Here is a 72,089-nt window from a genome sequence, read left to right as displayed (position 1 = left end):
AAGAAAAAAAAACCCACTGTTCCTCAATGGAAGAGATGGGCTTTAAACAATCATTGAATCTCAAAATGTTCATTGCACTCTAATACATTACATTTCAGGTACTCTATAAGTTAACTCAGATCAGGGAAAACATATAGTATCTGTGTTTTTGGGGACTGGCTTATTTCACTAAGTGTAATGGTTTCCAGTTGTATCCATTTTGTTGCAAAAGACAAGATTTCATTTTTTTACAGGTGACTAGTATGCCATAGTGTATATATATACACCATAATTTCTTTATCTAGTCATTTTTCCAAACTCTATGAGTTCCAGTAGTGTCTCAGTGGGGTCACCTACAAATAGGGATAGTTTGACTTCCTCCTTTCCAATTTGTATCCCTTTGATTTCTTCTTGTTTAATGGCTCTGGCTAAACCTTCCAGTACTGTATTGAATAGCAATGGTGAGTGGGCATCCTTGTCTGGTTCTGGATCTCAGTGGAAATGCTTCCAACTTTTCCCCATTCAATAGTATGCTGGCGGGTGGCACCATGGCTCAATAGGCTAATCCTCCACCTTGAGGCGCTGGCACGCCGGGTTCTAGTCCCTGTCGGGGCACCGGATTCTGTCCCAGTTGCCCCTCTTCCAGGCCAGCTCTCTGCTGTGGCCAGGGAGTGCAGTGGAGGATGGCCCAAGTGCTTGGGCCCTGCACCCCATGGGAGACCAGGAGAAGTACCTGGCTCCTGCCTTAGGATCAGCAGGGTGCGCCGGCCACAGTGCAGCGGCCATTGGAGGATGAACCAACGGCAAAGGAAGACCTTTCTCTCTGTCTGTCTCTCTCTCACTGCCCACTCTGCCTGTCAAAAAAAAATAGTATGCTGGCCATGGGTTTGTTATAAATTGCCTTGATTGTGTTGAGGAATGTTCCTCCCATGCCCAATTTTCTTAAGGTTTTCATCATGAAAGGATGTTATATACTATCAAATGCTTTCTCTGCATGTATTGAGATAGTCATATGGTTTTTCTTCAGTTTGTTATTGTAATGTATCACACATTGATTTGTGAATGTTGAACCACCCCTGCATACCAAGGATAAATATCACTTGTTCTGGATGAATGATCTTTTTGGTGTGTTGTTGGATTCAAATGGCCAGTACTTTGTTGAGGATTTTTGCATCTGTGTTCATCAGAGAAAGAACTACAGAACAATTTCCCTGTTTCTTTTTCTTGTATAGGAATTAAGGTGACACAGGCTTCAGGAGTTTGGGAGGGTTACCTCCCTTTCAATTGCTTTGAATAACCCAAGAAGAATTGGAATTAGTTCTTTAAATATCTGGTAGAATTCAGCAATAAAGCCATCTGATCCTAGGCTTTTTTTTTTATTGGGAGGCTCTTTATTACTGATTCAGTTTCCATCTTGGTTATTGGTCTGTTAAGTTTTTTATGTCTTCATGGCTCAATTTAGGTAGGTGGCTTGTGTCTAGGGATCTATTTTTTTAATTTATTTGACAGGTAGAGTTACAGATAATGAGAGAGAGACTGAGAGAAAGGTCTTCCTTCCATTGGTTCACTCCCCAAATGGCTGCTATGGCTGCTGCTGCGCCAATCTGAAGCCAGGAGCCAGATGCTTCTTCCTGGTCTCCCGTGCAGCTGCAGGGGCCCAAGCACTTGGGCCATCCTCCACTGCCCTCCCGGGCCACAGCAGAGAGCTGGACTGGAAGAGGAGCAGCTGGGACTAGAACCCGGTGCCCATATGGGGTGCCGGCACTGTAGGCAGAGGATTCACCAAGTGAGCCATGGTGCTGACCCATAGGGATCTATTCTTTTTTTCTAGTTTTCCAGGTTAGTTGGCATACAGCCCTTGATAGCTCTTTGTACCTCTATTGTTATGCTCATACCCCCACCCCCTCTCCTCCAAGCAGAGCAATGCCTAGGTGTTTTCCCTGTGTTCAGTACTTATCTGTGCCACCATGTGAACCATACAAATGATCTGCACAGTCCTCACTATAAGCATAGTTCTCTAGCCGAGTGTAGTAAATTGTTCCCTATTCCAGCATCTTGGAATCCCAGCATCTTGTTCCCATCCAGCATCTTTGTCTTTAAAGATCTAAATTCTGAGGGCTGGCACCATGGCACAATAGGCTAATCATCCACCTGCAAACCCGGCATCCCATATGGGCTCCGGTTCTAGTCCCAGCTGCTTCTCTTCCTATCCAGCTCTCTGCTGTGGCCTGGGAAAGCAGTGGAGATGGTTCAAGTGCTTGGGCCCCTGCACGCACATGGGAGACCAGGAGGAGGCACCTAGCTCCTGGCTTTGGATCGGTGCAGCTCTGGCTGTTGCAGCCATTTGGGGAGTGAACCAATGGAAGGAAGACCTTTCTCTCTGTTTCTCCCTCTCACTGTCTGTAACTCTGCCTCTCAAATAAAAAAAATATTTTTTAAAAGAGCTAAATTCTGAGGATTATGTGTTTGAATGAAATCTAGAAAATAGCTAAGTGATAATTATTTGGTTATTCAGTTCTTCATATTCTGTGTTCTTTCTCCTCCCATCTCTTCTATCTTTATAGATGGTGTGGCTGTTTTTAGGGCCTTTTTAAAATCTCAATTCTGTGAAGAAAATATAGACTTCTGGCTGGCTTGTGAAGACTTCAAAAAAATCAAATCATCCCAGAAGCTGTCCTCAAAAGCAAAGGAAATATATATAGAATTCATAGAAAAAGATGCCCCAAAAGAGGTAAGATAAAAATACTCATTTCAGCATAATGTGGACATCCTTGGCACCAAGAGGCAACAAAAGAATTAGATATTAGATTAAACCAGGGGTGAGGAATGGTGAAAGGATATCTCCCCTGGCATTCTGGTTTTCAACTGTATCTGAAGACCTGGCAGGTGAAGCTCATCACATGGTACAGCTTCTTTTTGTGTTTCATTTTCAAATAGCAGAGCAATGGGTACTGAGTGATTCTCTAGGAATGAATACTGGGTAATCTGCTTTTTTGTTTTATTTCAGGTAAACATAGACTTCCAAACCAAAATCCTTATTGTCCAAAATATACAAAATGCTACAACTGGCTGTTTTACATCTGCACAGAAAAGGATTTACAGCTTGATGGAGAATAACTCCTATCCCCATTTCTTGGCATCAGAATTCTACCAGAACTTGTGTAAAAAACCACAAATCACCACAGAGCACCATGCTATATGATTTGAAAAAGGGAGCCCCAGAGTGAGAGACATGTCTTTCTGCATCCTGAGGTAGAAGGCTGTCACCTACCAAAGAGAATGACATTGAATTCAGCCTGGTTGTTTGGGAAACATCTCTCAGAACTACTGATTCCAAGTTGGGTAGTGAATCAGGAAGCTGCTGACTGTCTAGGAGAATCTTGTATCAGAATAACTTCCACTGCTCTACAGACACATGGAAAGAATATGTGGCCTGAATGTGGAGGGTCTCACTGGAAAAGCAAGAATATGAAATGGAAGATAACACAATTTATCCAAACACATGAAAAATCAATGTCTGAGATTGTGGCCTTGGCTAACTGGCTGTACATCTTTCCCTAAGCCCGTCCATGTTACCACATAGTGGCTTTATTTTTCAGTTTTGAGTCCTAACATTAGCAGGTTTGCTCTGTGCAAGAGTATTGAAGTTCTTGTGACTCCAGATCATCCATACTATTCTTATGCATGGTTGAACCTGAAATGGTCTGTTTGAATTGCTAGATAGTTTGTGAAATAGAGTGGGTGCTCATGTGTAGAAAGCTACAGTGTCTGTTACAAGTGCCAAAAACTGTCTTGAAGGCAGCAGAAGTTTGAAGTGGTCTTTGGATATTTTAATACATTTTTTGATAAATAATGCCATTGAATGCTTGGAGTCCAGGTATGAGTTGATTTGATCTTAATAGTTGGAAGTATGTCAAGCCCAAGGGGAAACATCTGTCTAGGGAAGCAGAAGCATCTGTTGCTGTGCCTGTCCTTGGAGAACTGGCATCCCCCAGAGTGATTCTCTGATTCTCGGATGAGGGTAGCAGGGAAGATACAATTTTCTAAACCTAAGTTACAGCACATCCTTAGAACCACCCTGTGTCAAGCCTCTTGGTATAATTTTTTAAAGATCAAGGTCATTAATAAGAACAATAGGACTTTGATTTAAAGCCCTTCATGAGTATTGAGAACCAACTAAATAGAAGTGAAGGGTGTGGAGACAAGCACCAATGTTAGTTTATTCAATTGCTCCAATGAAGAAAGAGCCAAATAAGGGGAACATGGGCCTCCCTCTTTTGTCTTTTCCCCCTTGGTTCTAAGCTTTCTTTGACATGCTCCATGGAACCGTATTTTGGCAAATATCTGTGATGGGCTTATCTGGGCCAGTGATCTGAAAAAGAGTAGAAGACATGGTTGTCTACTGGGGAGGAAATGGAGAGAAAAGATGGAGACTCAAACCTTATTTTCTTAGAAACAGATTTCCATATGATCATCAAGGGTAAGGTCATCATCCACAACTTGACAGACTTTACCAGATCTACCTTCAGGATGTCCCAGGCACCCTGTCCTTCTCTTACTGCAGCCACTTGCTTCCTCGCTGGTGTTGTCATTCTTCACCTGGATCTCAGAAGGCCTCAGTACCTGTGTCCTGCTTCTGACCTGTTCTTGAAAATTTATTTTAACATCATTTTTCTCATATTACATTTATGCTCAGAAAACTTGGACTCCTTGGCTCTAAAATCATGGTAAACTCTTGTGCCTAAGACTACAATTTCTCTCTAATAGCTTGGTTTGTTTTCTGCCTTGCTACTCCTATCAGCAATATTTGATACAGGCTTTTTTTATGGGGCCCAAGATAAACTATCTCCTATTATTGATCCAATTTCCCTCCTTCTTTCTCTGCCTTTCAAGTGTATTTTTTAAAAAGTATTTTTTAAACAAAATACTCTGTTCACTTGAATTTTACTCATTTGTCAAGGCTCAGATCGATTCATTTCCATGAACTATCCTCAAGGGTATATAAGTCTTCTTTCTCAAGTAAATGATCAATAACTGTACCATTCTGACATACTCTACTTCATTTTCAAAGTAATTAATAAAGTTGCAGTCTTGGAAGATATTCAGGACCCACTGCTCATTGATGATCTAATTAAATAATTGATTGGTTGAATGATGCACAAACTTTAAAAAAAATGATTTTTTATTTGAAAAGCAGAGTTATTGAGAGGCAGGGGCAGAGAGAGAATGAGAGAATGAGAGAGAGAGAGAGAGAGAGAGAGAGAGAGAGAGAGCTTTCATCTGCTGGTGCATTCAAAGGATGGAGCTGGGCTCAATCCAAAACCAGGAGCCTGGAGTTTCTTCCAGGTCTCCATAGTAGAGAGATGTATTTTGGAATTTGAATATCTGGCACTGGAACCAGTGCCAATAAGGGATGCTGGCACTGCAGGTGGTAGCTTTACATGCTACACCACATTGCTGGCCCCCAACAAACTCTTAATTGAAACTACATACAGTGGGGAGCCAGTACTGTGTTTTAGCTGGTTAAGCCACCACCTGCAGTGCTGGCATCCCATATGAGTACAAGTTCCTTTCCCAGCTACTCCACTTCCAATCCAGCTTCCTACCAATGCCCCTGGGAAAGCAGCAGAGGATGGCCCAAGTGCTTGGGCCCCTGCACCCACATGGGAGACCTGGAAGAAGCTCCTGGCTCCTGGCTTTGGCCTGGCCCAATCCCACCCAGTGTGGTCATGTGGGGAAATGAATCAGCAGATGGAATATCTCCCTCCCTCCCTCTCTCTCTTTCTCCTCTGTGTCTCTGCATTTCAAATAAATAAGTCAATCAAAAATGTGTTCTTAAAATGTAACTGAAGGGGAAGGCACTGAGGCATAGTGAGTAAAGCCACAGCCTTCAGTGCCGGCATCCCATATGGGTGCCAGTTTGAGACCCAGCTGCTCCACTTCTGATCCAGCTCTCTGCTATGGCCTGAGAAAGCAGTGGAAGATGGCCAAAGTTCTTGGGCCGCTGCTCCAAAGGAAGGAGACCTGGAAGAAGCTCCTGGCTCCTGGCTTCTGATCAGCCCAGCTCTGGCCATTATGGCCATTTTGGGGAGTGAACCAGTGGATAGAAATTCTCTTTCTCTGTCTCTCTGACTTTGCCTCTCTCTAACTCTGCCTTTCAAATAACTAAAATTTTTTAAAATGTAACTGAAAACAAATCATTTAAATATTCTAGGTGGGACTGAACAAAAATATCCATGGGGCAAGAGCTATTTTCTCATAGGGTGAACCATTGAAGGAGTAGCACTTGATTTTGTTGTGCTTGTTTAACCTCCAATGGTATCTATTCTTTCTCCTTCACATATTCACTACCATCATCAAGGCTTCATTTGTGTCATGCCAATGTTACTTCATAGTTTATGTGGGTTCTCTCATATTAGTTTCCTTTTTCCAATTCATCTTACATATGGAGTCAGATTTCTTTTTTTTTCTTAAGATTTATTTATTTGAAAGTCAGAATTGCACAGAGAAAAAGAGAAGCAGACAGGGAGAGAGAGGTCTTCCATTAGCTGGTTCACTCCCCAATTGGCCGCAAAAGCCAGAGCTAGGCCTATCCGAAGCCAGGATCCAGAAGCTTCTTCTGGGTCTCCCATGTGGGTGCAGAGGCCCAAGCACCTAGGCCATCTTCTACTGCTTTCCCAGGCCATAGCAGAGAGCTGGATGGGAAGTGGAACAACTGGGACTCGAACTGGCACCCATATGGGATGCCAGCAATGCAGGCAGTGGCTTTACCAGCTATGCCACTGTGCTGGCCCAAGATTTCTTTTAATAAACACCTATTTTACCATATATTTTCTCTTCAAATATTTCCAAAGTACCATGGAAAGAGCACTGGATTTAAGTTAGTGAATAAGATTCTGATCATACAGCATTAACTTTCTGGTTAACCCAGTAACCATCATCCCTTGGGACCTCAGTTACTTCATCTCTAAGGGAGTTGTCTAGATCAATAAAAATGCTTCCAGCTCCAAAATTCTGTCTGGATTTGGATGTTCATTAGAATATGTCCCTACCCTGACAACTTTATTTTTTTTACCAAAAATATCTAACATAAAATCATGGCTTCTATCCATTTGCTGCCTTCCCGATTAGAATAAACAAAAACACCATGATTTTACTCGTGATGACCTTCTGTCTGGATTGCTCCCTCTTCCCTTAATCTTCCCACATCTGACACATTCTTCAAGACTCAGCTCAACATCTTAAGGTACAACAGTTCATTAATCTCCGGCCCAACCTCAGGTTCAAAATATACTTGTTGAGTACCTACTCAAATAAAGCCCTAGTGACACCTGGAGGAAGAAAGGAAATTCCTGCCCCTGTGGAATTTACAATCCATTGGGGTCAAAGGTAATGAATAATTCACAAAATAAAACAAGGTAGTTCTGGATTTTGACAAATGCATGTGAGAAAAAAAAAAAAACTAAGTGATGAGACAAAAAGACTTGACTGCCTGGGAAGGCACATTCTATATGTTTCATGAATTTTTTAAAGGTTTATTTTTATTTATTTGAAAGAGTTACAGAGAGAGGTAGAGACAGGAGGTCTTCCATCTGCTGGTTCACTCCCCAGAGGACCACAAAAGTGGGAGCTGCACCAATCTGAAGCCAGGAACTTCTTCTGGGTCTCCCACATGGGTGCAGGGGCCCAAGGACATGGGCCATCTTCTACTGCTATCCCAGGCCATAGCAGAGAGCTGGGCCAGAAGAGGAGCAGCCAAGACTAGAACCGGCACCCATATGGGATGCCGATGCTTCAGGCCAGGGTGTTAAGCCGCTGAGCCACAGCACCAGCCCCTCCGTGAATTTGTATTGACTGAACAACTAAACTCCAGACTCTGCCTTTTAATAACAAATCCTCTTTGAATAGGATAAATGTAAAAGTTATTTTAGCTAGGTCACAACTTTCTCTTAGTTCCAAAATAATCTTTGTCTATAAAAATAATCTTTTAATCAAAATACAGTATGTGATATTTTAAAATTTGAAATCATTATTTACCTTTTAGAATTTATGCATGTCAAGGGAACAGATTTGACGTATTTTGTATATACAATCTTAAGAGCATAATGATATTTCTCATTCTCCCTTTCTCCTTCCCTCCCTCCATCCTTCCTTACTTTTAAGTTTTGTGATGACATACTTTCCATTTACTTCATAATAACAAGAGTAATCCTTCAATAAATAAGGAATTCAGCCGGTGCCGTGGCTCACTAGGCTAATCCTCCACCTGCCGCTCCAGCACCCCGGGTTCTAGTCCCAGTCAGGGTGCCAGATTCTGTCCCGGTTGCCCCTCTTCCAGGCCAGCTCTCCGCTATGGCCCAGGAGTGCAGTGGAGGATGGCCCAAGTCCTTGGGTCCTGCACCAGCATAGGAGACCAGGAGAAGCACCTGGCTTCAGATCAGCACGCTGTGGCAGCCATTAGAGGGTGAACCAATGGCAAAAGGAAGGCCTTTCTCTCTGTCTCTCTCTCTCACTGTCCATTCTGTCTGTCAAAAAAAAAATAAATAAGGAATTCATCAAGTTTAATGACATAAAAAAATCTCTTGAATTATTTCTGAAATCATCAAGAATAACAGGTTTATCCAACTATGGTGCCAATCTTGTGATGATACACCAGACTAATGATCAAGATAATCTTCATCCTTATGATTAAGTTTGTATTTATTTATTTTAGATATGAGAGAGATGGAGGCAGATAAAGAAAGCTCCTCCCATCCACTAGTTCATTCCTCAGTTGCCCACAAAGGCCTAGGCTGGGCCAGGCCAAAAACAAGAGCTGGAAACTCCATCTGGACCTCCCACAGGGATGGCAAGGACCCACATACTTGAGTCATCATCTACTGTCTCCCAGAGTGCGCGTTAGCAAGAACTATTTTCAAGCTCTGTCTTGAAGCACCTTGTCTACTACCAAGGGAGAGATCTCACTGTTCTGTGTCAGTGTCAGTGTCAGCCTCTTGTTTGGTGCCACACCTTTAGCCCTTTGAACGCACTGTTCTTGTGCCTAAAATAGCCTTTTATCCTCTGATTGAGGTGATCTTAACATTATTCAGCTCTTTGATAAAATTGGACTTCTTCAAAACTTCACAGATGAACTCCAGGCAGGATGAATAATTTCTTCTTATCTCCTGCAGTATTTTATTCATACATCCATTATAGCATTTTATTGAAATAATATACCTCAAAGCATCACTTTCTGTACTTACTTTTTAGAGCTATCTCCTCTGTCAATAAGATTATTCAATGTCCAGTTTATTTGTTTACTGTTTTTTACACAATATTACATGTATTTTTTCTTTAACCAGTGTTTTGTAGTTTTCAATATACATGTTCTACACATTTTTTGTTAGATTTACAAGTTATGGGTTTTTTTTGTGATTTATTTACTTAAAAGGCAGTCATAGAGAGAAGGAGAAGCACATGGCACACACACACACACACACACACACACACAGATCTTCCATCCTCTGGTTCACTTCTCAAATGGCCACATCAGTCAGGGCTGGGCCAAGTTGAAGGAAGCCAGGAGACAAGAGCTTCAGCTGGGTCTCCCATGTGTGTGCAGGGACCCAAAGACTTGGGCCATCTTCTGCTGCTTTCCAAGGCACGTTAAGTAGGAAGCTAGATTGGAAATGGAGCAGCTGGGACCTGAACAGGTGGCCACATGGGATGCCAGCATCACATGCAGTGACATAAACTGCTGTGCTCTAAAGCTGATCCCTTTCTTCACTTGAGTGGCTATACTTGCTATCAGACTTTTCATTTTGTTGCCTGTAATTCATTGCTATTTTATACAAATTCTACTGTGTTTCATGTTTATCTTGTACCCTAAGACCTCACTGGATTTATTGGCTTCAGGATTTTATTTTTGTAGATTCTTGAATTTGTTGTTTTATAGAGACAATCACGTCTTTTGCAAATATAGGCAGTCAAATTTATAATTATTGCCTTAAACCCTGTCAGATAATTCCATCATCTCTGCTTTCTCATTGTTGGTATCTACTGATTGTCTGGGTTTATTCAAGTTGAGATTTGCTTTGTTCTTGGTATGACAGGTGATTTTCTGAGTCTGAGTAATTATGATGAGAACCTACATCCTATTTAGCCAAACCTATTGCACCTGGTTTGGGCTGTGCTCTTCCAACAGAAGAGGTCCTGCTTTGTTCTCAAATGGGAAATAAGTCCAGGTTCCCTGCTGGCTTATAGTTGACCCCCAACAAGGAGGGACAATCCTTTTCCTTTTGGACAGGTGTGGAGATGCAGCTCTCTGCTGGTTTCTATGGATGGCCCTGGTTTTCAGCTTGTCTAGATTTGCAGTTTATACTCTGCTTTCAGCATTTGCTGGCCTGGGTAGAGGTCGGCAGTTATTGTTTAAACAGATCTATCTTGGCCAGCGCTGTGGCTCACCAGGCTAATCCTCCACATGTGGCGCCGGCGCACCAGGTTCTAGTCCCGGTTGGGGTGCCAGATTCTGTCCCGGTTGCCCCTCTTCCAGGCCAGCTCTCTGCTGTGGCAAGGGAGTGCAGTAGAGGATGGCCCAAGTCCTTGGGCCATGCACCCCATGGGAGACCAGGATAAGTACCTGGCTCCTGCCATCGGATCAGCGCGGTGCACCGGCCGCGGCGGCCATTGGAGGGTGAAGCAACAGCAAAGGAAGACCTTTCTGTCTCTCTCTCTCTCACTGTCCACTCTGCCTGTCAAAAAATAAAATAAAATAAAATAAAATAAAATAAAATAAAATAAAATAAAATAAAATAAAATAAAATAAACAGATCTGTCTTGTGAGGCTGCCCCTTTCCTTATCATTTGGCTTAAGAAATAAAGCTTTTGTTGGGACTTTTTGGTCTTCTTCCTGGCATTTCTGAGTTACCAGTTGTTGGGTTCCAAGTCTGACATATATTAGGCCAAAGGACAAGCTAGAGAACTTTCCACCATCTCATTTCTTGGGTCCTAGTCTCTAGCTGTTTGTCCTACTTCTCTCTACTTTTCAGTCTTTTTTCTTTTTAAGGATTTATTTGTTAATTTGAAGAACAGAGTTACAGAGAGAGGGAGTGAGAGATCTCCCATCCATTGGGTCACTCTCCAAATGGCCACAACAGCCAGGGATGGGCCAAACTGAAGCCAGGAGTCAGGAGCTTCTTCCAGGTCTCCCTTGTGTGTGGCAGCGACCTATGCATTTCAGCCATCCTCTGCTGTTCTCCCAGGCATATTGGAAGGAAACTGGATCAGAAGTGGAACAGATGGGATCAGCAGGAACACAAACTAGTGCCCAGATGGGATGCCAGCATTGCAGGCAGCAGCTTAATGCATTACACCACAATGCTGACCCCTACACTTCAGACTTTTTATGTTTGTTTTCTCTATAATGTACAAACATTTTAGTTGTATTCAGTGGAAAGAAATAGGGAAAATAGTGTGTTTTCTATTTTTCAGGAAGTGAACATCTTCTCTACCATTTTTTGCTTTTAATATTTTGATTACCATATTTACAAAAATTGGTTTCTTTTTATGCATTTATGCATCCTCTGAGAATCATCAGATAGTCACAGAAATTATAAGCTTCCCAGAGAGATTAAACTTCCCAATGGACTGACTGTATTCCTAACCAAACTGTGTGAGTGTGAGTGTGAGTGTGTGTGTGTGTGTGTGTCAAACTGGAGGTGGGTGGCAAGGTGATCAACTGCCTTCTACAATAGCTAAAGATGCAAACTTGGATTGACAATTATACTGGTGCCAAAAAAAAAAACAAAAAAACAGAAAATACAGATAGAGAAGTCAAGTAAATCTCCAAGGGTGAGAGTCAGTGACCAGTGCTCCTTTTCCTCCATAAAATTTGGGGAAATTCTGGGTCACATAATAATCTCTTTACTGTACAAATACCTTCATCTTTACCAAATTGTTATATTTTCCAATTTGAATTATTCCTTCTGATTGTGTTCAATTTGTAGTGGATAATTTGTTTTACAAATTTAGTTATTTATTTGAAGGCAGAGTTACAGCAAGAGGGGGAGTGAGAGAGGAAAAGATCTTTCATCCTTTGGTTCATTCTTCAAATGTCCACAGCATTGCAGAGTGGGCCAGGCCAAAGCCATTAGGCTGAACAGTGGATACTCTCTTTAATCATTAATTTAAAATAGAAAGGTTTATTGACATATGCTATGATCAAATTCAGTAAAAGAGGAGCAATAAATATTGCTATCTATACTTTTAGTTATTCTATAAGTATTATTTAACTACAATACTCAATATATACTATTGTCCAATATTACAATATATAATACTAGGAATATACTATCAGAAATTACACTAGCAATATGCAATTATTATAAATAAAAATTTTAGTAACTATATTTATTCTGAACAATAATTCAGTGATTCTATTTTTAAATTTAAAAATTTCCATGTACTCAAATGATTCTTTGTAACTCCAAATAGAACCACAAGCCCTGGCAGTCCTATGTTTAGCACTTCATCTTCAATGCCAACTTGATTATTACACTGTTAACAGTGCAGTAGAATTGAAGAAGACCTGACAGTCACAAAATGTTCCACAGTCATGTGAACCTTACCTTAAGGTAGGAATGTGTAGAGTAAATCATTTAAATAGAAAGACATCATTGTCGATGGCGGAATAGAGAGGGAGGGAGCACAGCGAAGGTCCACTAAGGGAAGGTTCAAAGAGGGGTGAGAATTTGTAGTTTTTAAGGATCGAGAAGCCCTTCGTGAAACTGGGGAGATAGGGTGGACATGCAAGGAGAATGCGGATGCCTGAGACTCAGGACACCAGCAGGAGTGTGTACGCACCAGTGCTGGAAGCTGAGGTGAGACGGGGCACTCGCCCAGCACCACAGCACAGCTGCCGCCGCCCCTCCCCCAACACACCCTGGGACGGACACTGAGACACACATGACTGAGTGGGGGAGGAAATAGAAAACGGAACAGAGTGAGTGGCGCCTGCGGAGAGAGTGCATGATTCAGGGGTACTAATTGAGAGACTGAGTAAGCCAGTATCTCTTGGCGCCTCCCCCGAGCTCCAGCGGGTGGGAAGCAGCCATTTTGTCTGTTTACATTTGGGCTTAAAGGAGAACTGTCTTTGCTTCCATGCTAACCTTTGGAGGTGGAGCCCAAAGGTGGAGCGGAGCAACAGGACACTTCTTGCTCAAGGGAGGGCAGCTCAAAGTCCTGACACCCCTCTACTCAAGTTACAAGAAAAAAAAACTGAATAGCACCTGCTGGTGGGGAAAAAGTGCAGGATGCAGAGCTGCAGTGGGCAGAGAGCAGCCATCCTGTCTGTTTACCTGCGGGCTGTGTAGAGCAGCCTGATTACACTGGATATCGGTAGAGATTCACAGCAGCCTATAGTAGAGGGAAATCAACCTGAAAAATCACCCAGACGGAATGCCAAAAAGACAAAACAAAAACCCAAAAAAATATAGAAGAACATATAAACTTGCCAATGGAGCAGGCTAAACCAACCATAACAGAGGCAGAAGAAGAAGTTGAAAACATGCCAGAAAAAGAATTCAGAAAATTAATAATCAGAATACTTAGAAATAATGAGAAACAGTGTCAACAGCTGAATGAAAAACAAGCCCAGGGATTAGAGATCCTAAAGAGAAGCCAGAATGAAAACTAGAACTGAAAAACTCAATTGACCATATAAAAAACACCGTGGAATTCCTCAGAAATCGAACAGATTAAATAGAAGACCAAATATCAGAATTCGAAGACAAACTTCCAGAAATAATACAGTCAGTTCAATCGCAGGAAGAAGAAATTAAAAAATTAAAAAATACGGTTGGAGACCTACAAGATTCAATCAAGCAGTATAATGTTCAGATAATAGGAGTCCCTGAGGGGGTGGAAAGAGAGAATGGATTAGAAGGCATCTTCAATGAAAAAATATCAGAAAACTTTAAACAAAGGCAGCTGGATAACAACACACAAATACAACAGATAGCCAGGACTCCGAACAGAGTAGACCAGAAGAGAAATTCACCACGACACATTGTGGCAACACTCAGTTCAGTGACACACAAAGAACAAATCCTAAAATGTGCCAGAGAAAAGCAATCACATTCAGGGGTAAGTCAATCAGACTCACCCCAGACTTCTCATCGCAAACACTACAGGCAAGGAGACAATGGCATGATATATTTCAAGTTTTAAAAGACAAACAGTGCCAACCTAGAATACTATATCCTGCAAAGCTATCATTTATGAATGAAGGGGGAATAAAGATCTTCCACGACAAACAGAAACTGAAAGAATTTGTATCCACGCGTCCAAACCTACAACACTTGCTCAAAGACGTGCTGCACACAGAAATACAAAAATAAGAACTTCACTGCAAAAAAAAAGTGATGTAGAGTAACCCACAAAGTTCAAAATACATAAACAGCTCATTTCAGGAAACATGAGGGGGAAAAGACAGTACTTAACAGTAATCACATTGAATGTGAATGGTCTCAATTCCACGACAAAGAGACATAGAGTAGCTGATTGGATAAAGAAAGAGAATCCATCTATATGCTGCCTTCAGGAGACACACCTCATCAGCAAAGATGCACGCAGACTGAAAGTGAAAGGATGGACAAAGATACTCCAAGCTAATGGAAATCAAAAAAGAGCTGGTGTGGCCATTCTAATATCAGACAAAACAGACTTTAACATAAAAACTATTAAAAGAGACAGAGAAGGGCACTATATAATGATTAAAGGATCTATCCAACAGGAAAATATTACTATTATAAATGTATACACACCTAATTACAGGGCGCCTGGCTATCTGAAAGAATTACTAAAGGATTTAAAGGGAGCCCAGGACCGGATGGCTTCACTGCCGAATTTTACCATACATTTAGAGAACAATTAACCCCAGTTCTTCTCAAATTATTCCAAAAGATTGAAAGAGAGGGAATCTTTCCAAATTCCTTCTATGAAGCCAATATCACCTTAATTCCTAAGCCCAGAAAAGACACAACAGAGAAAGAAAACTACAGACCTATCTCCCTGATGAACATAGATGCAAAAATACTCAATAAAATCCTGGCAAACTGAATCCAACTACAAATCAGAAAGATCATTCACCCAGACCAAGTGGGATTTATCCCTGGTATGCAGGGATGGTTCAATATTCGAAAGTCAATCAATGTAATACATCACATTAATAAATTGAGAAACAAAAATCATATGGTTATCTTAATAGATGCAGAGAAAGCATTTGAAAAAATACAACACCCTTTCATGATGAAAACCCTAAGCAAATTGGGGTTAGAAGGAACATTCCTCAACACAATTAAGGCAGTCTATGATAAACCAAAGGCCAGCATCATATTGAATGGGGAAAAGTTGGAGGCATTTCCATTGAAAACTGGCACCAGACAGGGATGCCCACTCTCACCATTGCTATTCAATATAGTCCTAGAAGTGTTAGCCAGAGCCATCAAGCAAGAAAAAGGAATTAAAGGGATACAAATGGGAAAGGAGGAAGTTAAACTATCCCTTTTTGCAGATGACATGATACTATATATAGGGGACCCAATAAACTCCTATAAGAGACTACTGGAACTCATAGAAGAGTTTGGTAAAGTAGCAGGATACAAAATCACTGCTCAGAAATCAACAGCCTTTGTATACACAGACAATGCCAGGGCCAAGGAAGAACTACTAAGATCAATCCCATTCATGATAGCCACAAAAACAATAAAGTACCTTGGAATAAATTTAACCAAGGAGGTCAAAGACCTCTATGATGAAAATTACAAAACACTAAAGAAAGAAATAGAAGATGACACAAAAAAATGGAAAAACCTGCCATGCTCATGGAATGGAAGAATCAATATCATCAAAATGTCCATTCTCCCAAAAGCAATTTACAAGTTCAATGCAATACCAATCAAAATACCAAAGTCATTCTTCAAAGACCTAGAAAAAACGATGCTGAAATTCATATGGAGAAACAGGAGACCCAGAATAGCTAAAGCAATCCTTAACAATAAAAACAAGGCCGGAGGCATCACAATTCCAGACTTCAAGGCATACTACAGGGCAGTTATAATCAAAACAGCCTGGTACTGGTACAAAAACAGATGGATAGACCAATGGAACAGAATAGAAACACCAGAGATCAATCCAAACATCTATAACCAACTCATATTCGACAAAGGACCTAAAACCAACCCGTGGAACAAGGACAGCCTCTTCAACAAATGGTGCTGGGAAAACTGGATGTCCACATGTCGCAGTATGAAGGAAGACCCCTACCTTACACCTTATACAAAAATCCACTCAACATGGATCAAAGAACTAAAGATGCACCACGAAACCATGAAACTAATTGAGAGCATAGGGGAAACCTTTCAAGATATCGGAATAGGCGAAGAATTCCTGGAGAAGACCCCACAGGCACGGGTAATCAAAGATAAAATAAACAAATGGGATTACCTCAAATTGAAGAGTTTCCTAACAGCAAAGGAAACAGTCAGGAAAGCGAAGAGGCAACCAACAGAATGGGAGATTGTCACTCCCTGTCTTTGTGGAGGAACGACACAGGACCCTGCGCTGTTCTTTTGTCTGCTCGGCCCTCCCCGGGTTTGCTGCTGGTTCTTCCCGGGTTGGCTACCGACCCTTCCACCTCCATGAAAGGGCGGTTCCCCCTGCCACATTCCCCACTTCCGCGGGGGAGTGGCACACCGCCGGCCGGCTCTCTCAGGGGCTGCACAGGTGTTCCTTCAGATAGATGTTCCCCCTAGATGTTCCTGGTGCATGTTGTCTCTCTCCTCCTTTATAGTCCTCTTCTGCCAATCCCAACTCTGCTACCCACACGCCGAGTACACTGCTCTCCTCCAATCAGGAGCAGGATCAGCTCCTGGAGGTCATCACTCAAGTTGGCAAGAGGCAGCTGCGTAGAAGCTGTTTTCTCCTCTCCCAGCGCCATATTGTGGGAGAGCAGATGCATAGAATAAGTCTTAATTCCAGTAACAGTCTAGTCCGAGTTGCTCCCAGTTGCTCCCCACAGGAGATGTTATTCGCAAACCACACAACAGATAAAGGATTAACAACTAGAATCTACACAATGATCAAAAAACACCACAGAATCAAAACAAACAACCCAATAAAAAAATGGGCCAAGGACCTTAACAGACATTTTTCAAAAGAGGAAATCCAAATGGCCAACAGGCACATGAAAAAATGCTCAGGATCCCTAGCCATCAGGGAAATGCAGATCAAAACCACAATGAGATACCACCTCACTCCGGTTAGATTGGCTTACATACAGAAATCAACCAACAACAGATGCTGGTGAGGATGTGGAGAAAAGGGGACACTAATCCACTGTTGGTGGGAATGCAAACTGGTAAAGCCACTATGGAAGACAGTCTGGAGAGTCCTCAGAAACCTGAATATAGCACTACCACAGGACCCAGCCATCCCACTCCTTGGAAGATACCCAAATGGAATTAAAGGGGTGAAAAAAGCCATTTGCACCTCAATATTTGTTGCAGCTCAATTCACAATAGCTAAGACATGGAATCAACCTAAATGTCCATCAACGGATGACTGGATAAAGAAACTATGGGATATCTACTCTATGGAACACTATACAGCAGTAAAAAACAATGAAATCCGGGCATTTACAACAAAATGGAGGAAGCTGGAAAACATCATGCTGAGTGAAATAAGCCAGTCCAAAAGGGATAGATATCACATGTTCTCCCTGATCGATGGCAACTAAATGAGCACCTAAAATGATACCCATTGAAGTGAAATGGACACTATGAGAGACAATGACATGAGTAGCCCTTGTCTAGACTGTTGAGGAACAACTTACTATTTTGTTCCTTTAGTATTTTTGTTGTTGTTGTTGTTGCTCGGTTTGCTCTACACAAGACCACTGGTTGAACTCTGCAATCAATGCACAACCATGCTTAAGCATTTAAAAATTAACAGAAAATTGATCTCTGCAGAACATGGGAGTGGGAATAAGAGAGGGAGGAGATATATAGGACGGCACATACTCACTCAGACCTACCTCCAATGGTGGAACTGGAAATGTGCCAGAGGATTTCAACTCAATCTTACCAAGGAGGCAGGTACCAATGCCAGCACACTTGGTAAAGTGACAAATATAAATACACAACTGATCAAAAAGATAGGGTAAGTGTCAAAGAGATTACACAAATAAGACCAGTGTAAGCAAATAATGAAAGATAGAATCAAAAGGGAGAGAATGATCCTGCGGGGGAAGCAGAACACACAGCAGACTCATAGAATGGCAAATGCCCAAAACAGCAATCCTGCCTCAGAATCAACCCTTGTTACATTCAGATCTGACTAAAAGGTCCATGAGAGTCTCACAGGCATGGAAAGCCATGACACGGTGGCAAAAAACAATCTAAATGAAGGATCCTGGTGAACAACACCCCAGCAGAAGGATCAGGCCATCAAGGAGAGAGGTGCCTTTCTCTGAAGGGAGGAAGGAACCTCCACTGTGATATGGCCTTGACTAAACAAATTCAGAGTTGCTGAACTCAAGGGGCTTCCATAGCCTAGACAGCTCATAGCAAGAGTCTCAGGTGATTGCTGACATCATAAATAAGAGTGCCAATTGTTAAATCAACAACGGGAGTTACTGGGTTCATGCTCCCCACGCAGGATCTCTGTCCTTAATATGTTTAACTATGAAACTCAAAAACAACACTACTAGTCGAACAATACCCTATACCTGGTTCAGTTGTGTGAGTGCAACCTGTTGAAATCCCTGCTTAGTATATACTAAGTTGATCTTCAATATATGAAGGTAATTGACAATGAAACATGATGAAGGATGGGATGGGAGAGGGAGTGGGTAAGGGGAGGGCCACGGGAGGGAGGGAGGTCGGGGGGAAGCCACAACAATACAAAAGATGCATTTTATATTCTACTTAAAACTATTGGTTGAACTCTGTAATTAATACACAATTACTCTTAGGTGTTTAATTAATGCTATAACTAGTACTCAAATAGTATTTTACACTTTGTGTTTCTGTGTGGGAGCAAAATGTGGAAATCTTTACTGAACATATGCTAAAATGATCTTCTGTATATAAAGATAATTGAAAATTAATCATGATGTGAAGGGGAAGGGGAAAGGGAGTGGGAGAGGGGAGCGTTGTGGGTGGGAGGGAAGATACGGGGGGGAGGAGGCTATTGTGGTCCATAAGCTGTACTTTGGAAATATATGCTCATTAAATTAAAAAAAAAAAAAGAAATAAATAGACAGTCTTCTTATGTTACAAAGGAGAAAGAACTAGAGAGGTAAAATGACTGGCCAGTGTCTCTTAGCTGTTCTAGGGCAGAAGCAAGATGAGTTGTCAGGTACCTCTCCTATATTACCTGCCTCAACCAGATGAGCCCATAATTTTAAGGACATCAAACTTAGGCACAATGCATTCACATGGACTTTTTAAGGTTACATGACAAAAATGTATCAAAGCCAAATGTAAAAATTATTGCCCACATCTTCTCTCTTCTCTATCCATTATGTAAGTTTGATTTATAATTATACATTATTCACATATCATTTACATCCAAGGATTATTTTTGCTGAATTTAACAATGAAAATACTTTTAGCCATTAAGCCATTTTATTGGAAGACATAGACACTGTTTTTTTGTTTTATTTTGTGTTTTAATTTGAGAGGCAAAAAAAAAAAAAAACAGAGAAGAAAGATTCACCCTCTGGTTCACTGCTCAAATGTACACAATGTTCAGGGATGGCCTTGGAGCAGGGAACTGAATCATTTGAACCATCACACTGCTGCCTTCCAGGATCTGCATTGGCAGGAAGCTGCAGTCAGGGGTCAGAACTTGGAATCAAACCCAGAAACTCCAGTATGTGACACTGGCATCTTAACCACAAGGCTAAATGCTGTCTTCCTGACATGCTTTCTCATCAGTCATTTGAAAATAAAGGCTAAGTCAGACCTGCAATCTAAGATTTTGGAGTCCTCGGGTATGTGTATGCAAGTTAATGCATGAAAGTTATTTAGGTGCTCAAGAGTCTGTAGTTTAGAGAACAGAAGAGGCCAACATCTGTGACAGGATGTCAACATTTGGGAGATGTGTTGTGCTCTATTCAGAGATTGAGAAGAACTAGTCAACAGATTGCTGTAGCACCAAGGGAGAATGTTATTCTAGAAGCTAGAGAAAAAAATTGAAAAATAAATTCACTTTTTAAAAGATTTACTTACTTATTTGAAAGGCAGAGACAGAGATACAGAGAGAGAGAGAAAAAGAGAGAGAGAGAGAAATCCAGCTCCCATCTGCTGGTTCACTCCCCCAAATGGCCACTTTGACTGGGGCTGGGTCAGGCCAAATCCAGTAGCTGGAACTCCATCCAGGTTTCCTGTATGGAAGGCAGGAACTCAAGAACTTGGATCACCTTCTGCTGCTTTCCAGATGCATTAGCAAGGAGCTGGATAGGAAATGCAGCACCCAAGATGCAAGATGGTGCTCATATGGGATGCCAGCATCACTGGCAACAGATTAACCTGCTGGATCACAATACTAGCTCTGAAAAATAAAGTTAGGTAAAACAATTCAAAATATCAAAGAAATGTCAAATAAAATGCTAGAGATGGCATTATGGTGCAGGGGGTTAAGGTACGTACCACTTGGGATGCCTACAACACATATCAGAATGCCTGGGATTGAATCCTGCCTCTGCTTCTAACCCAGCTTCCTATTAATGTGCATGGGTGGCACCAGATGATGGCCCAAGTACCTAGGGCTCTAATACCCATGTGTGAGATCTGAATGGAATTCCTGGCTCCTTGCTTCAGCCTGACCCAACTCCAGCTGTGTGGGCATTTGGCAAGTGAATCAGCAGGTGAAACACCCCTCCCAGTGCTGTGGTTTTCTGTCTCTCTCTCTCTGCCCCTCTACCTCCCTCTCTTTGTCCTTCCCTCCCTCCATCCCTTTATTTCCCTCCCTGTCACTCTGCCTTTCAAATAAATAAGCCTATTTTTAAAGTTAACAGGCCATTGGATTTATGATATCCATAATCATTTGACTAAAGATTTTGTATTTGATTCTTAATGAAATATGGATGCCTTTTTGTTCTCTTAGTCACTTTTGTACAAGAGAGTAACAAGATAAAAACTGTTCTCCAACAAGTTTGATCTGATCACTTCACATAGGATAGACTGAGATGAGAAGAAATTGCAAGACAGAATAAAATTTTGCAGATAAGAAATGAAAATAAAGCTAGGGTGATATCAGTAAGGCCAAAATGAGGAAGGAAATACAATCCATGCTTTGCAAGACATGCAAATATATGTATTACTTATAGGAAAATATAAATAAAAGCAAATATGAGAGGTTTTCAGAAAATTTGTGGAAAATTATTATTAAAAGATGTTTATTTTATGCAACAAATTTTGAAATCCTCCTTAAAAACTTTAAGCAAAATGCATATTATGCAAAATGATACATGGATTTCAAACTTCTAAAAAAATTCTTATTTATTTGAATGGCAATTATATTGGGGGTTGGGAAGGAGAAGATACAGATATTTCCTTTACTGTTTCACTCCCAAAATGTCCACAATAGCCAGATCTGGGCCAGGGTGAAGCTGGGAACCATAATTCCATCTGAGTCTCCCTCATGAGTGGTAGTGTCTCCAGTAGTTGAACCATCTTCCTCTGCCTTCTCAGATACACTAGCAAGAAGCTGGATTAGAAGCTGAACACCTGGGACTCCAACTGCACTCTGATATGGGATGCCAACATCACATGCTTAACCTACTGCATCACAAAGATGGCCATTCAAAATAAATTCTTGAACATTTAAAAGACCTGTTGCAATCCAAGTGCATAGATACTTGCTAAGCATAAATGCTAATGCAGGTGCCAGAAGTGTTGGTATCAGGGATGTCTTGGTAAAGAAGTAGGGAACTAGGCAGGTCACTCAGAAGCCAGGCAGCAGTGTTTTAGAGTTGAAGAGAAGGTATTAGTTGGTAAATTATGTATTAACTTCCAACTGGGAGATCAGTAATTGAGTCAAGGTGGAATTAGTCATTTAAATAGGCATGTAGTCAAACCAGTAACGACAACCTCTTTATTTCTAAACACAGAAATTATTTTAAATGAGACATACTTATCTAAATACTGTAGGCGAGACTCCAGTTGTCAAAAGTTGTAATGACCAAAGGCCAGCACTCCCTGAGGCAGCATGGAGACTGCAGAAGAATGCAAAACACCTGAACCAGTCAGCCACAGACAAAAGTGTCTGCAGCTGATGCAGGACTCACAGTCTTTAGATGACAGACACATGTTTCACAACTAGAAAGAGAAAAAAAAAAACTACCTGAGAAGAAGCAGAGAACTAGGGACAGACATAGAACCATGGGATTCTAGGGTATAACGCCTTTGGTCCTCCATGGTTACCTCCACTTAGCACACAGGCAGGGCCTAGAGCTTTGTACTACCCACACCCTCTCCTCCCATAAAGAAAAATAGGACTTGAACTGTGTGGTGTAGTAGTCCAAGTCTCCACCTGCAATGCCAGCATTCCATGTGGGTGCCAGTTGAAGTCCTAACTGCTCCTCTTCCTATCCAGTTCTCTGCTATAGCCTGGACAAACAGTGAAAGATGGCCCCTGTACCCACATGAGAGGCCCAGATGAAGCTTCTGGATCCAGGCTTCAGATTGTCCCAGATCTGCCCATTGTGGACATTTGGGGAGTGAACCAGTGGATGGAAGATCTCTCCATCTCTGCCTCTCCTTCTGTCTGTGGCTCTACCTCTTGAATAAATGAGTGAAATCTTTAAAAACATAAAAAGTTGGAGGAGCCCATGGAGAAGTGGTACATCCTGGATGAGTCCCTGGAGAAGAGGGCAGAGTAAGTGCAGAGCTCATCCAGATGTGTCTGGTGACAGTTTCTCCACTACTACATTTTAATGGGGACAGCAAACACTCCCACACACACCCTGCAGAGGCTTAATTGCCGAATCCTTTCAGACACCAAGGATTGGGTCAGGAGCTAAACACAAGGATTGGGTCAGGAGCTTCCTGTAGAGCTGCAGCTAGGGGAACAGGTCCCACTCACAGATGGAGGGGATGGGGACAGGCCACACCCCACCAAACACAGATCAGGTCAGAAGCCGCTGACCAGCTGGGAGCTTTCTGGCCTCATCTCCTGGATCTCTTTTTTTCTGAAAAGCTCTTCTTCCCACCCTCATTGCTGGGAGGGATGCACTGAGGCAGTCCAGGTCAGGTCCAGGTGCTGTCTTCCAATGTTGTATTTTTCTTGCATCCCTAGCTTTTAAGACAGTACCATCTGCTCCAGTATCAATTAAACCCACAAAGGCAATGTCATCTAAATATAAGGTCAATTTTGGCCTCAGATTGAAGATAGGCATCGACCAGTTAATGGTGGTGGGACTCCCTCTTACTTGCTGGGCTGAGGGCCGCCCCACTGGGACTTTAAATGTTTGGTCTTGCAATCTTTTGCCCAATGAAAGCCTTTTTTATATCTGGGACACAGCGTTTTGGGCTTGCCCCATCTTTTTGCATTTGGGCAGTTTCACCATAAGTGTCCTACTTCCTGACATCCCCAACAAACTGGAAGGTCATTAGACTTCCTTGTGCTCAATTTGTTAATGGCTGCAGTTAGGGCCTGTATGGGTGTATCAGCAGGGTTTACCTCCTTTGTGGCTACTATCCATTTAGAAATGTCTTCATTACAGACTGGGGCAATTACTGCTTTTGCCTCTTTTGTAGCACCTTCCCAAGCTAATTGTTTGACCAAATTGTCTTCATCAGGGCCAGGCAGTAATCGTTTCTCTACTGCCTCCAAGACTCTGGCAAGGAAATTGGGGAACCATTCACCTGGGCCTTGAACTAGATTTCTAAAGAGCTGACTGTAATCAGGATTTATATTTTTTAAGGCTTTAAGTGCCAAATCTCTGACCTGATCAAAATAGGCAATTACTCCAATGCGGACCTGTTCTTGAGGATAAATGTAGGTGCCACGGCTTGTAAGCATATCAAAGGTTACTGCTATTCCATAGGCAGCATCATTCCTTGCCACAGTTTCAGCCTCTTCCTCATAGGAGGCTTTCCACTGTAAGAACTGTAGTCTCGACAAACATGCTTTGAGCAGTGCAACCCAGTCAAAATGAGTTTGAAGGGTTGCTGCCCATTGTGTGAGCACTTGTTCAATGTAGGGAGAGTCAGGACCTGACTCTTGAGAAGCCTTTCTTAGCATAGTAAGGTCCTTTATGGGTGTTGGAATCCAGGGCCTGAATTCTGCACCCTCTCCTACATTAACAGCAAATGTGCAGGTGGGACGGGGTCCAGCTGCTGCCCTACGAGCTGGGGGTGTCTGAGTACTGCCACAAATGTTGGGATCCTCACTGGGTGCAGATGGGATGACCTTGCATGAGTTATTGTCTAGAGGTCCTTTAAGTTCATCCCACAGGTATATGGGGGGTGGCTGACTAGGCATTGCTACCTTATTTTTTTCACACAGAGTTCTCTCTCCCTAAGTCATCAACCATTGTCTGCGAGACAGGGACCTGGAGTGTCAGGCTCTTATCACTCAGATTCACTATGATAATCTGCACAGGATTCTGAGAGGGGGGTTTCTTTCCCATGTCTGAGCGCTTAAGAGCGGCACAGCACGCCAACTCTAGCCAAAGGAAAGACATGTACAGCACTGCTGCCATAACAAAGCAAATTCCTAGCACCTCAGCTGTTGATGGCATTTTGCAGGAGGTTTCCCTACCTTAGACAAATAGATAGTGGTGTATCAGGCTGTAAGTATGTCCTGTGCTTAGTGGGGGACTTCCTTGACTCATTAGGTCAAGGCCATATGCCCACATGGTGTCTCCAGAGCGTCACCTCTCTTGAGTGAGGGAAGATGACTTGGTTCCGAATTCTGGGAAGATCAGTCCCTTATGTGAATTCGCCAGGTGAACTGAAAGTAAAAGGAGTAGCCAAGAAGTGATGTACACTTCTGGGCAGTGTGTGCCTAACCTGGGGTCACTTAGACTGAGGCCAAGGACAAGGAAAGGGGCATAGGAGGGGGTTCTGTGCTCACCCTCACAGAACCAAACAGCACACAAAACACCAAGGCGCCTACTTGCCGAAATCCAGGGGGGACCTCACCGAGTCCAACACACTGTCTTTCTCTCAGTCATGTTGGCGCGCCAGATGTTGCAGTGAATTCATTTCTGAGAGGAGCAGTGTGGTGGGGGCAAGAAGCATGGAGTCACCACACAGACCCCGGGAGTCAGGTGAAAGCAGGCTTGAGGTGTGCAGCCTGCAGACTCATTTATTTCAGTTGGTACAACATCTTATATGGCCAAGACCAGCCAATCTGGTCAAGGGGTGGTCTATGCCCCAACCAATCACAGCCTGTTGCCAGGCAGTTTCCAAAGCCATCCAATCACAGCCTGCTGCCAGGCAGTTTCCAAAGCCATCGAATCACGGCCTGTTGCCAGGCAGTTTCCAAAGCCATTCCTGAGTAACTTACACTCACTTGCCAGTGGCCACCTTGGCATGGCCTTCTCATTCCATCACATTTCTCCCTTTTTATTTTTGAGCAACGGAAGGCATGATTCTTGGCCATACCATTGTTGACCCCGTTTCCATGTGGTCTCCATATGCAGCTGTGCCTGTCTTAGGTTGTCCCCCAGGGGATCTTACCCGTCATTGACTAACAGTGAGTGCAGTGGCGGATGGCCCAAGTCCTTGGGCCCTGCACCCCATGGGAGACCAGGAGAAGCACCTGGCTCCTGCCATCGGATCAGCGTGGTGCACCAGTCGCAGCTGCCATTGGAGGGTGAACCAATGGCAAAAGGAAGACCTTTCTCTCTGTTTCTCTCTCTCTCACTGTCCACTCTGCCTGTCAAAAAAAAAAAAAAAAAAAAAAAAAAAAAAAAAAAAAAAAGAACTGGCACCCATATGGGATGCTGGCCCTTCAGGCTGGGGCTTTAACCCACTGCATCACAGCACTAGCCCCAATATAAATAATACTAATTACACTGAGTTACACTTTTTGGAAAAGTTTAAAAAAACAAATTCATTAGGATTCATTAGAATCAACAAACTAATTTTGACAGTATGAGGTGTATCAAGGTTTTGGAACAAAGTAAATTGCTGCATGGTTTGGAATGTTAGCAGTCACTTTGAAAAGAATTTGGCCATATTTACTAAAGTTGATGATGCACCATCTGGGCAGTTTCAGTCTGCAGTGTATACAAAGAAGCTCCCCTCGGCCAGGTACACCAAGACTTGTAAACAAGGATGATTATCACAGTTCAGTTAATAATACATACCAGAAGCATTTGTGAGACTGCTAGCCATCTACCACAACCTGCTGCCACCTTCCAAAGTTACGGGAATCTAGGACAAATGGCCAGAATACATTTCCCAGCTGTGTCCCTATTCTGCTCCTCTGTAGTAGTGAAGCAATGAGCTAACATCCCTCCTTGCAGAATGTGAATGGAAGTGATGTGTATCACTTGCAGGCTAGAGCCTTTAAGGGTGAGTGTGCACCTCCTTGCTTTTGTTTCCCTTCATCTGGCTAGATGCAGAGGAAAATGGCTCACAAGAGTGCAGGGACCCAAACACTTGGGCCATTTTCTGCTGCTTTTTTTTTAGACCATTAGCAAGGAGCTAGATCAAAGTAGAGAAGCTGGAATTCTAACCAGCACACATATGGGATGCCAACATTGCAGGCAATGATTTTACCTGCTAAGCAACAATGCTGGCCCCAAAAATCAATGGTCATTATTAAAACAAGAAAATAGCACCATTTAATTACTCTTTTTCCAAAATATGAAAGTACCATCACAAAAAGCAAAGAGTAAATAAATTACAGTATCTAGGAAATTATGTAGGAGATGCCTTATTAATCTAATTAAACAGGAAGTGAAAGGAGTGTATTATTAAATGTAAAATATGAAGTTTCAAATTATAAGTTGAATGTACACAAATGTGTTTCAAATATTTTTAGTTGTACCTAAATTTGTACAATATAACATGCAGAAGTGACATTTAGATTCTTTTAGATAGTAAAAATAAAAATAGATGGTAAAAATAACAGCTAATATTTACTCTATACTAAACAATATTTCTAACACTTTATGGTTTCAGGAAAAAATTGGATTGCTTCTATTATCTTAACTTTAAAGCAAATTTTAAATGAAACTGAAGCCTAAAGAAACTAAGTAACTTGGTTCCCAAGAACATTAAATCATAATTGGTGAAGTCCTGGACTAGGCATGATCTGACTGAAAGCTGTTTATTTTCCAAATTCAATGTTCTGTGTAGTTCCTATATCCTTTAAAAGGATCCTAACAGCAAACTAGACTTTCTGATAAAACCAGTATTATTGCTGCAGATGAGCATTTCTCCAAGCCAAATATTCTATTACCATCTGGAACAGAGTTTGATGATACCAAGTTGAATAAAGTGTGCTGAAAATATCAAGCGTAACATTGTATGTTAGTGGATATTCTATCCTCTAACTCTACTGGAGCTCTTAATAAACTTACAGCCAAAAAATAAATGATTGACATTTCAGTAATATGTTGATAGCACATAAGATGAAAAATTCATTTATGTCTACATTTTATAGAAACAAGAATGGCACAAAATATAAATGACATTTACAGTTAATGATTTTGATTTTACTCAGTAATACTTTTTCATTTTGGAAAAATATTATAATTAAATTATTCTACAATGTGTTCAGCTTAGATTTACCAAGTCATCAAATTTTATTCTATCTTATAAATACTGATGATTTTAAACTCAGAAATGGGCCACTGTTGTGTTATAATAGGTTAAGCCACAACATACAAAAATATATTTTCCTTAAAATGTAAAACTGTCATAATGCTATAAACCAGGCATATGTAAATACACCACTGAGAACCAAAGGTAAATGGAACTATCTTGTTTGATTTAAAGTGTTAAGAGAAATCCTTTAGTGTTTTGGCAAGATGGCAGAATAGGAAGGGAGCACACTGATGCTCCAGGGAGAGACACTTTAATAAAAGTGGAGATACTGCAGGTTGAAGAAAGAGTAGGGGAAGAAACAGCAGAAGAAACTCTTCCAGAACTAGTGATTCACAGCGGACCTGCTTGGAGAGCGTGGGAGCCCACAGTTCAGGACACCAGCAGCAGACTCAACACACCAGCGTTGGAACGTGAGCTGTGTGGAATTACTTCCCTTTTCAATCAAAAAAAGAAAGAAAGAAAGAGAGAGATCTGCCATGCCTAACCTGGGAGTGTCACCTTTGGCACACCAGAGCTCTCAGGCCACACCTGCTTAAGCCTCTAAAACAGACAGTCCACTTAATCTAGAGTCATAGTATAACAAGAAAAAGCACCACAGTGAAGAAACCAAATATCTACAATATGCCAAATAACAAACGCAAAAACCGAGGTAATAAAAACAAGGAAGTCACCATGATGCCCCCAAATGAAAAAGACACCCCAATTCAAGATTATGAAGATGATGAGATAGAAGAAATGCAAGAAGCAGATCTCAAAAAATTCATAAGAACATTAAGAAGTTCAAAAAACAAATTCTTGAACTACAGAAATCCTTGATGGACAAGATAGAAAATCTCTCTCGAGAAAATGAAATATTAAGGAGGAATCAAAATGAAATGAAACAACTAGTACAACAGGAAACTGTGATAGTGACGAGAAATCATAATGAAGTGAAAAATTCAACAGATCAAATGAAAAACACACTAGAGAGCCTTAAAAACAGAATGGGTGAAGCAGAAGAGAGAATATCAGACTTAGAAGACAGAGAACAGGAAAGGATACAGTCAGACCAAAGAAAAGAAGAGGAAATTAGAAATCTAAAACATATTGTTGGGAATCTTCAGGATACTATTCAAAAACCCAACATTTGGGTTCTAAACACGACCAAAAGAGATCCTCACCACGACACGTTGTAAACTCACCACAGTGAAACACAAAGAAAAGATCCTACAATATGCAAGAGAGAAATGTCAGATTACTCTCAGAGAATCTCCAATTAGATTCACAGCTGATTTCTCATCAGAAACTCTACAAGCTAGGAGGGAATGGCGAGATATAGCCCAGGTACTAAGAGAGAACAACTGCCAGCCCAGAATATTATATCCTGCAAAGCTATCATTTGTGAATGAAGGTGAAATAAAGACCTTTCATAGCAAACAGAAATTGAAAGAATTTGTCGCTACTCGTCCAGCCCTACAAAAGATGCTTAAAGATGTGTTACACACAGAAACACAGAAACACGGTCATCAATATGAAAGAAGGTAAAGGAAGGAAAGCTCACAGCAAAAGATCACAGGGAATTCAAAGCATATATTAGAACTTATCTTTGGCAAATGGCAGGGCAAAGTGACCACTTATCATTAGTCACATTGAACATTAATGGCCTGAACTGTCCAGTTAAAAGACACCGATTGGCTGATTGGCTCAAGGAATAAAACCCATCTATTTGCTGCTTACAAGAAACACATCTTTCCAACAAAGATGCATACAGACTGAAAGTGAAAGGCTGGAAAAAGATATACCATGCCAACAGAAATGAAAAAGGAGCAGGCGTAGCCATCTTAATATCGGACAACATAAACTTTACCACAAAAACTGTTAAGAGACTAAGAGGGACACTATATAATGATTAAGGGATCAATACAACAAGAAGATATAACAATTATCAATGTATATGCACCTAACTACAGGGCACCAGTTTATTTAAAAGATTTGTTAAGGGACTTAAAGGGAGACTTAGACCCCAATACAATACTACTGTGGGACTTCAATACTCCACTCTCAGATAGACAGATCAACCGGACAGAAGATCAACAAGGAGACAGTCAATTTAAACGACACTATAGCCCAAATGGATCTAACAGATACCTACAGAACTTTCAATCCTACAGCTAAAGATTTTACATTCTTCTCAGCAGTACAAGGAAGCTTCTCTAGGATTGACCACATACTAGGCCATAAAGCAAGTCTCAGCAAATTCAGAGGAATTAGAATCATACGATGCAGCTTCTCAGACCATAAAGGAATGAAGTTGGAAATTAGCAACTCAGGAATCCCTAGAGCATATGCAAAAACATGGAGATTGAACAACATGCTCCTGAATGAACAATGGGTCATAGAAGAAATTAAACGAGAAATCAAAAATTTTCCGGCAGTAAATGAGGATAACAGCACAACATACCAAAACTTATGGGATGCAGCAAAAGCAGTGTTAAGAGGAAACTTTATATCAATAGGTGCCTATATCAAGAAATTGGAGAGGCACCAAATAGATGAGCTTTCAACTCATCTCAAGGATCTAGAAAATCTGCAGCAAACCAGACCCAAATCTAGTAGGAGAAGAGAAATAATTAAAATCAGAGAAGAAATCAACAGGAATGAATCAAAAAAAAAAAAAAAAACATTACAACAAATCAGCCAAACGAGGAGCTGGTTTTTTGAAAAAATAAACACAATTGACACCCCATTGGCCCAGCTAACTAAAAAAAGAGAAAAGACCCAAATCAATAAAATCAGAGATGAAAACGGAAACGTAACAACAGACACCACAGAAATAAAAAGAATCATCAGAAATTACTACAAGGACTTGTATGCCAGCAAACAGGGAAACCTATCAGAAATGGATAGATTCCTGGACACATGCAACCTGCCTAAATTGAACCAGGAAGACATCGAAAACCTAAATAGACCCGTAACTGAGACAGAAATTGAAACAGTAATAAAGGCCCTCCCAACAAAGAAAAGCCCAGAATCAGAAGGATTCACTGCTGAATTCTACCAGACATTTAAAGAAGAACTAACTCCAATTCTTCTCAAACTATTCAGAACAATCTAAAAAGAGGGAGTCCTCCCAAATTCTTTCTATGAACCCAGCATCACCTTAATTCCTAAGCCGGAAAAAGATGCAGCACTGAAAGAGAATTACAAACCAATATCCCTGATGAACATAAACGCAAAAATCCTCAATAAAATTCTCGCCAATAGAATGCAACAACACATCAGAAAGAGCATCCACCCAGACCAAGTGGGATTTATCCCTGGTATGCAGGGATGGTTCAATGTGCACAAATCAATCATTATGATACACCATATTAACAGACCATATGATTATTTCAATAGATGCCGAGAAAAACCATATGATTATTGCAATAGATGCCGAGAAATCATTTGATAAAATACAACACCCTTTCATGATGAAAACTATAAGCGTACTGGGTATGGGAGGAACATTCCTCAATACAATCAAAGCAATCTATGAAAAACCCACAGCCAACATCCTATTGAATGGGGAAATGCTGGAAGCATTTCCACTGAGATCTGGTACCAGACAGGGATGCCCACTCACCACTGCTATTCAATATAGTTCTGGAGGTTTTAGCCAGAGCTATTAGGCAAGAAAAAGAAATTAAAAGGATACAAATGGGGAAGGAAGAATTCAAACTATCCCTCTTTGCAGATGATATGATTCTTTATTTAGGGGATCCAAAGACCTCTACTAAGAGACTATTGGAACTCATAGAAGATTTTGGCAAAGTAGCAGGGTATAAAATCAATGCACAAAAATCAACAGCCTTTGTATACACAGGCAATGCCACGGCTGAGGAAGAACTTCTAAGATCAATCCCATTCACAATAGCTACAAAAACAATCAAATACCTTGGAATAAACTTAACCAAGGACGTTAAGGATCTCTATGATGAAAATTACAAAACCTTAAAGAAAGAAATAGAAGAGGATACCAAAAAATGGAAAAATCTTCCATGCTCACGGATTGGAAGAATCAATATAACCAAAATATCCATTCTCCCAAAAGCAATTTATAGATTCAATGCAATACCAATCAAGATACCGAAGACCTTCTTCTCAGATCTGGAAAAAATGGTGCTGAAATTTATATGGAGACACAAGAGACCTCGAATAGCTAAAGCAATCTTGTACAACAAAAACAAAGCTGGAGGCATCTCAATACCACATTTCAAAACATACTACAGGGCAGTTGTAATCAAAACAGCATGGTACTGGTACAGAAACAGATGGATAGACCAATGGAACAGAATTGAAACACCAGAAATCAATCCATACATCTACAGCCAACTCATATTTGATCAAGGGTCCAAAACCAATCCCTGGAGTAAGGACAGTCTATTCAACAAGTGATGCTGGGAAAACTGGATTTCCACATGCAGAACCATGAATCAAGACCCCTACCTTACACCTTACACAAAAATTCACTCAACATAGATTAAAGACTTAAATCTACATCCTGACACCATCAAATTATTAGAGAGCATTGGAAAAACCCTGAAAGATATAGGTACTGGCAATGACTTCTTGGAAAACACCCCAGAAGCACAGGCAGTCAAAGCCAAAATCAACTATTGGGATTGCATGAAATTGAGAAGTTTCTGTACTGCAAAAGAAACAGTCAGGAAAGTGAAGACAAAACCGACAGAATGGGAAAAATATTTGCAAACTATGCAACTGATAAAGGGTTGATAACCAGAATCTACAAAGAAATCAAGGAACTCCACAAGATCAAAACAAACAACCCACTTAAGAGATGGGCCAAGGACCTCAATAGACATTTTTCAAAAGAGGAAATCCAAATGGCCAACAGACACATAAAAAAATGTTCAAGATCACTAGCAATCAGGGAAATGCAAATCAAAACCACAATGAGGTTTCACCACACCCCGGTGAGAATGGCTCACACACAGAAATCTACCAACAACAGATGCTGGCAAGGATGTGGGGAAAAAGGGACACTAACCCACTGTTGGTGGGAATGCAAACTGGTCAAGCCACTATGGAAGTCAGTCTGGAGATTCCTCAGAAACCTGAATAGAAGCCTACCATTCAACCCAGCCATCCCACTCCTTGGAATTTACCCAAAGGAAATTAAATGGGCAAACAAAAAAGCAGTCTGCACATTAATGTTTATTGCAGCTCAATTCACAATAGCTAAGACCTGGAACCAACCCAAATGCCCATCAACAGTAGACTGGATAAAGAAATTATGGAACATGTACTCTATAGAATACTATACAGCAGTCAAAAACAACAAAACCCAGTCATTTGCAACAAGATGAGGAATTTGGAATACATCATGCTGAGTGAATTAAGCCAGTCCCAAAGGGACAAATATCATATGTTCTCCCTGATCTGCGACAACTAACTGAGCACCAAAGGGGAAACTTGTTGAAGTGAAATGGACACTATGAGAAACAGTGACTTGATCAGCTCTTGTCCTGACGGTTGATGTACAATGTAATACTTTATCCATTTTAGTATTTTTTTTTTGTTCTAGTACCATTGGTTGAACTCTGTAATTAACACACAGTTATTCTTAGGTGTTTAAATTTTAACTGAAAAGTGATCCCTGTTAGGAATTTGGAAAACATTATGTTGAGTGAAATAAGCCAATCCCAAAGGGACAAATACCACTTGTTCTCCTTGATAGGTGACAACTAACTGAGCACCAAAAAGGAAACCTGTTAAAGTGAAATGAACACTATGAGAAATGGTGACATGATCAGCCCTCACCCTGACTGTTGATGAGCAGCTTAATATGTTATCCCTCTTAGTATTTTTTTTTGTTTGTTCTACTTAATACTTTTGGTTGAATACTGTAATCAATACACAATTCTTAAGTGCTGAAACTTAACTGAAAAGTGATCGCTGTTAAATATAAGAGTGGGAATAAGAGAGGGAAGAGATGTGCAATTCGGGACATGCTCAAGCTGACTTACCTCAAACGGTAGAGTTAGAAACATACCAGGGGATTCCAATTCAATCCCATCGAGGTGGCATGTACCAATGCCATCTCACTACTCCCAGTGATCAATTTCTGTTCACAATTGATCATAATGATAGGACTAAGAACCAAAGGGATCACATAAACAAGAATAGCATCTCCAAATACTAGCTGATAAAATAAAAAAGGGAGAGAATGATCCAACATGGGAAGTGCGATACACAGCAGACCCATAGAATGGCAAATGTCCTAACAGCACTCTGTCCTCATAATCAGCCGTTAAGGCATGCGGATCTGGCTGAAATGCCCATGAGACTATTTCAGGCATGGAAAGCCAAGACACTCTGGGGGAAAAAAAAAAGCCTAAATGAGATCTCCAGGAGTGAGATCCCAGTGGAAAGAATGGGTCATCAAAGAAGGAGGTACCTTTCTCTGAAGGGAGGAGAGAACTTCCACTTTGACCATGGCCTTGTCTAAATATGTTCAGAGTCAGTGAACTCAGGGGGCTTCCATAGCCTTGGCAGCTCATGACAAGAGCCTAGGGTGATTACTGATGCCATAAACAAGAGTGTCAATTTGTTAAGTCAACAACAGGAGTCACTGTGCACTTACTCCTCATGTAGGATCTTTGTCCTTAGTGTGCTATACATTGATATTTAATGCTATAACTAGTACTTAAACAGTATTTTTCACTTTATGTTTCTGTGTGGGAGCAAACTGTTGAAATCTTTACTTAATGTACGCTAAACTGATCTTCTGTACATAAAGAGATTCCAAAAAGGTGCACAAAAAAATGCCAAATTACTTTCAGAGGATCTCCAATTATACTTACAATGGACTTCTCATAAGAAACCCTGCAGGCAAGGAGTGCAAGACATAGTCTAAGTCTTAATACAACATTGTCAACCCAGAATACTGTATCCTGCAAAGCTCTCATTTAAGAATGACAATGAAATAAAGACCATTTGTAACAGGAGTAGGTAGAATTTTCAATCACAAAGTGGCATTACAAAAGATGTTTTAAATGAAGTGCTACACTAAGAAACACAGAAAGATAGTCATCATGATAAAAGAATGAGAAGGGCTGGCACTGTGTTATAGCAGATAATGCCACCACCTACAGCACCAGCATCCCTTATGGGCACTGATTCAAGTCCCGACTGCTGCACTTCTGATCCAACTCCCTGCTAATGTGCCTGGAAAAGCAGCTGAAGAGGGCTCAGGTCCTTGGGCCCCTGCACCCATATGGGAGACCTGAAATAAGCTCCAGACTCCTGGTTTCAGATTGGCCCAGCTCCAGCCATTGCAGCCAATTTGGGAGTATGCCAGTGGATTGAAGACCTCTCTCTCTCTGGCCTCTGACTCTGGCTCTATGTAACTCTGCCTTTCAAACAAATAAATAATCTTTCAAAAATCTGAAAGCAAAAAAAAAAAAAATACTCAAGCAAAAGTACAAAAGAAATCCAAAGTAAACAATAGGAAAATTTATGAAACAATGACAGGACAAAGTCATTACTTATCAACAGTCACTTTGAATGTAAATGGCCTCAACTCTCCAGTTAAAAGGTACAGACTGGCTGAATGGATTAAAAACAAAACCAATCTGCTTGCTGCCTACAAGAAACATCTCACCAACAACGAAGCATGCAGACTGAAAGTGAAAGGATGAGAAAAGATATTCTATGCCAATGGAACACAAAACAGGACAGAAGTAGCAATGCTAATAGCAAAGGAAAGAGACTTTAAACAAAAACTACTAAAAGAGACAAAGAATGGCACTATATAATGATTAAGGGATCAACTCAACAGGAAGATGTAAGTATAAATAAATGTATATGCACAGATGCGTAGGGTCCTGTGTGAATTTTCTGATGGATTATAAGATGTGACTTCTTGCCAAAGGCTTTTCCAGTCATTACATTCATAAGGTTTCTCCCCTGTGTGAATTCTCTGATGTTTGATGATTACTGACTCCAGCCAAAGGCTTTTCAGGATTCATTACATTCTTAAGGTTTCTCCCCTATGTGAATTCTCTGATGGATTATGAGATGTGACGTCCGGCCAAAGGCTTTGCCACAGTCATTACATTCATAAGGTTATTCCCCTGTGTGAATTCTCTGATGGATTATGAGTTGTGACTTACAGCTGTAGGCTTTGCCACAGTCACTACATTCATAAGGTTTCTCCCCGTGTGAATTTTCTGATGGATTATGAGCTGTGACTTATAGCCAAAGGATTTGCCACAGTCATTGCATTCATGAGGTTTCTCCCCTGTGTGAATCTTCTGATGTTTGATGAGGTCAGACTTATAGCCGTAGGCTTTGCCACAGTCATTACATTCATAAGGTTTCTCCCCTGTGTGAATTCTCTGATGGATTATGAGATGTGACTTTTGGCCAAAGGCTTTTCCACATTCCTTGCATTCATAAGGTTTCTCCCCTGTGTGAATTCTCTGATGGATTATGAGATGTGACTTACAGGTGAAGGCTTTTCCACATTCCTTGCATTCATAAGGTTTCTCCCCTGTGTGAATTCTCTGATGTTTGATGAGGTCAGACTTACAGCCATAGGCTTTGCCACAGTCATTACATTCATAAGGTTTCTCCCCTGTGTAAATCTTCTGATGTTTGATGAGGTCAGACTTATAGCCATAGGCTTTGCCACAGTCATTACATTCATAAGGTTTCTCCCCTGTGTGAATCCTCTGATGCTTGATGAGGTCAGACTTATAGCCGTAGGCTTTGCCACAGTCATTACATTCATAAGGTTTTTCCCCTGTGTGAATTCTCTGATGGCTAGTGATTGTTGACTTCTTGCCAAAGGCTTTTCCACATTCCTTGCATTCATAAGGTTTCTCCCCTGTGTGAACTCTCTGATGGGTTATGAGTTGTGACTTAGAGCCAAAGACTTTTCCGCAGTCATTACATTCATGAGGTTTCTCCGTGGTGTGAATTTTCCACTGTTTGATTAGGTCTGTCTTCAAGCCACAGGCTTTTCCACAGTCATTACATTCATGAGGTTTCTCACCTTTGTGGATTCCCTTATGTTTGATGAGCTGTGACTTGCACAGAAAGGCTTTTCCACAGCCATTGCATTCATAAGGTTTCTCTCCTGTGTGAATTCTCTGATGCACTACAAGCTGTGACTTCTTGCCAAAGGCTTTTCTACAGTCTTTACAATCATGAGGTTTATCCTCTGTATGAATTCTTTGCTGTGTTATGAGGTATGATTTCTGGAAAATGGTTTTTTGGAACTCATTACATTCATGAGGTTTCTTCTTTGTGTGAATTTTCTGATGTCTAATGAGATCTAACTTCTGGTACGTGGTTTCTCCACATTCATTACACACATGGGAGATCCTACAAGGCTGACATGCATAAGGTTTTTTCTCTGTATGTTGTCTCTGATTTATTGGAAGATCTGATTTGTAAATGAGAGGTTCCACATACCCCATATCTTCATAGAGTTTCTCTCCTGTGTTGATTTGTTGATGCTTACTGAGGTTAGTATTTTTATGAAGAGTTTCTTCTATTTGAGTTGTCTTTCCAACAGTAATTGTTGACTTATTACAGGGGTCTCCCATATGGACCGTGCAAAATCTAAAGAATATCTTCTTCCTTTTGAAGTCTTTCCCCTGTCCACTATGTTCAAATGAAGGCTTCACAGTCTGAATCTTGTGATCCTCACTAAGATGCTCACAGCACTGGACAGAGTTCCCAGGTACCTTAGCCGCATCAAGCTTCTCTCCAGCTTGCAGCTCATCAGGCCCACCATGGGGATGCACATTGTGACATACATTGCATTCCTCAGGTTTCATTGCTGAATAACTTCCCTTTTTGATAATCAGTTTTGAAACATGACTTGAACTTAAATTAAGTCTTTTTATTAATTCAACTCTCTTGGGAGTTGATGTCTTGCTATTTGTCATAACATCCTGCTTGAAATCTTTTTCTTGAATTTCCTGGTTCATCCTAATTATGTCATCACTTTTCATGGCAACTGAAATGAGGAAAACAAAAATCACTGAATCACATATATGTGCTTTCTCCTGGAATACTGATGTAAAGGGAATGAAGTTTCTTGTTATCTAAGTGGAATAAGATTTTAACATAATCAGTGGAAGACACTTATTTATGCTCATTATGATTTTTTTTTCCTTAAGGCATTGATATATTAGGTTGTACCAATAGATTTCTTAATTTTCAATCATGATCATGTTTACTACTTGAATTTTATTCAAGTATGTCAGAATTGCTTTCCTAGTTAGATGTATTAATTTGCTGCTTATGGTGCCTTCATCGCAAAATAGTGCCAGTATGAGCCCTGGCTACTCCAATTCCAATAAAGCTCTAGCTTATGAAACTAGAAGGCAGCAAATAATGGTTCAAGTGCTTGGGACCCTGTGATATGTTAGGGAATATTAGATGAAATTCCAGACTTTTGGCTTCAGACTAGTCAGACCTAAATTTCACAGGCATTAGGGGAGTGAGCTAATAAACAATCTCTGTCTCTCCTCCTCTTATTGTCATTCTAGTCTTTAGCATTGATGAGACAACTATAAGATTTTAAAGAATGGACAAATATTTAATAAATATATTCCCCCATTGCCTAGCAACCAGTTTTTTTCTGTACTTTTTCAACCATAAATATTGGAATGTTTTACTGGATCATTTACTTACAGGTGAAGAAGAGTGAAATGTGTCTGTACTCTAAACAGGATCACATTTAAGGAACAAGATTTGAATTTATGGTTGTCTCATGTTCAGTCTTCCCAGGTAAACAGCATTTGTGGGATTTTGCAAATGAGAAACTTATTTTCACTCTATGACAGCTTCCCCATATTCCTAAGGAAATCTAACATCTTCAGCTTCTCAGAACTACAGCAGTTACAGAAATATAGCAATGTGCCACCCTACCACTCTCTGACAGCTTAAAGAATTTGTTTCTGCAGCCCAGAGTGTGTTTACTTTCTTTGAAAAGTATTTTCTAGCTCATTCTGAAATCATGAGCCCTAGTTATATCCCCTCAGGTTTTTTCTATAAACATTTTTTTGTGTGATAATTTGAGTTTCTGGGGGCATTTGATCAGCTGTCTCTTATTTTCAAAGAAATTTTCATTTCCTATGCCTTTGTTATCTTTATTGTTTATTTGAGACAGAATTCATGCTTCTAACTTTTAAACAAATCTAAGACATTCAACATGAACCCATGAAGTTACTTGACCTTGGGATTCAGAATCTCAAGACTTTCTTGGTGAGTTTAGTATCACTTATTTTCATGTTTTTACATAAGTTCATGCTTAGCTTCAGGGTTTCTGATGTCATTGCACAGAGGCCTACTTCTCACCATTTCTTAGCATTTACTTATTCATTTACATACTTGAGAGTCAGAGAGATGGAGAATTAGACAAAAAGGGAGAATGAAACAGAAGATTGCCAGCCACAGGCTCTCTCCTCCAATGTTTCTAGCAACCTATTTTTTTTCTTATTTTATTTGAAAGGCACAGAGAAAGAGAAAAGAGAGAGAGAAAGAGAAAGAGTTCACATTTATTGGTTCAGTTGTGAGATGCTTAAAATAGCAAGTTCTGTGCCTGGCCAAAACCATGAGTGGGGACTCAATCTGAAACAAGTCTCTATAACTTGCCCAACTTATAAGAAATGAAGACAGGCTGGCATTCTGGCATGGTGGCTACATCCCCGCCTGCAGTGCTGGCATCCCCAATGGGTGCCGGTTCAAGACCCAGCTGCTCCACTTCCTATCCAGCTCTCTGCTATGTCCTGGGAGAACAGTGGAGGATGGTCCAAGCTGGAAGAAGCTCCTGGCTCCTGGTTTTGGATCAGCATAGCTCCAGCCATTGTGGCCAACTGGGGAGTGAACCAGCAGATGGAAGACCTTTCTCTACCTCTCATTCTCTTTCTGTGTAACTCTTTCAAGCAAAATAAATAAATCTTAAAAAAAAAGAACTGAAGAATAGAATAAATGCATGAAGGAAAAGTTATTATAGAAGGACAAGTTAGAATCTGGGGAATATATCTAACCTAGAAAAACCCTTAGTAACATCAGAAAAAGATTAGAATTTTTTTTTAATCAAAGATCATCTTCATCAAGAAAAAAGAGTTAGAGATATAATGGCATCCTTAGATACTCTAGAATCCCTTGTCTGATGCACAAAACCAGGTGTCATCAGGAGTAACACTTGGGAAAATTTCATGGAAAGAACATCAGTCAACATCTGTTATGTGCCTACTGACCTGGAAGGCTCTGATTTAGGCATTTGTTCACCATCCATGGCTCTCCTCCTTGCTCCAACTTAAAGATCAAATCAGGTTTAGTGATGCAGTGTCCTATTTAATGCAAACAATGTAAGATTTTGTAAAACTGCTATCTTGGGTTATTTAAAAGACTACAGCTTATTCCAGGAGCTATGCAACAAATGTTCCAATTTGGATCCTTTCCTAGATGGTAGACATACAGATTATTTATGGAATCAAATTCTATACCTGCCCATCATTAAACTTTATAAAGTGTTCACTTATTTTTCAAATAGCAAGAAAATGCTATCATTGGATATGTGATGGGTGTCACTCACCCAAGAAAAGCAGGCTATTGTAGGTCTCCAACATCACATCCCTGTACAGAATTTTCTGAGCTTTATTCATGTTCTGCCATTCCTCCCAGGTAAAGTAAATAGCCAGGTCTTCAAATGTTAGCATCATCTGTAAAAGAACATTTCTGGTCAACATATTAACTCTGTCACAAAACAAAGACTGACAGTTTTTATCTTGTACATGGGTATGAAGGAAGAAGGAAGGATGGGTTTTCATTTTAGAATTATTGAGCATTTGGACAGCCACACAGAAGCATTCAGCAGGGAGTCAAACCTATGGTCTAAAGACTGTGAAAAATGCCACAACTGGAAGAAAACAGGAGTTTCAGGTCACAAGGGGCCACATATGTCAAGGGGAATTGCACAGCAGGTTGAAAGGAAGAAAATATTGACTCTTCAATAAGCTATGTTAAGGGGAAGAATGTAGAGTATTCAGGTGAAAAGACAAGAAACCATCAGTGGAGCTATGTTGGGAGTGAACACAGAAGAATTTTCAGAAAAACACCATGCAAAGTCACTTCAAATATGGCAGAGAAAAAATATTTTAAAAAAGAGGGCAGGCATTAATCTTGGTGTTTATGATGCCATCTAAGATATCCTACTTCTACCTCAAAGTACCTAGGTTCAATTTCCAGTGCCAGTTCCAGTTTCCAGCTCCCAGCTAATGCTGCAGAAGCAGTAGTGATGCCACCAATGAGAAAGAGCTAGACTCCATTCCTGACTTCTGGCTTCAGTCCTGCCCAACCTTTCTTGGTATGGGTATTTATGGAGTGAATAAGTGCATGGGAGCTCTCTCTTCATTTCTCTCTTGGTCCATCAACTTCTTTCTAAATCAAGCCCATAATTATTTTTAAATAAGAGAGAATATTCAAGTAAGACAAAGAATAGAAAATATCTTTTGATTTTGACTATGCTTATTTTACATTTGAAGAACTGAGATAACATTATTAAAATTAAATTAAGGTAAAAACAATGGAATTAATTGCCCAAAAACAGAACTTGGGAAAGTGTACAGTGTAATCTGGATTTGTGACTGACTGAGAGAAATGCATAGAGATTTGTTTAAGAACTTGCAGTAGGCACCAGTGTGGTGCAGACAGTTAAGCCTCCAATTGCAATGCTGGCATCTCATGGTATCATACTATTTGAGTCCAGGGTACTCCACTCCAATCTAGCTCTCTGCTAAAGTTCCTGAAAGATCAGTGAAATGTTGCTTAAATATTTGGGCTCCTTCAACTAATATGGGAGACCTAGATGGAATTCCAGGCTCCTGGCTTTGGTCTGAACCAGTCTCAGCCATTATGTTCATTTGGGGATTGCACCAGTAGATGGAAGGAGTCTCTTTCTGCTCATCTCTCCCAAGCTCTCTAGCTCTGCCTTTCAAATAAATAAATAAATCTTAAAAAAATAAAAGAACCTGCAGTACATTCTTTTCCCCACACATTCCTGATCCTATCCCTGAATCAAATTCAGCTTCTCAAAACAATTAAGGATTGCATTACTCTAACAATTCAAATACAAGCTTAACTGATTTGTGTTTTTTAATACTATGTAACTCTTACCCTTGCAGAATGCTAAGTGTTTATTTCCAGGGTAGCATGAAAACACTGATCACTACATCATCTTTGCTATTTCAGACATCATGACCCAAAAAATTTAGCAAATTGTACTGTAAGTTTCAACTCAAAACATGTAACAAATGTATATTTTGCTATGGCAACAGAAAGACCAGAGGCCAAATTGCTGTATCTCAGATGATTGTAATGTTTTATAATCATGGCAAATTCGTCATTCATCTTGTTTGTGTACACTCCCTAAGAGTGAATTTTATGTTTATTTTTCCATTTTAATTAATAAATTATTAAAATTCTCCTAAAATGAAAACTGACAGCAAGCTGAGGAATAATTAAGAAAACCTTTTACAGGTGATGTAATAATTTTGTTTAGTTTTGAAAATATGTGGAGGTACCCAAATTATACCTGGAAGAGAAGATAAATGCAAGGAGTTAAAAGAAAACTTACCTGGTTTCCTTTTACACTGAACTAGAAAAAAGAAAAAATGTGATACAATGAATAAAGAGTAATGAATACATTAACTGAGGAAACATCAGCTTCCCTGTGGAGGAATAAACATTTAAACGTGGAAATATATAAGAAAGCACATCCACTTCTATTAAGTAGTAGAGATTAAGCCTCAGTGTATTAATCTTTTGTCTACAAATTTTGTAAAATAGTAATGTAATACTAAGATAGTAAAATTTAAGGGTGATTGTTCAAATAAATAAAGTTATTGAAGAGATAAACATTATACTGTCACTAAATTTTACACTAAAGAAAGTTATTTTGGGCCAGCGCCGCAGCTCAATAGGCTAATCCTCTGCCTTGCGGTGCCAGCACACCAGGTTCTAGTCCCAGTCAGGGTGCCGGATTCTGGCCTGGTTGCCCCTCTTCCAGGCCAGCTCTCTGCTGTGGCCCGGGAGTGCAGTGGAGGATGGCCCAAGTGCTTGGGCCCTGCACCCCATGGGAGACCAGGAGAAGTACCTGGCTGCTGCCTTTGGCACGGTGTGCCGGCCGCGGCGGCCATTGGAAGGTGAACCAATGGCAAAGGAAGACTTTTCTCTCTGTCTCTCTCTCTCACTGTCCACTCTGCCTGTCAAAAAAAATATATATATATACATAATGTATATTTAATGCAGTACACTTTACCAGTAATGATTCTAAATGAAACCATTCCCTTTATCCATCCCTTCATAAGACTCTGGATTTCATTTTTCATTTTCTTAACCCCCTGGGATATCAGTAAATGTGATAGAAAAAGATAGGTTGCAAAGTATTTGTCTTGTCAGATTTTCCTTATCTTTTAGAAAGCACTGGGTCCTGCCCATTGAAGAGATAGGATCTTACCAAGATTCATCACAAACCACCAGCCATTTAAATGAAGCCATCTCTAAGTCATGAGTGTCAATCAGCTCCTAAGATGACTAAACCCTCATTTCTGATCACAGGCTGATCATAGGAACTGCCCATCTGAGCCCATCACAAAATATTGAATTAGAATTATAAATCAAATGGCTATTTGTTAAGCCATGATGTTATTGCATTTTCTGATTTGTCCTACATCAAATTCTGATACACCCTGGTGAGCAGGAAAGTTCCATTAAAGTGCAAAATAAAATTAATTGAATTTCAGTCATGTAAAAGTTTCCATAAATATAGGCCTGCACTGCCACATAACAAGTAAAATTTCCATCTGCAATGCAAGCAACCCCATATGCTTTGTATTCTGGCTGCTCTGCTTTTGATCCTGCTCCCTTCTAGTGGACTGAGAAAAGCACTGGAAGAAGTCCCAAGTACTTGGGTAAATGCTACTAATACAGGAGACCCAGAAGAAGTGCTTGGCCTCATCCTGCTTATTGTAGCATTCTGGGGTAGTGATCCAGCAGCTGGAAGATCAGTGTGTCTCCCTCTCTCTCTCTCTCTCTCTATATATATATATAAAACACTTTCAAATACTTTTTAAAAATCTTAGAAAAAAAGCTCCTATAAACATGATCTATGCCTATGAATTGCATCTTAGCCCCGAAGTTGATGACACTAAAAAAAAAAAAAAAAAAAAAGTCCTCCAAGAGCCAGTGCTGTGGCATAGTGGGTAAAGCTGCCACCTCCAGTGCAGGCATCCCATATGGGTGCCAGTTCAAGTCCCGGCTGATCCCCATCCAATCCAGCTCTCTGTTATGGCCTAGAAAAGTGATAGAAGATGGCCCAAGTCTTGGGTCCCTGCACCCACATGGGAGACCAGGAAGAAGCTCCTGACTTCTGCTTTCAGGTTGGGGCAGCTCCGGCCATTGTGACCATCAGTGGAGTGAACCAGAAGTTGGAAGACCTCTCTCTCTCTGCCTCTCCTTCTGTGTGTAACTCTGACTTTCAAATAAATAAATATTTTTTAAAAATAGTCCTGGGAATCATGCAAGTGAATTCATTGGCGATCATAAGGTTATGCTTCACATTTCTGCTTATATGTGGTCATATTTTTGTTTATATTTTAAGAAACTTATTAGCACATGAAGTCTGATTTAGTGTAATTTTACTATTCAGAAAACAGGAAAAAGCTCACAGAAATTTTCTGAAGCTGCATGTATACTAAATATTGGTCAAGATTTTCAAGAAGAAATTACTGACAGTGACTGGGAAAATTTCGATATGCTTTTTGATGTCACACAATCCATACATAGCATCAGGATCAAAAGGAAAGCCATGCTCAGGGCAATCTTCTAAAACTGGTTACAGAGACTTGGGGCAAGACAGCGGAAGAGGAAGGTAGCACATTGACAGTCTGGGAAAAGACAGTTTAATAAAAGTGGAGATACTGCAGTTTCAAGGAAGAGTTAGGGAAGAAACAGCAGAGGAAACTCTTCCAGAACTGCTGGTTCATGGTGGACTTACGTGGAGGGCATGGCCGCCCATGGCTCGGGACCCCAGCCATAGAATCTATGCACCAGTGCTGGAAAGGGAGGTGAGCCAGAACCTCAGTAGCCCAAGACACCGGTGGGAAAGCAGAAGGAGGAGCCTAGAGGAAATGAGGCTTGAGGCCCTGTGGGGAAAGTTCACCAGGCTAACTAGAAGAGAGAGGAGAAAAAAAAAAGGGACAGGTATGGACACGAGACTCTCTCCACTCACCTTTCAAGGGCAAGCAAGACAAAGAGCAGGCGCCATTTTGGACATATGTAAAAGCTGCGCGACCTCAGGGCTGTGCCCACCATTAGCCAACAAGAAAAACCTGACTCTTGTGGGGTGAAATAATAGGAGGTTGGGACCTTGTGAATGTGTGGAGCTAATGAACTGAGACTGTGAAGGACTGAAGGTGTGGGAGAGACCTCACGGACTTGAGTGCTCTCGGGAAAGTACACAAACTTGGTAACCTTGGCAACCCGGTGGGAGATGGCAGAGAAATTTGAGCTAACACTGAGGACTGCGTAAATCCTTTGTGTGGTACTTGGGACAGAGCAGATGAATATTATACCCACAGGAGTCAGAGATCAGAAATTGACTGCCTTCAATTCCGCTCAGCTGTGTGGAATTACTTCCCTTCTGAATCAAAAAAAAAAAAAAAATACAGAGAGAGAGAGAGATTTACCATGCCTAACCTGGGTGTGTCACCTTTGGCACACCCTTAAACCTGAAGAACCAAACAAAACTCTCTGATCACACCCCTCTCAAGCCTCTAAGGATCCATCAAAAGCAGACAGTCCACTTAATACAGTCATAGTATAACGAGAAAAAATACCACAGCGAGGGAAGAAGAAACGAAAGAATGTCTCCACAATGCCAAGCAACAAATGCAGAAACCGAGGAAACAAGAACAAGGAAGACATTATGACACTCCCAAATGAACAAGACACCTCAAGCCAAGATTATGAAGATGATGAGATAGAAGAAATGCAAGATACGGATTTCAAAAAAAATTATGATAAGAACATTTAGAAGTTTTCAAAAACAAATTCTTGAACTACAGAAATCCTTACTAGACAGGATAGAAAATCTGTCTTGTGAAAATGAAATCTTAAGGAGGAATCAAAATGAAATGCAGAAACTAGTAGAATATGAAAGTGTGATAGTGAAGAGAAATCAAAATGAAATGAAGAATTCAATAGATCAAATGACAAACACATTACAGAGTCTTAAAAACAGAATGGGTGAAGCAGAAGAGAGAATATCGGACTTAGAAGACAGAGCACAGGAAAACATACAGTCAAGCCAAAGAAAACAAGACGAAATTAGAAATATAAAAAATTTGTTGGGAATCTACAGGATACTATTAAACCAAATATTCGAGTTCTAGGAGTTCCTGAAGGCATGGAGAGGGAGAAAGGATTAGAAGGCCTTTTTACTGAGATACTAGCAGAGAACTTCCCGGGTTTGGAAAAGGACAGAGACATGCTAGTACAGGAAGCTCATAGAACCCCTAGTAACCATGACCAAAAGAGAACCTCATCACGACAGGTTGTAATCAAACTCACCACAGTAAGATATAAAAAAAAAGATTCTAAAAATGTGCAAGAGAGAAACATCAGATTACTCTCAGAGAATCTCCACTTAGACTCACAGCAGACTTATCAGAAACCCTACAGGCTACGAGGGAATGGCAAGATATAGCCCAAGTACTAAGAGAGAAAAACTGCCAGCCCAGAAAATTATATCCTGCAAAGCTCTCATCTGTGAATGAAGGTGAAATAAAGACCTTTCATAGCAAACAGAAATTGAAAGAATTTGTCACCACTCATCCAGCCCTGCAAAATATGCTTAAAGATGTGTTACAGAAAAACAGAAATACAGCCATCAATATGAAAGAAGGAAAAGGAAGAAAACCTCCCAGTAAAAGATCACAGGAAGTTCAAAGCATATATTAGAAAATTTCTTTGGGAAAATGGCAGGGCAAAGTTACTACTAATCAATAGGCACACTGAATGTTAATGGCCTCAACTCTCCAGTTAAAAGACACAGACTGATTGAACGGATTAAGAAACAAAACCCATCCATTTGCTGCTTACAAGAAACACATCTTTCCAACAAAGATACATGCAGACTGAAAGTGAAAGGATGGAAAAAGATATTCCATGCCAACAGAAATAAAGAAAGAGTGGGCATAGCCATCTTAATATCAGACAAAATAAACTTAAACATAAAAACTGTTAAGAGAGACAAAGAGGGTCACTATATAATGATTAAGGGATCAATTCAACAGGAAGATATAATGATTATCAATGTATATGCACCTAATAACAGGGCACTGGTTTATTTAAAAGATATATTAAGGGACTTAAGAGGAGACTTAGACCCCAATACAATACTACTGTGGGACTTCAAACTCCACTCTCAGAAATAGATCAACCGGACAGAAGATCAACAAGGAGACAGTAGATTTAAATGACACTATAGCCCAAATGGATCTAACAGATATCTACAGAACTTTTCTTTTTTTTTTTCATTTTTTTAAAACTTTTATTTAATGAATATAAATTTCCAAAGTACGGCTTATGGATTACAATGGCTTCCCCCCCAATAACGTCCCTCCCACCTTCAACCCTCCCCTTTCCCACTCCCTCTCCCCTTCCATTCACATGAGGATTCATTTTCAATTCTCTTTATATACAGAAGATCAGTTTAGCATACATTAAGTAAAGATTTCAACAGTTTGCTCCCACACTGAAACATAAAGTGAAAAATAATAGATGATTTTTTAAATGATGATGAAATCAGATCAGACCTATTGTCATGTTTAATCCCAGTGAGAGTCAAGTTGGGAATTGATAATTTCTTTTTTTTTTTTTTTTACAGTAGATCAGTTTAGTATACATTAAGTAAAGATTTCACAGTTTGCACCCCCATAGAAACACAAAGTGAAATATACTGTTTGAGTACTCATTATAGCATTGAGTCTCAATGTACAGCACATTAAGGACAGAGATCCTACATGAGGAGTAAGTGCACAGTGACTCCTGTTGTTGACTTAACAAATTGACACTCCTGTTCATGGCATCAGTAATCTCCTTATGCACCAGTCATGAGTTTCCAAGGCTATGGAAGCCCCTTGAGTTCTCCGACTCTTATTTTGTTTAGACAAGGTCATAGTCAAAGTGGAGGTTCTCTCCTCCCTTCAGAGAAAGGTACCTCCTTCTTTGAAGACCTGTTCTTTCCACTGGGATCTCACTCAAAGAGATCTTTCATTTAGTTTTTTTTTTTTTCCCAGAGTGTCTTGGCTTTTCATGCCAGAAAAAGATGCAGCACTGAAAGAGAATTACAGACCAATATCCCTGATGAACACAGATGCAAAAATCATCAATAAAATTCTGGCCAATAGAATGCAACAACACATCAGAAAGATCAAAAAAACAGACAAAGTGGGATTTATCCCTGGTATGCAGGGATGGTTCAATGTGCACAAATCAATCATTATGATACACCACATTAACAGACTGCAGAAGAAAAACCATATGATTATTGCAATAGATGCAGAGGAAAGCATTCGATAAAAATAACACCCTTTGATGATGCAAACTGGGTATGGAAGGAACATTCCTCAATACAATCAAAGCAATTTATGAAAAACCCACAGCCAGCATCCTATTGAATGGGGAAAAGTTGGAAGCATTTCCACTGAGATCTGGTACCAGACAGGGAGGCCCACTCTCACCACTGCTATTCAATATAGTTCTGGAAGTTCTAGCCAGAGCTATTAGGCAAGAAAAAGAAATTAAAGGGATACAAATGGGGAAGGAAGAACTCAAACTATCCCTCTTTGCAGATGATATGATTCTTTCTTTAGGGGACCCAAAGACCTCTACTAAGAGACTATTGGAACTCATAGAAGAGTTTGGCAAAGTAGCAGGAAATAAAATCAATGCACAAAAATCAACAGCCTTTGTATACAAAGGCAATGACACAGTTGAGGAAGAACTTCTAAGATCAATCCCATTCACAATAGCTACAAAAACAATCAAATACCTTGGAATAAACTTAACCAAGGACGTTAAAGATCTCTACGATGAGAATTACAAAACCTTAAAGAAAGAAATAGAAGAGGATACCAAAAAATGGAAAAATCTTCCATGCTAATGGATTGGAAGAATCAATATCATCAAAATGTCCATTCTCCCAAAAGCAATTTATACATTCAATGCAATACTAATCAAAATACTGAAGACATTCTCAGATCTGGAAAAAATGGTGCTGAAATTCATATGGAGGCACAAGAGACCTCGAATAGCTAAAGCAATCTTGTACAACAGAAACATAGCTAGAGTCATCACAATACCAGATTTCAGGACATACTACAGGGCAATTGTAATCAAAACAGCATGGTACTGGTACAGAAACAGATGGATAGACCAATGGAACAAAATAGAAACACCAGAAATCAATCCAAACATCTACAGCCATCTTATATTTGCTCAAGGGTCCAAAACCAATTCCGGGAGCAAGGACAGTCTATTCAATAAATGGTGCTGGGAAAACTGGATTTCTACATGCAGAAACATGAAGCAAGACCCCTACCTTACACATTACACAAAAATCCACTCAACATGGATTAAAGACCTAAATCTACAACCTGACAACATCAAATTATTGGAGAACATTGGAGAAACCCTGCAAGATATTGGTACCAGCAAAGATTTCTTGGAAAAGACCCCAGAGACACAGGCAGTCAAAGGCAAAATTAACATTTGGGATTGGATCAAATTGAGAAGTTTCCGTATGCAAAATAAACAGGAAAGTGAAGACGCAACCGCCAGAATGGAAAAAAAATATTTGTAAACTATGCAACAGGTAAAGGATTAATAACCAGAATCCACAAAGAGATCAAGAAACTCCAAAACAAGAAAGCAAAGAACCCACGCATGAGATGGGCCAAGGACTTAATAGACATTTTTCAGAAGAGGAAATCCAAATGGCCAACAGACACATGAAAAAATGTTCAGGATCACTAGCCATCAGGGAAATATAAATCAAAATCACAATGAGGTTTCACCTCACCCTGGTCAGAATGGCTCACATACAGAATTCTACCAACAACAGATGCTGGCGACACTAACCCAGTGTTGGTGGGAATGCAAACTGGTTAAGCCACTCTGGAAGTCAGTCTGGAGATTCCTCAGAAACCTGAATATAACCCTGCCATACAACCCAGCCATCCCACTCCTTGGAATTTACCCAAAAGAAATTAAATGGGCAAACAAAAAAGCGGTCTGCACCTTATTTTGTTTATTGCAGCTCAATTCACGATAGTTAAGACCTGGAATCAACCCAAATGCCCATCAACAGTAGACTGGATAAAGAAATTATGGGACATGTACTCTATAGAATACTATACAATAGTCAAAAACAATGAAATCCGGTCATTTGCAACAAAATGGAAGAATCTGGAGCACATCATGCTGAGTGAAATAAGCCAGTCCCAGAGGGACAAATATCATATGTTCTCCCTGATTGGTGACAACTGACCTAGCACCAAAAAGGAAACCTGTTCAAATGAAATGGACACTATGAGAAAGAGTGACTTGATCCGACCTTATCCTGACTGTTGATGTACAACTTATCCCTTTTAGTATTTTTTTTGTTGTTCTACTTAATACTATGGGTTGAACTCTGTAATTAGCACACAATTATTCTTAGGTGTGTAAATTTAACTGAAAAGTGATCTCTGTTAAATATAGGAGTGGGAATAAGAGAGGGAGGAGATGTACAATTTGGGACATGCTCAATCGGACTTGCCCCAAACAGTAGAGTTAGAAATGTGCCCTGGGATTCTAATACAATCCCATCAAGAAGGCATGTACCAATGCCATCTCACTAGTCATAGTGATCTATTTCAGTTCACAATTGATCATAATGATAGGTCTAAGAGTCAAAGGGATCACATAAACAAGACTAGTGTCTGCTAATACTAACTGAAAGAATCAAAAAGTGAGAGAACGATCCAACATGGGAAGCGGGATACACAGCAGACTCATAAAATGGCAAATGTCCTAAACAGCACTCTGGCCTCAGAATCAGCCCTTAAGGCATTCAGATCTGGCTGAAGAGCCCATGAGAGTATTTTAGGCATGGAAAGCCAAGACACTCTGGGGAAAAAAAAAAAAAAAAAAAAAAACTGACGTAAATGAAAGCTCTCTGCGAGTGAGATCCCAGTAGAAAGAATGGGCCATCAAAGGAGGAGGTACCTTTCTCTGAAGGGAGGAGTGAACTTCCACTTTGACTATGACCTTGTCTAAATAAGATCGAAGTCGGCAAACTCAAAAGGCTTCCATAGCCTTGGCAACTCATGACAATAGCCTAGGGAGATTACTCACGCAATAAACAAGAGTATCAAATTATTAAGTCAACAGCAGGAGTCACTGTGCACTTATTTCTCATGTAGGATCTCTGTCCTTCATGTGTTGTTCAATGTGAATTAATGCTATCACTAGTCCTCAAACAGTATTTTACACTTTATGTTCTGTGGGGATGCAAACTGTTGAAATCTTTACTTAATATATACTAAATTGATCTTCAGTATATAAAGATAATTGAAAATGAATCTTGATCTCAATGGAATGGGAGATGAGTGGGAGTTACGAGGGTTGTGGGCAGGAGGGAAGTTATGGGGGGGAGCCATTATAATGCATAAGATGTACTTTGAAAATTTATATTTGCTTAATAAAAAAACTGGTGACAGTTTCTGAAATTAATCTGAAAAATAAGTGTGTTTGTTTTCTCTTTTTTAAAGATTTATTTATTTATTTATTTATTTGAAAGTCAGAGTTACACAGACAGAAGGAGAGGCAGAGAGAGAGAGAGAGTCTTCCATCCATTGGTTCACTTCCCAAATGGCCACAATGGCTGGAGCTGTGCTGATCTGAAACCTGGAGCCAGGAGCTTCTTCCAGGTCTCCCACATGGATGTGGGGGCCCAAGGCCTTGGGCCATCTTCTACCTCTTTACCAGGCCATAGCAGAGAGCTGGAACAGAAGTGCAGCATCTGGGACTTGAACTAGTGCTCACATGGAATGCTGACACTGCAGGCAGCAGCTTTACCCACTATGCCACATCATCAGTCCCAATAAAAGTGTTTTTTAATTAAGTGTAGCAAAATAGAAATCACCATCCAAAAGTTAGGGTGCCAGGCATCTACAAATCATCTGACAGTACTCAAACCATCAATCTCCTAAAATACAATTTATTTCAACTTTTTTACATGCAGAGACCCTCACCGACATTCCTTGAACTACCAGAAAGAATTTCTAGGATACAGAGGAAAGCAGCAAAGCTCTAGATACTAAATGTATGGCAGACTAGGAGACTTCCAGTTCTAGAAATCATAATAGCAAGGTAAGTAATGGGCATGTGATAGCAATGTAGACAGTGACTCTCAGACATGAGAGGTTATCCCTCCACCCCAGGACACACCCTCAAGACCACTTACGTAACATTTGTTAGGCCCTTGCCTGTCTTTCTAATCCATTCACAACTTTTTTGAAGGCTGGTCCAGAACTTCCAATATCATAATTTACGGATGAGGTAAGGTAATATCACCTAAATCTTGTTCATTCTGGTCTGTATGATCAATAAAATCTTTGACTGTGCAAATCTATCACCTTTGCATTTCAGTGACTCTTTTTTCTCTGAAGCCATAAGAGATAGTCTCAAAGATCATCAAGTGGTATGCTGTCTTAAATGATTCTTATTCCTGGGGTTCCCTTCTTGAAGTATCATAAAAACTACTCACTTCCAAAGGAAATGGGACTGTCACCCAGTACCCAAACTTCCACGTTCCTAGAAACTAGGTGTTGTATAAACTTCTATAACCTCAAATGAGTTGTGCTGGTCAGTCTACACAGTGCAGGAAACCAGAAAGTGCATTTGGGGAAGATATACCATGAAACACCACAAATGCAACTGCCACATACTGTAAGTCAGCCTGCACATATCTCACAATGATTTCTTAGAAAATGCAGGGGCATTTCATAAATACTACTAATATACTCACCTCATAGATGGGTAAACAGTGCCAGAGGTGCAACCTACATTCATTCACCCCAAACACATTTCAGCTAAAATGGTCTGAAAACCCATCTCCATCCTGTGACCATCTTGGATGAGACAGACTGTCTACAGGACTTTTGGAACTACCTCTCCCTGGGTTGTCTTAGTTATACCTTCTGAGTAATGGCTGGTATTTATAATCTCAAGCACTGAGTCAGAGAGAAGAGCTCTAATACTTGATTAGTACTTATTGAAGAATGAAAAATATAGTCCCTGTGATATAAAGAGAGTGGTGACCACAGAGAAACTAATTCAGGATCCCCTAAGGAATAAAATTTGAAGTCAATCTTGAGCTATGCATCACTAATGGAAATATACAATAATGTACCCTAATGTACCAACCAGCATTGTCTCGTCATGTTTTATTTTCTAATCATTTGATTCATTAACATATTTTGTAAAAACAGAGAGATAACACTGAATGGCACCTTTCCCCACATGGACAAAAGGTCTGTTTCCTGAATTAAGCATATTAGGTCAATAGACATACTCACATTTTCTTATGAATTAATAGCATATTCACAAGTAAGTACAGAATGTATCATGCAGAAAAGAAGTCACATTGTATGTTTAAATTAATTTGGAATATTACACTTACTGTGTAAAGTGAGTCTTAAGATTCCTTTTGTTATTATTTCAATACTATCTGATTAACCTGCATGTAGGTGTGAATGTTTTTCTTATATTCCTCACAGTGATTTATTTAAAAATATTTTAAAAATATTTAATATTTATAAAATATGAATTGCGGATATCGTATATATCATAATGGAGCTCAGGCTTTGTTATCATTTTTCTACTCATCAGTTTTAGTTTCAAAATGTTCTATCTTATGGACTGCTCTATTGATTTTACATGTACACTACTATCAGTTATCTATATTCTAGTTTGTGTAGGTGTACACAGATAATTTGTTGGGTACATGCATGCACTTAGGTTAGTCAGATAGCATTAAAATAATAGCAAAAGGAATCCCAAGACTCACTTTACACAGTAATTCCTACCTAGAGTTGGCTGCCCATGAGGGAGACATCTGGATGCTTTCCATTGTGATGCACCAAATTGTGTTTCTCCAACATTCCTATCTTCAATCTCTAACCTGCAGTGTGACTCTATCTGGAGATGGTGCCTTTCATGGCACAATTCAAGTAAAAAAATCAAATGTGTGAGACCCTAACCCAGACTGATGACCTTGTAAGAAGAGAAATAAGAGATGGATACAAACAAAGGAAACATGAGATGACACAGTCATTTTGGTCAATGAACCAGTGAATGGAAGATCTCTGTGTAACCATGCCTGGGGGGGGTGAACCAACAGAAAAAGGAAGACCTTTCTCTCTGTCTCTCTCTCTCTCACTGTCCACTCTGCCTGTCAAAAAAATTAATAAACATTTTTAAAGATTTATGTATTAATTTGAAAGGCAGAGTTTCAGAGAAGGACACAAAGAGATCATCCATCTGTTACTCCACTCCCCAAATGGTAGCAATGGCAGAGGTATGTCAATCAGAAGCCATGATCCAGGAGCTTCTTCTGGATCTCCCACATGGATACAGGAGCCCAAAGGCTTGCGGAATCTTCTGGTGTTTCCCCAGGCACATTATCAGGGAGCTGGATTGGAAGTGGAGCAACTGGGATATGAACCAGTGCCCATATGGGATGCTGGCACTGCAGGTGGAGTCTTTATTTGCTAGACCACAGCGCAAGCCTCAATAAATAGTTCCTTAAAATTTAAAGAAGGAAAATATAAGATGTATAAATTATGGTTGTTTATACATTTCTGAAAAGCACATAACTTGATCCAAATTAAAATTTAAAATTTATTTTTTAACGATACTGATTCTTGTGTCCCTACACCATAAGATAGACATCAACTTTCACAGGTTTTATATGCACTTATTCATGAAGTTTCATAGATGCAATCAGTAGTGAGGCTCAAATAACAGTCCTAACCAGGGATCCCACTAAATTTAAGCAGGAAATTCAACAGAAATTTTTAAAAATTTCAAAACATGTATCAGAAGAAACATAAATAATTTACTTGGTGCATCTCACTTTAACTATAGTATTGCCTAAATTTTCAATAGTCAGATGTACTCAAAAAATCCGACAGGTGGCAGAGATGGGCTAACATTTTGAGTAATAAAGTTTGTAAGTTACTTGGCTAGAGAAAATAAGAATTCATAGATCACAAACTAAAATAATTAAGATGGCCCTATTAAAAAAAAAAAAACTCAAGGTCTTCATGCATTACAGTTTATTACCTTAGACTTAGTTAACAAAAAGGTGATTATTTCAACTATTCCCTATTTGGCAGCCCAATTTTATCTACTGAATCTGGAAAAAATAAATAGTATCTCATGTTAGAATACTAAAATCATAATGCTATGTCCCACCCATTATGTCTACCATACCTTATGTCTAATATCAATGTTTCTGATGCCTCTCAATAGATAAATGATGTATCTCAACTATTATGAATGTGGCAAATGTGTTTTATTCAAAGCTTTTCCAAAAGCCCCTCAGTCTCTGCCTTCACTTTGAAGGGACACTTCTAGAATATATATGGGCACCTCACTGATTTTGCCAGCAAATACAAATTTTCCAATCGAATACAAGTATACATCACATTGATGACATCCTGCTTGAATAACACTATTTGACACATTGTGAAGAACAAACAAGGCTAATATCCTATAGTCCTTGGGTTTCTGTGTAAGGCATGCCTCACTTAAAAAATTGTCACTGATGCTACAAATCAGTCCAGGTTATCTGGGTCTCTCTCCAATGAAAGGTGCAAAAATCAGTCAAAATAAATATTATAGACACTACCCTTCGTGCTCTCAATGACTTCACTCTAAAGGTTCACATGCCTTCTAAATTCTCTGGGTCAGCTGTGATATCCATTAGTTCTTAAATGCTGTGATGCAATAAATTACCTCTCTTGGAACCCTGCTTTGTTCCAATAAAATTAAATTAGATGGCTATTAACTGTGCTATACTAGAAATACAGACTCCTACACAACTTGAGCATGTGATTCTCCAAACCATGTTGTCTACTAGGACTTTGGCTATGGATATAGAACAATAAAACCTGAGCATGGCTACTGAGGCCTCTTTACCATAGGATGGATCCAAACATGGCATACTCCACTTGGCAGAGGGGATGGCCTCCAATGTCTGTGTCCAGACGTCAGGTTACAGCAGGAAATCACCTCTCTAACAAACAAGAAAAGCCATTTAAGTTCATCTGGACACCATTCTGCTGACTGATGATATCACCATTGTTGGTCTGGATGCTTTCATTGGTTGCAATACAGAGACCTAAAGTTGTCAGAGACATTATCACTGGCAAACATGAAACTATGCTAACAAAGCATAAACCGAGAGTTGTGGCTTAATGTCTATTTTAACACAATTACTCAGAACTCATCTAGCCCAAACCTTGGAGAGTTGAAAACTGTTATACTCAGCCTACCCATAAGTGGGACTTTGTGCCAGGTGGGTTTTGTATACTTGAACTGCAAGGAGAGTATCACAGAAATTAATGCTCCAAACTGATCTAGCTCCCTGCTTGTGTGTCTGGGAAAGCAACATAGGATGTTTCAAATGCTTGGGCCCCTGCACTCATGTGAGAGATGTGGAAGAAGCTCCTGGCTTCTGATATCAGTCTTGTCTAGCCACAATCATTGCAGCCATTTGGGGAATGAACAAATCAGAAGGAAGATCAATCTGTCCCTCTCTCACTCAATGATACTTTCAAATATATAAATAAATCTTTTAAAAAGTAGATCACTCCAATAGATTCTCCAATGCTCAATCACAATGACTTTTGTTACTTTAGGTCTTTTAAAAATCTTTTTTAAAGATTTACTTATTTGAAAGGCAGAGAGGGGAGCTGGTGTTGTGGTACAATGGGAAAAACTGCCACTTATTAAGTTGGCATTCTGTATAGGTGCCAGTTCAAGTTCCAGCTATTCCACTTTTGAACCAGCTCCTTGCCAATGGGTTGAGAAAAGGAACATGGCCTAAGTACTGGGGTTCCTGCCACCCACATGGGAGACCCAGAACAATCTCCTGGCTTCAACCTGGCCTCATGTTGGCCATTGAAGCCATCTCAGGAGTGAATCAGTTGGTGGAAGATCTCTATCTCTCCTCTCTATAACTCTTGACTTTCAAATAAATAAATATTTTTAAATTGATTTTTTAAAAAAGATAGAGAGAGACACACACACAGAAAGAGAAAGAGAGAGGGAGAGAGAGGCAGAGAGATCTTCCAACTACTGGTTCATTCTCTAAATGTCTGCAACAGCTGTGGCTGGATCAGGTTCTCAAGTCCTCCACTTAGGTGACAGGTCAAATAAGCAACAGGAACTAAGGAATTTGAGACATCATCCACTTTTTCCCATGGATATTAGCATGAAACTTCTTGAAAGTGGAGTACCCAAAACTCAGATTACAATTGCAATATAGAATGTGAGCATATGAAGTGATGCCTAACAAAATGGAAAACCTAAAAGAAATCAAGATTCCTGGACACATACAATATACCAAATTTGAGTCACAAAGACACTTGGAAAACCTAAACCAAGACAAAGATTGAATCAGTAATAAAGACCTTCCAAACAAAGAAAAGCCCAGGACTAGACAGGTTCACTGTTGAATTCTACTAGACTTTTAAAGAACTAATTCCAATTATTCCTCAGCTATTCAAAATTGTTGAAAGGGAGGGAATCCTCCCAAACTCCTTCTATTAGGCCAGCATAACCTTAATTCCTGAACCAGAAAAAATATATACAACAAAGAAAGAGAACTATAGAACAATACCATTGATGAATATATATGCAAAAATCCTCATCAAAAGACTAGCTAATAGAATCTAACAATACATTAGAAAAATTATTCACATGGACCAAGAGGGATATGCAGGAATGATTCAACATAAGCAAATCAATAAATGTGATACATCACATTGACAAACTGAATAAAAACCACATGATGATCTCAACTGATGCAGAGAAAGCACAGTATGCTTTCATTATAAAAAACTTAAGCAAACTGAGTATAGAAAGAACATTTCTTAACACATTCAATGCAATATATGATAAATCTTCAACCAGTATCATATTGAATGAAAAAAAGTTAGAAGCATTTTCACTAAGAACTGGAACCAGACAAAGCTGCTCATCCTTACCATGCTATTCAAAATAGTTCTAAGTTTTAACCAGAGCAATAAGGCAAGAAAAAGAAATCAAAGGGATACAAATTAGAAAGGAGAATGTCAAATTATCCCTGCCTGTAGATTACATAATCCTATATATAAGGAAACCAAAAGAACCCACTAAAAGAGTATTGGAACTCATAAAGAAGTTTACTAAACTTGCAAGATATAAAATCAACACACAAAAATCTCATGACTGATAAAGAACTTATCATGTCAGTACCATTCAAAATTGCTAAAAAACTTTTGTTGCCTTGGAATAAATTTAATCAAGAAAGCAAAAGAACTCTACAATGAAAAATTACAAAATATTAAATAAATAGAAAAAAACACACAAAAGGAAAAATATTCCCTATTAATAAATTGGAAGAATATCACCAAAATTCCCATACAATCAAAAGCAGTATTTAAATTTTTTTATTTTGCTTTATTTATTTATTTGACAGATTTTTTATTTTATAATAATATATTTAATAATATATAATATTTACAATAATTATATATATAATTATATATATATAATAGTTTTTTTTATTGACAGTGAGAGAGATAGAGAAAAAGGTCTTCCTTTTCCATTGGTTCACCCCCCAAATGGCCGCTACAGCTGGCGTGCTGTGCCGATCCAAAGCCAGGAGTCAGGTGCTTCCTTCTGGTCTCCCATGCGGGTGCAGGGCCCAAGCACTTGGGCCATCCTCCACTGCCTTCTCAGGCCCCACAGAGAGCTGGACAGGAAGAGGAGCAACCAGGACTAGAACCAGTGCCCATATGAGATGCCAGCACCGCAGGCAGAGGATTAACTGAGCCACAGCACCAGCCCCATATTTTGCTTTATTTTTAAAGATCCACTCATTTATTTGGGAAGTAGAGTCACAGGGAGGCAAAGACAGAGGTAGAGAGACAGACAGAGGTCCTCCATTCACTGGTCCATGCACTCAGTAAATGAGAAATTTAAAGCATAAGCTGCATTTAACCAACATGGTAATCACTAATGACCTTGGGAAGAGCCATTTGAGAGGAATAGTTGAAATAAAAATAAGACTTCATTAAATTGAATGATAACAATGAAAAGAAAATGACATGGATGCCAATATTAATGACTTTTTTGAGAAATCTGGATAGAGAAGGGCTGGAATTGTGGAACAGTGGGTTAAGCTGCCATCTGTGAGTACCAGTTTGTGTCCAGGCTACTCTACTTCCAATTCAGCTCCCTGCTAATGCATTTGGGAAAGCAGCAGAAGATGGCCAAGGTCTTGGACCCCTGCCTCTCATGTGCAAGACCTAGATGAAGCCCCTTCAGTCTGGCCAGGCCCCAGGGAGTGAGCCAGTAGAAAGATCTCTGTATTTTCTTCTCTCTCTGTAACTCTGCCATTCAAATAAACATATAAATTTTTAATAAACAAGTTAATAAACTGATAAGAAGAAAAAAACTTACAATATTATGTCTTCTCATCCCAAAAAGATAAAAAAGAACAAATGCTAGTGACAATGTGGGAAAAGATAACTCTCAGACACTATGGGTGAAAATGCAAATTAATGCAAATGTTATGGAGAAAAGTATGGTCATTCTTCAAAAAACATAAAAATTTATCTATTACATGACATAGTTATCTTACTCCTGGTTATGTATCAGAAGGAAGTGAAACTTGCATACCAGAGACAGCAATTCTCCTATAGTCACTGTAACACAGTTCACAGCAGCCATGAACTATAACCAATCTAGCTGTCTATCTATGAAAAAGTGGAAAAGGGAACATCATTTATCACAAAAAAATACAACACTGTTACATCCTGAAAAATGAATAAAAAGAGATCATTAAATTAATTGAAATAAGCCAGACACAGAAACACAAATGTCCCAGTTTCTTGTCATATATGGAAGTGAAAAAAATGGATGTGAACATAGAATTGTGATTTTTAAAGACTGAGAAGTTTGGAGGCTAGGGAGAGAGGGGGAATGGATAACAGGTAGCAAAGTAAAGTGAGGCAGGATTACCTTCTGCTGTTCCATAGTATAGTTAGATGACAACTGTGTACATATTAAGTACTGTATAAAGAACTGGAGGACAGGAGCTGGTAGGCTCAAACCATGAGAGGAAATGGAAACAGTAGTTGTCTAGCTTGATCAGTTTCTATGGTGTATATGTATTTAAATATTGCACTATCCCCTAAAATAGTGACTGAGTGGTACACATTAATCGAAACTGTTTCAATAATATTTTTTTTTTTTGACAGGCAGAGTGGACAGTGAGAGAGAGAGACAGAGAGAGAAAGGTCTTCCTTTGCCGCTGGTTCACCCTCCAATGGCCGCCGCTGCAGCTGGCGCACCGCGCTGATCCTGGCAGGAGCCAGGAGCCAGGTGCTTTTCCTGGTCTCCCCTGGGGTGCAGGGCCCAAGCACCTGGGCCATCCTCCACTGCACTCCCTGGCCATAGCAGAGAGCTGGCCTGGAAGAGGGGCAACCGGGACAGAATCCGGCGCCCCAACCGGGACTAGAACCTGGTGTGCCGGCGCCGCAAGGTGGAGGATTAGCCTATTGAGCCACGGCGCCGGCTTAAACTGTTTCAATAACATTTTAAAAATCAGAGGCATTTGTATATACTAAAAATGAACTTTTTAAAAATGAAATTAAGAAAACATTTCTGGCTGGTACTGTGGCTCACTTGGCTAATTCTCTGCCTGCAGCACTGGCATCCTAGGTTCTAGTCCTGGTTGGGGCACCGGATTCTGTCCTGGTTGCTCCTCTTCCAGTCCAGCTCTCTGCTGTGGCCCAAGAAGGCAATGGAGGATGGCCCAAGTGCTTGGGCCCTGCACCCGCATGGGAGACCAGGAGGAACCACCTGACTCCTGGCTTCGGATTGGCACTTGGGGGGTGAACCAATGGAAAAGGAAGACCTTTCTCTCTGTCTCTCTCTTTTTCCCACTGTCTAACTCTGCCTGTCAAAAAAAAAAAATTTTTCCATGTGTAACAGCATAAAATACAGTTAGGATATAATACCCTCCATCCCTGTTATTGATTAATGAAATATACAGCCCCAAAATCAGCAGATCAAGATGCATTTTCACTCTAACTTTCTGATCAGCCTTTACATGATTTGCAACTAGATAAACTGCAATTCCAAAAATGCCACTGTTGGGAAACTACATTGAAGTCAGATAGGAGGATCCTTATATTGGTCTATTAAAATATTGCTATCAAATTACACAGAGGGTCATCAAACTTTTATCTGTGTCTCACAGTTAAAATATAGACTGCGAGTGGGTATTTAGCCCAATAGTTACATAGCTTCTGTCCTTTATTGGAGTACCTGAGTTCAATTCCTAGATATGCACACAGCTCCTGACTCCAACATCTTGTTAGTGCAGACCCTGAGAAGCAGTGCTGATGGCTCAAATGATTGGGTTCATAAAACTCACACGGAAAACCAGCATTGAGTTCTCAGCAACCAGCTTTTGCCATGGCATTTGCATAATAAATTAGCAAACAGGAATCCTCTGTCTCAAAGTCTCTTAAATTAAATAAGAAAGGAATTCATCAAAGTAAAAGAGATATAGATTTAGATGTCAGGTCACAACAAGGAGTGTGATACGTGTTAAATGAAAGTATAATGAAATATTTACTTTATTTCCATCTGAACTAATGGATAAATGTTTATTCAAAATGATAATATTGAAAAAGAACTGGATAGTTGTAGCTTCTCATAGATAAAAGTTAAGTTATAGAAGAGTGGGCATCATGGTGTCACCATATACAATGGCAGTATCCCATAGGGGTGCTGGTTTGTGCCCTAACTGCTCCACTTCCAATCCAGGTCCCTGATAGTAGCCTGAGAAAAAGCAAAAAAAAAAAAAGTGGTCTGATTGTTTGGGCTCCTGTCACTCCCAAGGGAGACCCAGATAAATCTGACTTCAGCCTATCCCATCCTAAACTTTTGGGGCCATGGGGGGAGTGAACCAGCAGATAGAAGATATCTCTCTCTCCCCTCTCTGTAACTTTTTCAAATTGAAATATTTAAAAAAAATTATAGAAGGGGCAGGCACTGTGGCGTAGTGGGTAAAGCCACCACCTACAGTGCTGGCATCCCATATGGGCGCTGCTTCGAGACCCAGCTGCTCCACTCCCTATCCAGCTCTCTGCTATGGCCTGAGAAAGCAGTGGAAGATGGCCCAAGCCCTTGGGCCCCTGCACCCATGTGGGAGACCTGGAAGAAACTCATGGCTCCTGGCTTTGGATTGGCACAGCTCCTGCCATTATGACCATCTGAGGAGTGAACCAGATGGAAGATCTCTCTCTCTTTCTCTCTCTCTCTGCCTCTCCTTCCTCTCTCTGTGTAACTCTGACTTTAAAGTAAAATAAATCTTAAAAAAATTATAGAAATATGATTTAAGTACCCAATAAATAGTAAACTGCTAACTGAAAGTGAGTTTATCAGTTATAAATGTATATTATAATTTTTAGGAAAATCATCAAAAGAAAATTTTAGGAAAAACTGATCCTTGATATAGCTTAATAGAGTAGACAAAATTAAGTCCTATCAAAATGAGATATGGATATTTGAAAGAGTGGGTAATAGGTTACTCATCATATGTAGTAGTACCTGTGTTTGAGTCCTGAAGAACTAGACAATGGCATTAAAATATACAAGAGTGGCTGTACCCTATACTACCAAGGATACCAATTCTTAAACTGGGTACCAACAACTGGGAACAGGGTCCAGAGATTCTTCCTCTAGTACATAGAAAGGTAATACCAAGGGTGCCTTCCTCTGGTGAGAATACAAATTGATTCAAAGGGGGCAATTATTGCATTTGGTCTTAACCAAAGGCAAGAAGAGAGATGAGCACATATCATATTGAGTCAATGCCAAGGCTCTGTACCTCAATCTTAATCCTGTAATGAACTCAGACAATGGCTATAGTCACCTCTGATGTTGCATGAGTAGCAAAGGGATCTAATTTGGAAGATGACTAGGAATGAGGTGTCATGACCTGGCTCCTATCATGCCATCTTGAAGAAAAAAGTCCTCATAGAAATCACCTCTCACAGAGCTGGCTAAATGGATTTACATTAACAAATCACATCTGCTTTCTGTCCACTCCATTTTGTTCACTTAAAGAAAACAGCAAGCATTTGATCACTTTTAAGTTTCTTCATTTAAAAAAATATATTCATTCACTCATTCATTTACTTGAAAAAGTGAACAAGAGGGGAAATGCACAAAGATAGGCAATCTTCCATCTGTTGGTTTTCTTCCCAAATGAAACTGGGTCATGCTGACCCAGGAGCCATATTGCTGGACAGAATCTAAGGACTGGGACAATCGAATGTTGCTTCTCATTCTTCAGCATTAACAAGAAGCTAGACTGGAGTGATGACAAGATAAGATTCCATGTACTTCATCATAGGCTGAACACATCCTGAGTGGCAGCTTAACTCACTGCAACAGAACACCCACCCTAAAGCTTTCATTTTTAAACTCTCTTCACCATGTAGCTTGCAATAACTCTGTGATTTCTGGATTATGAGATTTAAATAACCATCACTTAATTTTTTAAATAACTTATTTGTCAGGGCTGGTGCCATGATTTAGTAGGGTAAACCTCTGCCTGTGGTGCCGGCATCCCATATGGGTGCCGGTTCTAGTCCTGGCTGCTCCTCTTCCAATCTAGCTCTCTGCTGTGGCCTGGGTAAGTAGTAGAAGATGGTCCAAGTGCTTGGGCCCCTGCACCCACATGGGAGACCAGGAAGAAGCATGTGGCTCCTGGCTTCGGATAGCTCCAGCTGTTGTGGCCATTTGGAGAGTGAACCAACAGAAGGAAGACCTTTCTGTCTCTCTCTCTGTCTGTTAACTCTAGCTCTCAAATAAATAACATCTTTTAAGTAAACAAAATGACTTTTCCAACAACTATGACTATACTCCCATTCATTTTACCATTCAGAGGAAGCATAACCAATTAATTTGTTCTGGATCCAGGGGAACCATTTTTCTGCATTAATTCATCTCTTCAATTTTCAACTTTTAAATGCCAAGTTATGGCCCTTTCCCATAATATAGACTTCCAAGTTATTTTTTTCAAAATAAATGTTATTTAAAAAGATTTTTCAGATTTACAGAAAAAATTGCAAAGACAACAGTGTTTACAGATACACCCCATACCCCAGTTCCCACTATTACTAACGCCTCATATTAACATGGTACACTTACCACAACCAATGTGGTATTATTTATATACTATCTTCTTTTTTAAATACTAATTTTCTTTTGAATGGCAGATTTACAGACAGAGGGAGAGATCTCTCATCCATTAGTTCACTCCCTAAGTGCCTGCTGGGACAAGCTGTAAGGAAAAGGGGGTGGAAACAGAGAGGAGATAACCAGACCTCATTTATTCAAAGAAAATAAAGTTGCAGAGGTTGACCAACTACCAGTGTGCATACAGACCAAACACATGGCAGAGAGCAAAGACCCCAGGAAGCTGGGCCTTTTTATAACTTAGCTGGGCTAGGGGTGGGGGTGGACAACAGTAGGTGGAGGTGAGCTTTCCACACAGATTTTTCAAGTTTATTTGTGGGCTGTCAAACCTGAAGAAGAATGCAGGGGGTGGGGTGGGAAACAATACAGAGTGTGAGACTGAACTGGTCTCTTGAAAGAAGGAAGCGGTAGCAAGAACCTAAAATGACTGAGGCTTATGTCCTTGTTCCATCAACCCTGACTCTGAGTATAGATAAGAGGGGGTGCTGTTTTTTTTTTATGGCTACTTCCTGCTGATATGAAGCATTGACATGGGATGGGGTATCTATACTCTGGATCAGATTAATTGAAGAAGAGCAATCTTGTGTTGTTCTTGCATGATGGCTTGGTATATAGCAGCCATATGCTCCTGTAATTATCTTTGAAGCATGTCAATTATACATGGTAGGAATAGGAGCACTATGATTATGGGGCTAAAAGGAGAAATTAGAAACATTGCCCCTGGTGGAAAAGATGGCCAAAATGATGAGGGCAAAGGGGGATGTAGGAAAGCAAGAGTCCTGTTCATAGTGTGAAGACAGTTATATGCCTGAACACTCCTGTTTTGTCTAGTGTGTATATGCTGGCAAGGAGCTGTAGGCTGGAGTTAGTCTGGCCTGCTTCTAGTCCTGGGCTCCCTCATTTCCTCTCTCTGTCTGTGGAAACCCTGGCTGCTGTTGGAGGTTAAGGTGAGGACAGTTCTTACTTCTTTGAGCTTGAATAGTAGTGATGTAGGGACTCGTGATCAAGATAGGGTTCTGGCAGAAAAGGTGGCTTCTCAAGGGGCTGCAACATCAGCTCACAGAACTGTCTCCATTTGAGGTTTCATGTGCATGGCCATCTAGAATTTCATTGCTTCATGTCTGGAAGAAATAAATCTAACATGCAGATTAGACACACAGGGTCCAAAACTAAGGACAGTCTTTATTAGAGGATCTAAGAAAGGTGCTCTCCAAACCAGGAGGGAGTTTTCCTACTGAGAAGCAAACAGAATCTGACAAGAGGGGCTTAATAATAACCAGGTTGGCATTAAGGCCTGGCCAGGTATATGTGAGGCCCAGACCTATCTATCTCTTTACTTGGGATACTAGAAGAGACATCATAAGGGGGGCCAGCACTGTGGTGTAGCAGGTAAAGCTGCTGCCTCCAGTGCCAGCATCCCATATGGGTGCTGGTTTGAGTCCCAGCTGCTCCACATCTGATCAAGCTCTCTGCTATGGTCTGGGAAAATAGTAGAGCATGGCCCAAGTCCTTAGGCCCCTGAAACCACATGGGAGATGCAGAAGAAGCTCTTGGCTCCTGGCTTTGGATCGGCACAGTCTGGCCATCGCAGCCAATTGGGGAGTGATCCTGCACATGGAAGGTCTCTCTCTTTCTCTCTCTGCCTCTCCTCTCTGTGTGTAACTCTGATGTTCAAATAAATAAATAAATCTTTTAGAAAAAGTGACATCATAAGGGAGGTGTGAATCTCTTTAAGGAAGACACCCTGTTGACTTCCATGACTAGCTGGCCTAGGAGAAGAGTTGTACTGAATATGTTAGTTTTGAATTGCTGGCATCTCTAAAAGGAAATTAATCTGCAATGTTATTGACCCTAGGGCATCACCCCAACAGTGATGATTAGTTTGGAAGCTGGACAGAAGGTTTTTTCAGTTTAGGGAGGGCCAGTAGGGCCTGCAGCTCTGACACAGGAGTTCTTTAACCCCCAGGGCAGTTGTTTCCAGTGGCCTTGCTCTTATCAGAACTGGAAGGGCTATTCAGGAGCCAGTTTCTGTCACAACAGCTGCATGCCCAGTGCCCTGACTCCTCATATTGAAAACAGGTGCCTTTTGGGAATGGACCAGCCTTATTGGGTCTCCCTGATGGCAGACCACCATGTAAACCAGCTGTTAATTGGTCCTGCCATCTATTCTTACATTGCTCCTGCTACCTAGCTCACTCCTCTTTTCCTTATCTCTATTAAAGTAGACCACAGAGGCAGCCTTTAGGAATGTCAACCAAGGTGGTGCTCAATCCCATCCCTAATCTTTGGTGGCCTGAGCTAGAAATTCTTGGTCACAGGCATGTTGTGACAGTTTTTTCTGTGAGATAAGATGATGCCCATAAGGAAAGCTATGTCCTTCCAGGTAAGATCAAATATTAAGACCACCTTATCCAAACTGTCTTATAAATTTTGAAGTAAATAAGAAAGTTTGGTTTGAAAAGAGATGGCTTGCCTATTTATTGCATCCATGGCAAGGTAAATCTAGCTGTAAAATCATAATGTCTTCTATATTTGGCTAGGCTATTAATACAGAAAATTGTTAGTCATCCTTTTCTAAGGTCTAAAGATAAAACTGTCAAATAATTACCAAAAGGTCCAATACCTTCTATAAACTATAAGAGTACATGTAGTTGGAAATATCTATTGAATATCTAACACAAACATAAGCCAATTAAAACAGAGCTCTTAATAAATTTTCCCATACAGACATACAATATGTACACAAGTATAATACATAACATGCATTACAGGAGAGTGCAACAAAACAGTTTCAGTAATAGCTTTTTAAAATCTTTAACTGCCTTGTTAAAAATTACCAATTGATTAGAAAGAGTGAAAAGGAGTGTTGTAATATCAAAATTAAAGATTAAGGCTATTTTCAAATATTTCTGCTTTCTTTATTCAGATTGACCAGCTGCCAGTGTGCATGCAGATTGAACATGTGGCAGAGGGCCCAGACCCCAGCAGTCGGGGCCTATTTTATATCTTAAGTGGGCTGGGGTGGGGGTAGGGGGCAGTAGGTGGAGGTGAGCTTCTCCACACAGGTTTTTCAAGTTTTCTATGAGCTTCAAACCTGAAGAAGAATGTAAGGTTGGGATAAGAAACAATACAGGATGTGAGACTGCCTCTTTAAAGAAGGCAGGGGTAAAAAGAACCCAAAATGACTGAGGCTTATGTCCTTGTTCCATCATAAGCCAAAGCCAAAAAAGAGCCCAGAACTCCATCTGCATTCCCACATGTGTGGTTCGGGCCCCAAGCACTTGGGCCATATTCTGTTACTTTCCAAGGTGCGTTAGCAGTGAGATGAATTGGAAGTGGAACAGCTGGGACCTCAACGAACACTGAGGGGCAATTGTTTCCATTGTACTTGATGGCTTAACCCACTGTACCACAACACTTACCCTGATATTGACATATCATTAACTAAAGTCTATATTTTCACTTCCTTGCATATTACATAATATCCTTTTTCTGTTCCAGTAACTCCAAATTATTATTTGAAAATCAGAATCTAGATCTTTTAATTATAAAAATAATGCATGGAGCAGTATTGTGATTCTGTAGGTTAAGCTGCTGCTGCTTGGAATGCCAGCATCCCATAATAGAAAGCCTGATATGAGTCCTGGCTGCTCTTCTGTTCCAACTTTCTGGTAATCCAGCTTCCTGGTAATGCACTTAGGAAGGCAGAGGAAGATGGTCCAAGTGCTTGGATCCCCATCAACTATGTGGGAGACCCAGATGGGGTTCCTGGTCCTTGGCTTCATCTTGGCCCACCTTAGTTATTGTACCCATTTGGGGAGTGAACCAGTAATGGAAAATCTCTCTCCATCTCACTTTCTCAGTCTCTACCTTTAGAAAATACATCTTTAGCAATAATGTGCATATCAGCTATTAATATTACAGAAAAACATAAAAATATAAGCATTATTCCCTTCTTTCTAGGGAGTACTAGTCATACTTCCCAGAACAAACTACTCTTAAAAGATTCTTACATTCCATTCTGAGACTTCCATGTATATACAGAAGGGTACTTTAAAGCATCATAAAAAAGTGGAATTAAATTATTGTGTTTTACTGTAACAAATTTTTAAGTTCATGCATACAAGAAGGTTTCAAAACCATTTGAATGTATTATGAAAAATAATTGAAAGAATTTTAATTTTTGCACCAAAATAATGTCAGTTTTTAACTCCATTTTCCATGAACCTTTTGAAGGGCCTTCATAAAGATATATGTGCATGGGGCCAGCATTGTGGTGTAATGGGTGAAGCCACAGTCTTTGATGCTGGCATCCCTTATGGGCACTAGTTTGTGTCCTGGCTGCTCCACTTTTGATTGAACTCTCTGTGAATGTGCCTGAGAAAGCAGCAAAAGATAGCCAAAGTCCTTGGCTTTGGCACCTATGTGTAAGACCCATTTGGAGCTTCTGGCTTCAGCCTGGCCCAGCCCCAGCCATTGCAACCATTTAGGGAATGAATCAGCAGATGAAAAATCCCTCCCTTCCTGTCTCTCTATCTTATGAATGAAATAAAATGAGTAAATATCATTACATATTTACTATTTCAGTGTACAGATATACCATAATGTATTTTACCAATTCTCTATCACTATACATTTAGGTTGTTTCTGTTTTATTCCCATGATGAACAATATTACAAGTAACTTACATGGTTTTATGTATTTGACCAAATATATGTAAGATAAATTCCTGCAGTTGAATCATACCAAAGAACATTTGCATTCGAAAAATTTTATAGAAAGATTTGTCAAATTTTTTCTCCAAAGGGACTCTACTGCATTACACTCACACCAATATGAGTGCAAGAACCTGTTTCCTCACATCTTCAATAAGTGTGTGATCAGAGTCAGAATTCCCTCAGATGCTTCCAATTTACCATCTCTTTTGATGCCTATCTTCAAGCTTTCTTTTCTTCCTTTTAGCTCTGATCACACTTAGTTTTCTTACCAAACTTCTCTGTGCATATGGTCCTGCACTTATTTCTTCTATACTCACCCTCTTCATTGCCTTGTCTCCTGCCTCCAACCTCACTTTTTCTGCTCACAAACTTCCTGTATAGCTTCCATGGAGCTCAGCACAACTGAACAGAAAACAGGTGCTCTTTCCCTGGCCTCCCAACCTGCCAGCCTCCTGAACCAATAGAGAATGTTAATCAGGAAACATGGAAATAATTAATCTAGGTCACATTATAAGAAGAAATAAATTCCTATTGGTGTAGCCAAAGGGAAAAGCCATCTAGAATTCTGTATTGTCTTTTATTAAAATGGAATCTGGGACTGGCGTTGTGGCATAGCCATAGTAAAGTTCCTGATTTTAGTGCTGGCATCCCATAAGGGTGCCAGTTTGAGTCCTGACTGCTCCATTTCTGATCCAGCTCACTGCTAATGAGCCTGAGAAAGCAGCAGATGATGACCCAGATATCAGGCCGCTGCTCCCATGTGGGAGACCTGAAAGAAGTCGCTGGCTCCTGGCTTCAGTCTAGCCCCACCTTGGCCATTGTCATTTGGGGAGTGAACCAGCAGATAGAAGATCTCTCCCTCTCTGTAACTCTGCCTTTCAAGTAAATAAATAATGTAGGCAGCCTTTGCACAAGTCAAGGCTAATGTAGGCCTGTGAGATTCCTAGGATAAGAAAGTCACATACTCCCATCCTGAAGGAGGATGATAATCAGGAACGCTCTGTTAAAATTATCTGTGCTACTGGAGGCCCCGATAAGTTGCTTACATATGTTGTTATCTTTTGTGCTTCTTTGTGCTTCTTTGTTCTGCAGCTGGTTATGTACAAATACCACAGAGACATTAGAATAAACGAGCCTTGATCAGTCTTGTTGTCTTGGCTCCATTCTCTGCAATCGCTTGTCCCTCTTTTCAGTCCCTCTCCCTCCCTCAGGTTTCGTTTGACTGGTGCAGCTGGCCCGCACAAAATAAACCTTATAGAAAGAAAATAGGTAACTTAAAAAACAATGAAATCTTCTTTTTCTATATTGCATACTAGACAGAATTCCTGTCTTTGAATCAATAGCTCATGATTTTTATTCATTATTCCTTCTTTGGAACTGAGGTGGGAATAGGCAAAAAAGTGGATGAAAGAAAGGGAAAAAATGAAAACTTAAAAGTACAAGATTGGACAGGAAGACTGGAGAAGAAGGAATAAAAATAAGGTTAAGAAATAAAGCCAACTTTTAAATTGTTAAAAACAGAAGTGAAGAAAGGAGGAGGAAATAGGCAAAGAAGTATGGTTATGTTCTGAGAATTGTATCCATTAAATACATGGAATCTGTTCTCTTTATATTAATAAATATAAATCTGTTTAAAAATTAGAAGCTTTGGGCCAGCGCCATGGCTCACTAGGCTAATCCTCTGCCTGTGGCACCGGCACACCAGGTTCTAGTCCCAGTTGGGGCTCCAGATTCTGTCCTGGTTGCTCCTCTTCCAGTCCAGCTCTCTGCTGTGGCCCGGGAAGGCAGTGGAGGATGGCCCAGGTCCTTAGGCCCTGCACCCACATGGGAGCCATTGAGGAGTGAACCAACGCAAAAGGAAGACCTTTCTCTCTGTGTATCTCCCTCTCTCACTGTCCACTCTGCCTGTCAAAAAAATAAAAATAAATAAATAAATTAGAAGCTTTTTTTTTTTCTTTTATTGAGTCACTACTGTGTCACTCTAGTGCTCTAAAAAGAGAATTCAAAGGCAGGCATGGGTTGCAGGGTTGGGGCAGAGTGGAATGGGCAGTGACAACCCTATTCCTCTAACAGCAACCTCTGCACCTCAATTTCTGAGCAATCACCCACAATCAGCTTCATAAAATAAACCACTTAGGGGGAAGACTCAGAGAAAAATCAATGACCTCACTATCTCTTTGCCTATGAAGCATCTTAGAAATAAGCATGCTGCTAAGAAAGTGAGATTATGGCCAAGCTATGTAAAGAACACAAGGATATAAAATTGGGAGGCAGTTTGGTGATTTATGAGCACTCACAGTGAACTGCAGAGGGAAAGGGATGGGAGCCAAAGTAGGCAGCCCAGACAGCAGTGATCAACCAGCCTTTAAGCTGAGAATTATGAGTATTTGCAAAGTGTACAATGAGTTCTACATACAGCAACAGTAATTCTTGTTCCCTTAGGACATAAGGCAAAATATTTTTTTCCAATGTTTTAACTATTTATTTTTTCATTTCCTTTGAAAGGCAGGAGGAGAGGGAGTACAGAAATTTCTTCCATTTGCTGGTACCTCCCCAAATGCCAAAACAGCTGGGAATGTGCCAGCCTGAAGCCAGGATCTTGTAACTCCATCCAGACCTGGGTGAGTTCAGCTGATCCTGAGGACAGGGTCCTCAATGGTATCTGCCTTTACAAAGAGACATCACAGTACAAAATAACACCCCTAGTGAAGGTTTTTGGGATCTGAGAGAAAACTAACGCATCACAGATGAGAGCACAACATTAATCCAGAGGCTGCCGCGAGCCAACAGGTTTCCTGTCTACCTGAGAATCAACCTGGTCACAAGGGAAATCAAGGAAAGAGGACCAAGCAAAGCCACTTGGGCAAGAAGGAAGAGCCAGTCATGGGCAGTTCTG

General features: G+C 40.2%; 2 protein-coding genes across 2 annotated transcripts in view; one reads left to right on the top strand and one right to left on the bottom strand.

Annotated features, from left to right (window-relative positions):
• The window catches only part of LOC127487125 (regulator of G-protein signaling 2-like), an 8,270-nt gene extending 3,101 nt beyond the window's left edge, over positions 1–5,169 (top strand). Inside the window, exons 4-5 of the mRNA XM_051831679.2 lie at positions 2,544–2,710; positions 2,987–5,169. Of these exons, the coding sequence (XP_051687639.2) occupies positions 2,544–2,710; positions 2,987–3,181 (362 nt within the window). The 3' untranslated portion in view covers positions 3,182–5,169. The remainder of the gene's footprint in view (positions 1–2,543; positions 2,711–2,986) is intronic.
• A 29,197-nt stretch (positions 5,170–34,366) lies between these two features.
• On the bottom strand, positions 34,367–71,502 carry LOC127489067 (zinc finger protein 717). The gene is made up of 4 exons (XM_070048281.1): positions 69,511–71,502; positions 40,411–40,537; positions 40,073–40,165; positions 34,367–37,821 (listed from the first exon to the last, which is right to left on the bottom strand). Exons 1-4 carry the CDS (start codon positions 69,517–69,519, stop codon positions 35,948–35,950), a joined length of 2,103 nt encoding a protein of 700 aa, XP_069904382.1. The 5' UTR covers positions 69,520–71,502; the 3' UTR covers positions 34,367–35,947.
• Positions 71,503–72,089: the final 587 nt, after the last annotated feature.

This window comes from Oryctolagus cuniculus, chromosome 8 (assembly GCF_964237555.1).
Source record: "Oryctolagus cuniculus chromosome 8, mOryCun1.1, whole genome shotgun sequence".
NCBI lineage: Eukaryota > Metazoa > Chordata > Mammalia > Lagomorpha > Leporidae > Oryctolagus > Oryctolagus cuniculus.
This window is presented reverse-complemented; position numbering and strand designations above follow the sequence as displayed.

Excerpts from the sequence above, each read along its gene's own strand:
- LOC127489067 (XM_070048281.1), bottom strand. Across the intron at positions 40,166-40,410 it reads CAATAGCCTGCTTTTCTTGG|GACACTGCATCACTAAACCT; the intron begins GTGAGTGACACC and ends TGCATTAAATAG. Across the intron at positions 37,822-40,072 it reads CCTAAATCAGAGCCTTCCAG|TTGCCATGAAAAGTGATGAC; the intron begins GTCAGTAGGCAC and ends TCCTCATTTCAG.